This window comes from Pleurodeles waltl, chromosome 3_1 (genome assembly GCF_031143425.1).
Source record: "Pleurodeles waltl isolate 20211129_DDA chromosome 3_1, aPleWal1.hap1.20221129, whole genome shotgun sequence".
In the NCBI taxonomy this organism is placed as follows: Eukaryota; Metazoa; Chordata; class Amphibia; order Caudata; family Salamandridae; genus Pleurodeles; species Pleurodeles waltl.
Genome location: NC_090440.1, coordinates 535,277,900 through 535,349,988, shown reverse-complemented (window position 1 = coordinate 535,349,988; position 72,089 = coordinate 535,277,900). Strand labels below are relative to the sequence as shown.

Genomic DNA, 72,089 nt, shown 5'->3' with positions numbered 1-72,089 from the left:
ATCAGAAAATGACTATGATAGGGTTATTACAGTCGAGTTCTGACATTACAATGCCTTCTGCCAGAGCTAGCAGCCAAGGTAAAAGGCAGAGCAGGTCACAGAGCATAATTAATGCAGCTGTTTCAAGCAAACAATGGAATGTTGCTTTTCTTTCTTCTGCTGTACTTTAATAGCTTGGAATCACAGAAGCTATGCACTAGGGTTTTAAGTGGTTTGTGGGAAAGTTGGTGATGTGACCATGTATTATATGGGGTAAAATACCGCCTGTGTACATAAGGATATTGCAAGTCACCTTAAAGTTCATACCTTATAAACAAGCATTGGCATAGCCATTAGGCCTCGCCTATGTATTTCTATTGCCTTTGCCAATGTGTTTTAGCCATGCTGTACACTAGTAAGACTACTATTCAGCATGGCTCAAAGTTAATGGCATAAAGGAGAATGATGTGTCATCGACTTGTGTGGCGTATTGTCATGGAGTATATAGAGTGTCCTAGAATGGAGCAGTAAACTAACTTTAAAGGAACAGGGGTCCCTTGAATAAAATGCAACATCACTCCCATAAACAATGATATTAAAGTAGTATGCAAATGGAATGTTTTATGCATTAATTCAATCAAAATATAAAAGATCAAATGTAGTGGGAAAACATCAACAGGGGAAATCGAGAAAGACTGGTATTCGGGCATTACACAAGTTATCTGGATGACCCAATGTCACCAATTACAAGAAAAATTTAAAAAGTAACCTATATAGTACAGTGGTTTGGCGGAGGCTGGCCTGGTTTGTAGTGGGTACCTATGGTACTTACACCTTATACCACGTCCATTTATCCCTTATTAGTGACATGTAGGCAGTGTCTAGACGCCAGGCTCCCTAGGGGTAGCTGCAGCCAAGGCTTATCTAGGAGACATGCAAAGCTCATGCAATACCACTGTAGTCACACAGTACTCACACACATGAAAGAAAATACTCAAGTGTTACAAAAATAAAGGTATTTTATTTTAGTGACACAAATGCCAAAAATACCATAGAGACTATACTCCCTTAGGAGGTAAGTAATACACCAATTATATACACTAGTATGCAGCAATAGCAATAAAAACTGTTAGAAAACAGTGCAATTAGTGAAAATCACAATGGTTAGAAATGGGCCTAGGGGAAACACAAACCATATACTAAGAAAGTTGAATGTGAATGTCGGTTTCCCACCTAGGCAAGTGTAGTGTGTAGAGAGGCACTGGGAGTATTAGAAAACACCAAAGGTAAGTAATAGAACCCACCTCAGAGCCCAGGAAAGCAGAAGTATATCACAGTAACTTTCCTAGAACACACAAGAACACGAGAAAGAAGATAATGCAAGAACCAGAAGATACTTCAAGACACAAAGGGTGGATTCCTGGACATAAAGACCTGTGGAAGAATTGGACTAAGTCCAAGAAGCACAGAAGAGTCCAGGGAGGACAGGAGCCCCTGCTAACCCGAATCAAGGTGCAAAAGAAGAACCACTGGTGAAGAACAACAGTCAGTACAGCACCCAAGAAGATGAATGCAGGTTCGTGGTTGGTGCAGATTATATCCCACACCGGATGGATGATTGCAGTCTGGTTTGCATCGCTGGATTCCACCAACAAGCCTTGGCACAGGCAAAGCTCATGGTTAGTGGAAAATGGCACTGCCCGGGACCAGGAGGGACCTAGTGGACTCTACCCAGGAGGAGGAGTCAGAGGGGGCTCTCAGCAACTCAGAGAGCCCACAGAATACCAGTCAGCGCACACAGGAGTCCCCAGCACAGGGACAAAGGAGTTGCAAAAGGAGGCCCACGCAGCGCAAAAACAAAGGATCCCACGCCGCCAGAGAACCACTCAGGAAGCTTGGCATCTCAGGAAGGAGTGCTGGGTGCCGAAGCTACATTGTGCACGAAGAATTTCATAGAAGGATGCCAACAAGCCTTGGCAACTGAAAAACATGTGGTGCACAGGAGTACTGTCTTGCGTGGGAAGGCAAGCTCTTACCTCCACCAAAGTTGGACAGTAGGACGTCAGGACCATCTGGACCACTTCAGTCCACCACCCGTGATGCAGGATCCATGCAACTCATCAGGAGAGGGGACCCGTGCAGATGGTCATTGTTGCAGAGATGTGCCTGCTGAAGCAGAGGAGTGACTCCTTCACTCCAAGGGAGATTCGTTCATTCTTCTGGTGCAGACTGAAGACAGGCTGTCCTCTGAGGATGCACAACTGGGAAACAGTTGCATTTGCTGGAAAGAGCTGGAGATGCAATGTTGCAGAAGTCGTCTTTGCTTCGTTGTTGCAGTTTGTGGAGTTCCTGGAGGGTCCAGATACAGTTTCTTCAGTGAGAAATTGAAGTAAAGGATGCAGAGGATTCCTGCTGGAGTCTTGCAATCTGAATCTGAAGAACCTCCCAAAGGAGAGACCCTAAATCGACCCTGAAAGGGGGATTGGTCAGCTAAACAGGTAAGCACCTATCAGGGGACGGCTCTGACACCACCTGCTGGCACTGGCCACTCAGATAGTCCCAGAGTTCGCTGCCAACTTGGAATCCAAGATGGCAAAACTCAGGGACCCTCTGGAGGAGCTCTGAGCAGCACACCTGGGGTGGTGGTCCAGTTTCGTGCCAGAGCAGGGACTGGGGGTACCTGAACCGGTGTAGACTGGATTATGTAAGGAGAACACCAAATGTGCCCTTCAAAGCATTTCCAGTGGCCCGGGGAAGGAAGCTACCCCTTCCAAACCTATTTCCAAAGGGAGAGGGTGTAACACCCCTCTCCCAAAGGAAATCCTTTGTTCTGCCTTCCGGGGCTTGAGCTTCTCAACCAACAGGAGGGCAGAAACCTGTCTGAGAGGTGGCAGCAGCTGGGGCTGCCTGGAAAACCTCAGAAGGCTGGAATGGCAATACTGGGGGTCATCTAAGGAGCCCCCAGAGTGCATGAAATCATACAACCAATGCTTGCAAAAGCCTTGGGGTATGATTCCAACATGTTTGATACCAAACATACCTATGTTCGGAGTTACCATTATGTAGCTGGGAATAGGTAGTGACCTATTTCCAGTACACGTGTAAAATGGCATCCCCACACTCCTGAAGTCTGGGGAAATGGTCCTGGAGGTGCCCTCACACACAGGTGCACTGCACCCTGCCCTCAGGGCTGGAGGGCCTGCTATAGGGGTGACTTATAAATGACCTGGTGCAGTGTAACTGGCAGTGAAAGGGTGCATGCACCTTTTCACGCAGGCTGCAATGGCAGTTCGGCAGAAGCCTTTGCATGGGCTCCCTATGGGTGGCAAAAGAAATGCTGCAGCCCATTGGGATCTCCTGGAACCCCAATGCCCTGAGTACCTAAGTACCATATACTAGTGACTTATAAGGGGGCACCAGTATGCCAATCTTGGGTGAAATACTGGGTTACCAGTATGCAACAACCATAATTTAAGGGAGAGAGCATAACTACTGGGGTCCTGATTAGTAGGATCCCAGTAGACACACTCAAACACACTGGCAAACAGGCCAAATATGGGGGTAACCAAGCTAGAAAGAGGCTACTTTCCTACAAGGTTAGCATCCACAATAATGATTTACAAGCTTTTAGACACCCACTTTTACATGAATGACGCAAATAGTGAATCAAGAAGTCATTAGCTCATAGTACCTTTGCTTATGCCAACTTATGTACAATATCACAAATTCAAGTCAAGGTACTTTGGGCGACGATATTTTGATCCCCTAGACAATTATCAGGATCATCCTAAGCCTTCGTTAAGCTTGAGTTAAAAGGGTTACAGAGTGCTTGTAACCAAAACGGCGAAGATAAATCTGACTCACGTCTCATATGAGTGACAAGGCAATCAATGGAGATCTGAATCTCTAATCAAGCGCCAATGCCATAAAGTAGTAGTAGAGTGGAGTAGTGTCACAGTGTAATAGAGTGTCAGAGAGTGGAGTGGCAGAGTGTCGTAGAGTGAAAAGTCATAAATAAGAGTGAACTGGAGTAGAGTGAAGTAAAGTAACGTGAACTAGCATAGAGAAAGTTGGGTAGAGTGTTGTTGAGCATAGTACATTGTTGTATAGTGGAGTGGCATAAAGGGTTGTGCAGTGGCGTTGAGTAGAGTATCGTAGATTGAAGTGGCATAGAGTGGTGTGGAGTGGCATAGAGTGGAGTAAAGTGGAATGGAGTGGCGTACAGGGAGTTGTGTAGGGAGTTACAGAGTGGAGAAAGTGTTAGAGTTTAATGGAATAGAGTGTCAGAGTCTAGTATCATGGAGTGTAATGTCAGAGTGAAGTGTCATAGAGTGGAGTTGGGTGGTCTAGAGTGAAGGGGCATAGAGTACAATGGTGCAAAGTAGATTGGTGTAGAGTGTGGTGGTATAGTGTGCGTTGGTTTTGAGTAAAGTGGTGTAGAGTGCATTGACGAAGACAGCACTGGTTTAGCGTACAGTGCAGTAGCGTAGAGTGGTGAAGAGTAGAGGGGAGCAGAGTGGAGTGGCACAGCATAAATTGCAGTGGTTCAGAGTGCTGTGTGATAGAGTGATGCGGTACATGGCAGAGTGGAGTGGTGCAAGGTAGAGTAGACTGGTGTAGAGTGCAGTGGTGGAGTGCAGTGATGCAGAGGAGAGTGGCATAGAGTGTAGTGGCATATAGTACATTGGTGTAGAGTGCAGTAGAGTGGCATGTAGTTGAGCGGTGCAGAGTAGAGTGCTGTGATGCAGAGTAGAGAGGAATATAGTTCAGTGGCAGAGTGCAGTGTTGCAGAGTAGAGTGTCATAAAGGGCAGTGGTGTAGAGTAGAGAGGCATAGAATGCATTGGTGTAGAGTGCAGTGATGTAGAGTGATGCAGAGTAGAGAAGAGTGGCTTAGAGTACAGTGGTGCAGAGTAGAATAGAGTTGCATAGAGTGCCGTGGCATAGAGTAGATTGCTGCAGAGTACAGTATAATGGTGAAGAGTAGATTATTGCAGAGTGGAGCATAGTGATGTAGAGTGCAGTAGCATAGAGTGGTGCAGAGCAGATTGGAGTGGCACAGGGTACACTGGAGTGGTGCAGGGTAGGTTAGACTGGCATAGCATAGAGGGGAGTTGCGTAGATTGCAGTGGCATAGAGGAGATGATTTCAAAGTAGAGTGAAGTGCCTACAGTGGAGTGGTGTAGAGTAGAGTGCAGTGGTGCAGAAAAGAGTGCAGTGGGACAGAGTACAGCGGCATTGAATGCAGTGGTGCAGAGTAGAGTGGCATAGAGTGCAGTCGCCTAGAGTGCTGTGGCGCAGAGTACAGTGGCATTGAAAGCAGTGGAATAGAGTGCTGTGGTGCAGAGTAGATTGGCATAGAGTGCACTGGCATAGAGTGCATTGGTTTTGAGTAAAGTGGTGAAGAGTGCAGGGGTGTAGTGTACAATGGTTAGAGTAGAATAGAATAGATTGCAGTGGCGTAGTGCAGAGTGCTGCAGAGTAGAGTGGTGTAGAGTAGAGTAGTACAGCATAGATTGCAGTGGCGTAGAGTAGCACAGAGTGGAGAAAAGTGGTGTAGGGTGCAGTGGCATAGGGTAGATTGTTTCAGAGTACAGTGAAGAAAAGATAGAGAAAAGATAATATACTTCAATATGCTGAAGTATGTAACGATAACAACAACATAAATAATAACGCTAGATATAACGGCCCAAAATAAAATATGGCTTCTCCCTGTTAGCCACGCTATAATCAAGCCCTTCATTACCTAGATAACAAAACATTAAACATAAATGTTAGAAAAATGTACCCTTCTAATAGCTAAATTGTTGTGTGAAAAGGTAAAATCTGGGCCCAATCTCGACTTCATTGTTTCACCAACTTGTGTGATCTTAGGCAAATACAAATATTGTGTTTCACAGAGTCTCCTTTCTAGCCTGCAGGCATCAGGGTGAGTGGGACTCTGTTTCCTCTTTAGATCTTCCTCATTGTCTTGCAGCTCCTCTTGAAGGCATCCTGCAGTGCTCCTCTTCAAGGCGACAGGTGATGCAGACAGTAATCATCCAAAACTCTTTTCTCCTCCTTGTGCCCTTTGTTCTTATGAGCACTCTTAATGCCCACAGCTGTGAACAGGACAAACAAAAGAGCAGAGGGCACAGGGGGCCTCCTGACTCACCTTCATTCTGTTACCATAAGATTGGAAGATGGTCGGTACAGGGCTGTTAAAAGTAGCGCTTTTGTGCTCTAATTGCCCTCTGAATAATAGATGTAAAAGGGGAAATTATTTTGTCCCCTTGTCCCCCCCACCTTTGTCCCCCGTGTCCCCCACCCTCCAAAATCTGGGGGGGGATACATCCCCCGCATCCCCCACACTTCCTACGCCCATGCTTCTGGGCTTCAGAAGACATTGACAAAGAACATTTCCTTTTCTCCACAATACATACAGAGCTCCCTGTGATGGTGTCTATATCTTTCTTCCTCCAAGATTGGGCCTCTCTTGGGTCCAATCTGCCCAGGTTCTTCAATGGCCGAAGTTGATAGAAGATTTTCCGTTTTCCTGGATACTTGTAGAGTGGAGGTAGAAGACAGACCTCGAGCCCTTTTCTCTCTTTGTCTCTCTTTAAGTCTATTTTCTATGTGTAATGCTTTTTCAATAGCTTCTGTCATTGTAGTGGGTCAGGGCTTATGTATATATTCGTCTTTAATTTCTTCCTCAAGTCCCCTGTGAAACAAGGTTAACAGCGTTCGCTCTACCCAAGCTGTTTCTGCCGCTAGGCCCTTGAAGCAGGTCACATAGGATAGCACATCCTGTGTTCCTTCAAGCACTTCTTCAGAACTTTCAAGATTAGGTTACTAAGGGTGTTGCCCAGGTCAGGGTAGCTCATGTAAGGCAGCCAATAAGGTAACTCACCCTGGTTCTGCTTGAGCAAATTGAGTGGGTCGGAATGCAAAGTGTACTCTTAAGGGCTTGAGTAGGATCCATTCTCTCCTGGAAACGTTGGCGTCCCAATCGCTCAAATGCTGAGCAGAAGGCAAATTGTCACAACTGGATGGTGCAATGGTGAAGCTGGGACAATTGCCTTTGGAGCCAATCTTGTTAGCCAGTGAAGAAACACGAAGCTGGAATGTGCCCTCTAAGGAAACCACTAGGAGGAAAAAGCAACAAGGCAGAAAAAACCTCCGGAATTCACCAATACAACAGCAGCAGGCTGGGAACAAAGAAGGAAGAAACAAATCGGAAACCAGGAATCCGGGAGTGTTGTGACGCACCAAACAAACCTTCCAAGGTCTTTAAATAGAAATAAAGACCTGGAAGCAATTATGTGCTTAGAGGAAGTAAAACCCTTCCCTCTTAGATTAGGAAAGTTCCATATGGAACACTGAATTTTGGCCATGATAGATTGGGAGGATATAAGAAGCCTTGCACCGCCTGTGGCTGAGTAGACTAGCCCAACCAGGATGTCAACTCAGGTGTCCCCCACTGGCTAGACAGCACCGTGGAGGACCCCTCCAACCGAGCCAGCATTTCTAGGTAGGTGCAGGTGCGACCGCCTGCCACGCTCAAATCCAACTGTGAGAAACATTTGGCAAACACATCTCGCTGCAGCACGGCCCACTGGACAAGCTACGGTCACGCCTGACACCAATTCACTATAAGTGCCAGAGGTAACGCAAGGTAATAGACAACATTTTGCAATCGGAATATTAACACAAATAATCTTCAATTCATCATATGTAGCATTCTATTTTGTTTTATAGATCACCGAACAGTTACCTTTTATTTTCATAATATCTCCTACTATACAAGTTATGCTAATTGCCTATATCGAGAATCCTCTATGTAATATGGAGATATATGCTTAAACATTTACTCAGATCCATGTCAAAAAATCTTTATTAACATATACGACCTGTAGTACTAAAGGTCAAGCAGATTACCCTTATCCAAATAAGGCAGTCCTCTTTTGAAGTTTTGGGACAATTCATTAAACCATAGTCACTCATCAATCAGTTTCTTTAAAAATATATATAATACATCCTATTTGAGTACACAAGCTGTGGCTTGCAACCGTAAACTCACATTCCAAATGCTCATATTGAATAGAACAAACCATCTGTTTACAAAAAATGTAAATAGTTGAATATGTCAACTTGGTAAGTGGCAAGCAAATCAAAAATCATTAATATGCTGCAATGGCAGGCAGAGTATTGAACCCCCACATTAAAAGAAACTAAAAACAGGAATACAGTATTAACTTACAGAGGAAGTATTTGCCTTACCGATGTGCATACCAGGAAACATGGACTGTCAAAAACAGGTGAGGTTAGTAAACATCCTGCAGATTAAGGGGAACAGCAAAATCATCATTCTAAGGGAATTTCAAGCAAATAAAACAAACCAATCACAGAACATCAAAAAATTATAAAAGGATTCTCCACAGTTGTGCTCCACTTACTTACAACACACCAGTAGGTGAGTCCAAGGTAAGAAAGAGTACAAAAAGTGCTGATTATTTATAAGCAGTGATGTCGTTATGCATGATTTTTGCTTTGCTTGCCGTCTGACAAGCTCAATTTGGACAATTGTTCGATGATATTTAAAACTTGATATTCTGGTAGAAGATAAGACACTCTAGGTACAACAAAAATCTGGATACATAATTGCATGCTTTGGAATGTGAATGTCCCCAGCATAGTAAACAGGATTGTTCCCCTGGCCTGAGTACCCAACTTCATGTGAAACTGATATCCTGGCTTTTATTTAGGCCCTGGCATCATGTTAAACTAGTGGGTGTGGAGTGGCATAGGCCTGTTCCTGGTAATGCAAAGTTAAGGACCTGTCCTGTGACTTAGAGGGGTGCACCAAGTACGGCCCTATAGTAGTTAGTGGACTCAGCATGTAAAGTGTTGGTGGCAGCACATCTTATTGTTGAATTTATAGCGGTGAGAGGGCAGTCTACCGAACCCTCCTTGTAAAGGTTCACTTTTATCAGAAAACCACAACCTGGTGCTGGCATCCCAAGTGCACGTCAAATGTGAATGTATGCAGTGCATGTATGGCACATGTATGGAAGGAGGACACTGTGGCCCTCATTCTGACCCTGGCGGTCTTTGACCGCCAGGGCGGAGGACCGCGGGAGCACCGCCGACAAGCCGGCGGTGCTCCAATGGGGATTCCGACCGCGGCGGTAAAGCCGCGGTCGGACCGGCACCACTGGCGGGGTCCCGCCAGTGTACCGCGGCCCCATTGAATCCTCCGCGGCGGCGCAGCTTGCTGCACCGCCGCGGGGATTCTGACCCCCCCCTACCGCCATCCAGATCCCGGCGGTCGGACCGCCGAGATCCGGATGGCGGTAGGGGGGGGTCGCGGGGCCCCTGGGGGCCCCTGCAGTGCCCATGCCACTGGCATGGGCATTGCAGGGGCCCCCGTAAGAGGGCCCCTACATGTATTTCACTGTCTGCTGCGCAGACAGTGAAATACGCGACGGGTGCAACTGCACCCGTCGCACAGCTTCCACTCCGCCGGCTCGATTCCGAGCCGGCTTCATCGTGGAAGCGTCTTTCCCGCTGGGCTGGCTGGCGGTCTGAACGAGACCGCCCGCCAGCCCAGCGGGAAAGTCAGAATTACCGCCGCGGTCTTTCGACCGCGGAACGGTAACCTGACGGCGGGACTTTGGCGGGCGGCCTCCGCCGCCCGCCAAGGTCAGAATGAGGGCCTGTGTGATGACAATGGAAGTGTATTGGCTGCAATACTGTGGCTGGAGTATGGAGACCCAGACAGAGGAGTGAGGAGGGTGGAGGTAGGCTGCCTTTTGAAATTCAATGAGGACCTTGTTAGCAAAAGGCTGCTGATTAGTTCTTGTACACTGTCATTTGGTACATTGTTGAGGTGAAGGGTGGCACACCTTATTGTTCAAGGTGAAGAAGTTTCTAGGCAGGGCCTTCCCTTTTGTCTGTCCCTAATTATCGGCTTTAGGAAGGCAGATGACAGCCAGGTGCACATATTGTGCCCATTTTGGATACTCCTGCTTATAACTAGCCCTATTGCTACCTACTGTGAGAAGTACCGCTTTGCACAAAGGCTGTATCTGGAGAGTAGTCTGTACTTAGCAATTCATAGAACACCAACTATAGCCGGTTCATGAAGCCTTAGACAGTGGACCCACATCTGCTGTCTAGAAAACATAAATTATAAAGGGATTCAAACTACCCCACTTTCTTCCATTCTCAAGTTTTTCTTGACAATGGAAGGGAGTGCTCCACAGAGGACTTCAAGAGCTGCTGTTCAACCAGGACTGGTGTCTGCCTAACAGCCGGTCTCCCACACCATAGGGGACATCGTCTTAAGTGTGTACATTCTAGTGGAAGAGCTGAGGGTTTGACTGAAGTGCCTAGAAGCCCTCATGCATGCTGATAGAGAAAAGGAGTGTGCCTGGCCCTTCAAGAGGCCAGACTGTCCAGGAGGAGAAGTGCAGCATGTTCCCAGTGTGGCCCCTAGAGAAAGCTGACTTTCCCAAGAACAGAAAGCCTGAAGTGATCTGTGTTATGAAGGGGTTCCTATAAGTCAGTCTGCATAGTTTCCATGTAAGCTGCATTGAAGCATGTACCTGAATAACTTCTCATGTCATCCAGCAGGTTGCTGTGGGCTGGGGAACTGGCGCTGCTGTTGTCAACGTGGGTCAAAAGTATCATATCATATCATATCATATCATATCATAGTGGAGTGAGATGCCCTAATCTGCCCAGAGACCATAGCTGCCAGAGATCACCATCTTGAGGAGGTTCCCCCTGGAGCATCAGTTTCATATTTCTGTCTATCAGAAAGGAAGTCTGAGGCACATACATGTTTGATAAATAAAAACCCAAATCTAGAGAGTAAGAAGCAAAGGGCTATGCACGTTGTTGAGTATTTATAAAGAGGCATATAGTAATGTGTCACATGACACAGGTTACGAAATCTCTTACCGAAGGGAGCCTTATGCACTAGTGGAGTTTAAATGGACTTTGGTGCTCCTGCATCTTATACAGCCTGCTCTGTGTAGCTGCAATGTTTTAGTATGAATGTGATTTTATTTTCTTGTAGTATGCCAGTAAGTGACATATGCAAGCCTCATATGGGACACTTTTATTGGCACAATCCCAATCGGAGAACTAGTGCATTGTTAAGATCTTTATTCCTATTTTTTTTTATTCCACTGAAGTACCTGCAGTTTTGTGATTACACTGATATTAGAGAAAGTATTGTAATGTAATGGAAAACTAAATGACTGGATGAAATATTGACGCCTAACGTGGAACAGCTGGACATGCCAGGTGGAGCTTTCTAATGATGCTCCATGTCAAGCCGCAGCCAAGTTTCTCTTTCTGGTTAAACAGCAATTTCTTTTGAAAAGAAAATACCACCATTGGCAATGCCGACCGATCAGGCTTTGCAGGAATGTTATATGGTAATGTGATGCATTACTAGTAAATATCATGGGAATAAATATGTACTTGTGTGGAAGAATCAAACTGTAGAATAATATTGGTGTATGTTAAAAGATCAGGTGACAGTTGCACTGTCAAGCCAGACCTAAAAATCCATGTAGGTTAATGACTGCCATCCTCCTATCTTTGCTGCTGCCAGAAAAAACCCATAAATTATCTAGTTATCTAACACACCTTAATAGCATTCCAATGTCATATATGTGCCCCTGAAAGTTCAGTTCAAACTTAGGCCGCTGGATGAATAAGCAAAAGGATCACAGATGCATGGAGGGCAATCATTTTTTGTGGAAGCACACAACTTCTTCCCAAACAAAACATGTACTCCTGACTGCCAAGATATGGGTGGAGCCAAAGCGCTTCTCTAGTGATGCTCACATGTCTGGCGATCGGAGGAGCCAAGATGGCGGCCGAGACGGGAGCTTAGACTTGGAGCTCCGGCCCGTGCCTTCTGCGAAAGTATCCTGTGGGTGCCCCCGGGCTGTTGAGGGGGGTGCGGATGATGCGGGGACTGGATCGGGCGCCCAGTGACTCTCGGAGCCCCTGACCGTCTGCCCTCGCTGCCCCGCGCTCGAGAGGAGGAGCGGGCCGCAACAGATAGACGGCCGCGATCGCGCAGCGCACCCTGAGGCGGAGCGGCAGAGCCGGTAGGCCGCTCGCCGTGCAGCGACAGACCCCCAGCACAAAATTGATTGGAGCGGGGGGGGGTGGACGTGGGGGTGATCCCCCCCCCCCCCCCCCATATCCTCTACATGCGGGGAAGATAGTGGGCGTTGACCCGCGCGTGGGCCGCCACTCCCCCCACAGAAGAAGCTGAGCTGGTGCCTGTCCAACGTCCTAGTCTAATCTGCAAATTTTCTAATGAACAAAAAAGAAGAAAAAACTCGACCTTGAGCAAATTATGCGGGTTCAGGAGCAAATCTCAGCATTCCAGGAAAGGGTTAATAAGGAAACCAGGAGCGGAGGAACCAAGATGGCGGCCGGGATGGGAGCTTAGATTCGGAGCTCCGGCCCGTGCCTTATGCAACAGTATCCTGTGGATGCCCACCGGGCCGCTGAGGGAGGCGCGGACGATGCGGGCACTGGATCGGGCTCCTGGCGACTCTTGGAGCCCCTGACCACCCGCCTTCGCTGCCCTGCGCTAGGGAGGAGGAGCGGACCGCGGCAGATAGAGAGCCGCGATCGCGCGGCGCGCCCTGAGGCAGAGCGTCAGAGCCGGGAGGCCGCTCGCCGTGCACCGATGGACCCCCGGCACAAAATTGACTGGAATAGGGGGTGAGGACGTGGGGGTGCCCCCCCTTCCCCTCAGCATGCGGGGAAAATAGCGGGCGTTGACCCACCCGTTGGCCGCCCCTCCCCCCACAGGAGAAGCTGAGTCGGCTGCGGCGAGGGCGTTGATCTTCTGGCTGTCTGGGACCAGGCGGTTGCATCAGCAGGAACGACAGGAGGTGAGGAACCCGAGGGGAGGCTGCAGGGAGACGCTCCGGATTGCGGGCCCCCCCTCCTTCCTGCCCCTCCCGCTTGGGTTGAGGTGGGGGCGCCGGTGGAGGCCGCTTCCAGGTGGTGGGGCACGCCCCATGAGGCGTGGGTGGCGCTGAACCGGATGGGGGGTTCGTCTGCCCCCCCCTCTGGCACCAACTGCTTTGAACCGACAGGGGGGACCAAGCGGGGTCCATGGTCCAGGGGGACTGGACGGGACCCCCACTTTTCCGCGAGTACTATGACCGAGAGGAGATTGCGTGATATTGGAGCGGTGATCGCCTGTTGCCCCCCTCCCCCCACTCGGCTGGCGTCGAGGACCGGGCTGGTAGCGTGGTAAGGGGAGGGTTGACCGGCTGCACTCAGGGGCCACACCGGAGTCCTGCACCAAACAGCAGCTGCAAGTTTACACGGCCCCGCTCACAGCGAGCTGCTCGCCTGATGCACATCATGGCTGCAAGAAACAAATCCACGAAAAACCAGGACCTTCACACACAGGGGCAGTCAACAAGTGACCAGCAGTAAGCTCCAACCCTGCAGGCATTGGAAACCACTCTACAAACCCACTCAACCCAGTTCGAAAAAGTACTGCAAGCAATTATGGACACCAAAACCTCCCTGGAGAACAGGATTGATTCAGTATCGCAAGATCTAAATTTGCTACGAGTGGATCATCGTATCTTAGCGGAAAGGGTAAAATCAGCGGAGGCGGAGATAAAAGAAATTAATCCTTCGGTCTTGGCTAACCAAAAACAAATACAGTGGCTGGACGCAGAGGTAAAAATACTCTGGCGCCGCGCCGAAGAGGCAGAAGGCAGATCACGGAGAAACAATGTACGCTTTATAGGATTCCCTGAAAAACTAGCAAAACAGAGCACATAAATAATCCTGGAGCAATGGTTGATTAAGGAAGTGCTGAATGGGTCTCCGTCGAAATTCTTTTCGGTGGAAAGAGTACACAGGATACCGGGGAGGCCCCTGGCCCCGGGCCAGCCACCGAGACCTCTGATAGCGAGATTCTTAAATTATAGGGATCGCAATTGAATTCTGCAGCTATTCCGCAGCTAAGGCCCATTCAGACACGAAGACTCAGAAATCAATGCATACCCAGACTTCACGCAGGAAGTACAAAAACAGCGCAATTCATTTGTAAGGGTCAAACAACGCCTCCGTGAACACAACATCAAATATGCACTGTTATTCCCTGCAAAGCTAAGAGTCACATCGGATGAACGCGTTCATGTATTTACATCCCCTGAAGACGCCTGGACGTGGTTGCATGCCAAGGGCCTGGCGCGATCCCAATCCGGAACGGAAGACAGAGAGGAGTGGCTGACTGCTCCAATGCGGAAGCGTTCCAAGAGAAGGCCAAAAGGCCAGCCCACAGAGGAGCAGGCGGCGGAGGAAAGGGCAAAAGTATTGAGGACCACTCCGTTGCACACGCAGAATACTTTTGCGGCTCTAAGGGAGATCTCAGCGGACAGCCCGGACTCCGACGCGATCAGCTCGGCATCTGGACTCACGGATTCGCCTGCTGGGCCGAAACTCACTCCTCGAGCGGCGGACGAACTGTAAACGCGGACAGCCTCCCGCTCTCCTTCCCCCTCCCCCTCTGTTTTATTTTGTTTTTTCTTTCTTCTTCTCTTGCTTCGACCTCCTCTCCCCCCCTCCCCTTCCCCCCTCCCACTTCCCCATTCCTCCCCCCCCCAGCTGCGGGGGGGGGACAATCTGGTTGGGGAGCCCGTGACGACGCCACGCCTGTCCGGGTGCAGGTGAATGCTGCTGCGGGCCTCGTGCGGCCTTGACTGTATCATGGACGGTATTGTTAGGGTCTGGCGGCCGGTTGTGTGGGGTGGGGGGGGGGGGGTCGGGGGGTGCCCAGCAGTATAGGCAGCTAATGGCTGCGGAAGGGTGTGGGCCATGCACACGGGCCACATCTGGTCGCTAATATGGCAACCCCACGTGTGTTCGAATGGACACCAAGTTTGCTGTTTGTTAATGGGATTAGTAGTTCGTTGTTAGTTAACAGGTTTGCATTGAGTGTAAATAGTGGGTGTGTAGGGGGATCCACAGTTAAGTTGAACTCAATGGGTCAACACGGGAAATATTGCTAGCGCTGACACACAGGAGGACACAATTGATCAAGAAGGAGGGGGCCCGTGTAGATGCAGCTGGACTGAGGGGAAGGGAGGTAATTACACATAACGTGAAATGGCATTAAGTGCAAACCTCACTGCACACCAATATGATATAATCACGTGGAACGTAAGAGGGCTGGGGGCTCCAAGCAAAAGAAATAGGGTATATGATCGCCTTAAACGACAGGGCACACACAAAGCTATCGTGCAGGAGACACATTGTCTGGAAGCTGACCTATGCGAGCTGCGCGGACGATGGGGTGGTCAGTTGGTGGGCACTACGTTTTCGGCATATGCCAGGGGAGTGCTGATTTGGATAGCAGGGGGGGTTCCTTTTGTTATAACTCACCAGACGATCGATTAAGGTGGCAGATATGTGGCACTGGAGGGGGACCTAGACGGTAGACATTTGTCAATAGTAGGAGTTTACGCCCCTAACAGTGCTACAGCTGAATTCCTGAGTACACTTACCCCCGCTTTGTTGGTGAACCCCGAATCCCCAGCTATATGGGGAGGCGATTTTAACAGCATCCCAAACACAGAACTAGATAGGTCCAATAATGCCCCAAAAGCAAACCCAACAGAACAGCCAGAAGCCCCCTGCTCGGATGGGCGGCGGATATGAGTATATTTGATTTATGGCGCACGAAATACCCTCAACGAGAGAATATTCATTCTACTCAATACCCCATAAGGTACACACAAGAATAGATATTATGTGGGGGACCCGGGATATCTGCGCCCTGACAAACAAGGCAGAATACTTGGCTAAAACATTATCCGATCATTCTCCACTAAGAACAACGCTGAATTGGGGCAGGGGACGCTCGCATATCCCCACTTGGCGGATGCAGGGGGAGGCCCTACAGGATCAAGCGTTCAGCGAGGGATTAAACGCAGCGGTGAAACAGTACTGGGAAATAAACAAGGAATCAACCAATTCCAGAGCATTAGAATGGGAGGCACACAAGGTCGTAGTAAGAGGGTATTGCATTTCAACCTGCTGGGGAGTCAGGCGCACGCTGCACACAGAAATAAATAAATTAGAGAAGGAAATGGGAGACTTGGAAAAAGCGGTGGCAAACAAAGCGGCTACTTACTCAAAACTGAAAGAGGCACGAATGAAATATAATGAAGCAGACGATCGCCTCCGAAAACACGACCACAAATATTGCTTAATGTGACTACACGCAGAGGGAGACAGGTCTGGTAGGATGCTGGCGTGGCTCCTCTGCGAGAACCGGCAACATACCCCGATTGGGTCCATAAAAGGGCACGCAGGCAAAATGTTCACTACACAGGATGAAATAAATGGGGCCTTCAGGGAGTACTACACTAAGTTATACACCAAATGCACAACATGCACCCTCCTGCAACTGAGGTCCTTCCTGGAGGACTCTCCAATGGCACAAATGTTGTTAGCAGACAAGCAGCAATTAGATGCCCCACTCACAATGGAGGAAATTGATAGAGCAGTGCTGCAGATGCCCAGGAATAAAGCCCCAGGCACAGACGGACTCCCAATAGAATACCACTCCACATGCTCGACACACCTGAGAACACACCTGATGAAAGTGTTTGAGGAGGCATGGGTCAATAAAATCCTACCTTCTACACGGAGAGAGGCGATGGTGGTGTTTCTCCCCAAGGAAGGGCGAGACCCCACCGATGTTAAATCCTATAGACCTTTATCACTCCTGAACTTAGACTGTAAAGTTTTGGGCAAGATCCTCACTAACAGGCTCGCCCCTCTAATGCACACTGTGATACATGAAGACCAAAACGGTTTCATCCCAAAACACAACACCTTCTTAAATATCCGCAGGCTCCTAAGTGTACTGGGGGACACCCCTCCGGAGGCTTATGATGAGATGGTATTATCACTAGACATCAAGAAGGCATTCGACACTCTGGAGTGGGACTTCCTGTTTGCTACAATGCAGTGCATGGGGATAGGGCCTAATTTTATACAGTGGGTGCAAACACTGTACACCAAACCACAATCCAGGGTAAAGACGGGTGGGGTCATATCAGACAGTTTCCCAATCACAAGGGGCACAAGACAGGGTTGTCCATTGTCCCCCCTGTTGTTTGCTATAGCAAAGGAGCCGCTGGCCACTCGTATACGTGCTGCGCAGAGGAGATGGGGGTGGTCAGGAGCGGTCAGTATCACAGCATATTGCTGTACGCAGATGATGCGCTAATATATGTGCGAAAAGGGCCTGAGACAATTCCTCTAGTAATGTCACTGCTAACTAAGTACGGGGACCTATCGGGGTTGGTAGTGAACTGGGACAAATCATGTATATTTCCATTAACCAGATGGTCCCCGGCAAGACAAGAGAATGCCACGGCTGGCCGTTTGAAATGGTGCTTCGCCACATTCAAATATCTGGGGGTACATATATACCACAAAAAAGAGGACCTCAGAGACGGGAATCTAGGGAGGGCACTGACCTCCATGAAGGGGTCTCTAGGATTCTGGACCAAACTCCCACTGTCGCCCCTGGGCAGGGTGGCGGTGGCAAACATGTTGCTGCTACCTAGGTTACTATACTTCTTCGCAGCGTTGCCTATCTGGGTCCCCAGGAGTTTTTTCAAAGGTCTGAACACAGTATTACTGCAACTAATATGGGGAGGCGGCAGGACAAGGGTTGCACTCGCCGCCCTGCAGCGCCCGCTTGTTGCGGGCGGTCTGGGAGCCCCCAATTTCGAACTGTATTATGCAGCTGCACAACTATAGTGGATACTGAACTGGTTGCACAGGCCAACACAGGCGGAGTCCAAATGGCTTCTAGCGTGACTGAACGGGGAACCTCTGATTACATGGTTGATGAATAAGACACCAAAGGCGACCCCGGGAAACCCGCTCATGGAGGTAGCGCAATTATGCTGGCAAAGGTACATACAAAAGGGACATAAAACACTCCTAGACTCACCACTACTAGCACTAGAATTGATCCCAGGCTGCGCTAATGCGGTGGGCTCACACACACTTAAGATCTGGACCGAGGCCGGGATAATGTCGTTTGGGGACTGCTTCGAGGATGGGAAGCTGATGACATTTGTAGCCATTCAAGCCTTAACAGCAGTGAACCCCGGACAATTTCTGTCCTATTATGCAATAGTCCACCTGATCCAAAAGGCGTGGGCCACGGGGGACGCTGAACTTGAGAGCTCTCCCATTCTACACCACATGTTGCACTTTGACAACCAAACAAAAATAGTGACGAATCTGTACAAAATTCTGAACAAATCCTCTGAGCTCAATCTAGAGAGACCAAGGGACAGATGGAATGCAGTCCTCACTGACCCGATCTCGCAAGAGGAGTGGCAGGACGCCCTCAATCACATAAGGGGGGTGTCCAGAAACTCCAGGTTTCGGTACACACAATTCAACTACACGCATCAAACATACCTATCCCCAGCCAGGATACGCCACATGTTCCCTGGATCGATGCCGACCTGCCCGAGGTGTGGCGCCTCAGGAGCGAATTTTTACCACATGGTATGGGAATGCGCCCACATAAACAGGGAATGGGGTAGATTGACAGAGGAGGTAGCAGAAATAACAGGCCTGACACTCGCAACAGACCCCAAATCCTGCCTGTTAGGGCTGAGAGCCAGAGAAAAGAAACACCAACACTTACATAAGTTTGCAGATCTAGCATTCATGCTATACAAAAGACTGATCGCAATGAACTGGAAGGCACCCAGGGCCCCCGATCTGAAAACCTGCCGTTCCCACACACTGTGCTGGACCAGGACGGAAGCCCTGGTGCTGAGCAAACTTGCACGCGCGGGACAACATCACACGGGAGAGGAAATCTGGGAAACACTGATCACCCGACTAGTAGCCAAAAGCGATGAAAGGCCGCCATGACACAGATGGAGATGACGGGAGAGCATAGAATTGGCAGACACCCTCACAGTGCCAAGTCAAGCACCCATACCTGGAGCACACCATATGGATGAGCCGGAACCCTCCCCCCTCTTGGTAGTGACCAGCACAAGTAATACTAGGGGCTAGGGGAGGAACGCACACACACTCCAATAATATGCAAATAATGCGCACCACTGAGCCATACACATACCCCCCCCAAAATAAACACGGCCCTCCTCCTCTCTGTACAATTAACAAGTGATATCGGAGGGCAATGCTGCCCAGTTACCCCGAGTTAGCTCCACTGGTGCTAAAAAAACAAGCTTATCCAAGATACGTGGCAATCAACAGGATAGACTGTAGTAAAATGTCCCAAGTTTTGTAATGAGTAAGGTGGTGGGAGTTCAGTGTGTTTATGTTGTTGCATGAGAAATGTCTGTTCCACTGTTGTTTATCCTGTTGTGACTACCTCTCCTCTGAAGACGGAGGAGAGGTGGCAATATACTGTAACTGTGAAACACTAAGGGCCTCATTCTGAGGCCGGCGGGCGGCGGTAACCGCCATATGGCCGCTCTGCGGTCGAAAGACCGCGGAGGCCACTCTGGCTTTCCCGCTGGGCTGGCGGGCGGCCTTCTGGCGGTCGCCCGCCAGCCCAGCGGGAAACCCCTTCCCACGAGGAAGCCGGCTCCGAATGGAGCCTGCGGAGTGGGAAGGTGCGACGGGTGCAGTTGCACCCGTCACAAATTTCAGTGTCTGCTAAGCAGACACTGAAATTCTTTGTGGGGCCCTCTTACGGGGGCCCCTGCAGTGCCCATGCCATTGGCATGGGCACTGCAGGGGCCCCCAGGGGCCCCACGACACCCCATACAGCCATCCTGTTCCTGGCGGGCGAACCGCCAGGAACAGGATGGCGGTATGGGGTGTCGGAATCCCCATGGCCATGGAGGATTCCTGAGGGCAGCGGAAAACCGGCGGGAGACCGCCGGTTTTCCTGTTCTGACCGCGGCCAAACCGCCGCGGTCAGAATGCCCTGCGGGGCACCGCCAGCCTGTTGGCGGTGCTCCCGCCGACCCCGGCCCCGGCGATCCTTGACCGCCGGGGTCGGAATGACCCCCTATATGTGTAAACATTTAAAATCTAATAAACATATTTAAAAAAAAAAAAAAAACATGTCTGCCGATAGCTGCACTGCTAAGCTAGGCCATTAAAGCTACCATTCACAAAGAATCATAAATAATGCAAACATCTCAACTTGTTCCATGCCAGGTCTGAATGACTCATTGAGTGCTTGTTATCCCTACAAACTGATGCCCATTTTATTTGTCCCACTGGAAATACAAAGCTACAAAGGCAGATTACAAAGTATGGGCCATTTCTGCATATGTCTGTAAACATTGTATGTTTGAAAACCTGCAGCTATTTGAGTATCTTATCATAGTTGCACTACGAAAGACCTGTCATTTACGTATTTAAACTAGGGAACCCTTTGAAGTAAGTTGTTTGAATGTGTTTAACATGTACTTTCTTAAATGCACTCTTTTTTTTGTCGAAAAAAATACCACCAACCCATTAGTAAGGGTTTTCAAAAATAAATATGTTGCAAGCAGTGTGAACGTTTACACCGAGCCACTCTTAATTTGTTTTAAACAATTGCTGCATTCTTTTATTTCATATTAGTAGGCATTGTGATGATACTCCTTCCCATCAGTTGTTCTTTAATGCTTGACCTTTAAACATCAGTTCAACCATTGAAATACCTAAATTTTGAATACATTTGAAATTGAAGAGATGACCATGTGTCAGAAAAGGCAATAGGAACATATTGCAGCAGGGGAAATATGCTGTCATATAATAGCTGTATTGTACATTAGGAAGTAGTCACAAGTCCATCGAAGACAGTCGGCTATAACACATGAAAAACATTTATGACTTAATCACTACTCTGTGGAGGTCTGGATCATAGTCCAACTTGTGTTACTGTCACTTGGTAGACAGGCTAGCACATTGGGTGAGTAACAGGCCAAGGAAAGAGGATCAGTTTCCCTAAATATGTGAGTGGACAGTCTGGTTACTGAATGCGAGCCCGAGGGTCTGAAGTAGTACGGTGTGAAAGGACAGAAGGAGATATGCTCTGAGGGAAGGATGATAATCAGTTCCATTGAATAATACACAATACATCAGTAGATACCCTCCTTTATTCATCGTTTTATTTATTTATAATGAACAAGGCACATGAAAATATGCACACAAAATTAAATTACATTTTTTATCACAAACATTAGCACACCAACCCAGGCTGGAAAGGGCAAAAGAAATATGTCACAGTTCATAATCATACAGACAAGGCTGGTGTGTGACACAGTGCACACAGGGATATCTAGTTAAGTCCTACCGGGCCCAATTAGTCTTTCCATGGTGCCCTCCCCTGCTGCAGTGATGAAGAATCTGCTTCGCCTTCAGCTATATGTTCTTTGTCTTCGACATGCATTGAGAGGTGAAACAGCATTAGCTCCCTTTACCAGAAAAGAGTTCATCATCTGGAAGCTGGTCTAGAACAGAGTTTCCCAAACTGTGAATCGCGACCCACTGGTGGGTTCCAAAAGTCAAAACAATAAATAACGACGCACTTTAAGTCTATATCTGGTCACATTTGCTGCACTTCAAAGATAGATGTCAGATGTCAGGATATGTCTTCTGACAAATTGCTGCTAATTTTTTTAACATGGGGACTGGTGTTTACAAACTCTTCTCACTATACAATCAGAGAAAGAAAAGTAAAAATAACTATGTGACAATCTTGCTGGGGTACAGTAAGTGTGAAATGAAAGGCTGAAGGATGTAATTTTTTGTCACACAACATAATGTAAATAACTGGTAAATATGCTGTACACATTCAGCAGTTAGAAAAGTAAAAATGAAGCAGAATTTCTTTGTAAGTTTAAAGTGTGAAGGAAACAGATTTTAATAGGATCAAAACAAATCTAGACACTTTACTTGATAATGTACGAATGATAAATTCTCACTGAAACCTGATTTACACACATCATCAATTGTGCACAATATAGTTTTATCAGTAAAACCGTATGTCTGCGTACATTTTGTGTTTATTTGAATGAATGGAAAATGTGCTGTCTGTATATGACAGTGTGCTACAATACTTTAGTTATGTTAAAAAGTCACCAGCTTCATGTTCATTAAAGCGAGGTAGGTCACGATCCTTTGTCGTTCTAAAAAAATTGGGTCGTGCTTTTGAACAGTTTGTGAACCACTGGTCTGGGAGCATCCCTTTGCTCAGCCAAAGCTTCTGCTTGGAATAAGAATATCCCGACCTGTCCTAATTTAGGATTCTGTAAAGTGCATATGAATTTACCAAAGAAGAGTAATCCGCAGTGGTAAAGAGACCTTTCCATCTTCTTTTCTAAAATGAGCATTCTGCGTTATGTGAACCAAGGCAGATCATGCTGAGCAAGGTAAGACCTCATTGGATCTTCCCACACCTTTGCGGCCTTTCAGGAAATTTATGTCTGAAATGAGGATGCATCTAACAGCCCGTTAGTGTATTGGCTGGTTACCATTTAAGGTGTAGTTAATGCTTTAGTCAAAGCCCTCAAGACTGGAGAAGCTGGTTAGTATTTGCAAAAATAAAACGGTATCCTACGGTCATTAATGCAGTTAGACCCCTTAAAAAATCTAAATGAAAAGAATGCTACAAAATTGCTTAGGGGTAGCATTTGGACCGTTGCCAATATGAGTGAGTCTGGGTGCCAGTTTTTATGCCAGTGGAATACAAAAGCCAGAATCAATTTCAAAGCAATACAAATGTGAGATTTTCACACCATTGTTCTAAGCCACACTCGAATTATACTGTAGTCCGAGTTCAATTCTAGTTTATTCTTCAAGAGCAGAAAAAAGAGGTGCATGAGATGTCAGAATCAGCGGAGCTGATATTAGGACCCCCTGAAACTGACAAGAGAGAACCTTTCTTTGGTCCAATGCAAAACCCTCACTTAAGCCCTTGGTCTGATGACACTTTTTAAAACATGTGTGTCTGCCTCTGAGCTTGAGAGCAGTCAGGGTCATGTAGCATCTCTTCTGAAAAATGTTCATAGCCCAGGGAAGGGCCGCAATGGAGAGTAAATTGTTTCGTGCACACCCCTATCCCCGTACAGCCTGGGGTCAATGAAGGTTGCTGATGTGCAAAGTGTAGAAGGCCCAAGGCTCTGGGATGTAGATCACACCAGGGTATTTTTTCCGCAGCACACGGTCATTCCAGAGCCATGCGACCCAGATACCGATGAGGACCAGGGCACTGCTGAAGCAATACAGCAGGAAGAGGCCGTTGCTATCCAAAACCAGGCCTTTCTGCTTCTGACGCATGATGAGGGCCATCATGGCAAAGAAGGTGAAGATGTACAGCATGAAGATCTGTCCCTCGGTGACCAGGTACCTGAGCCAGGAAAAGAAATGGGATAGAGGTGAGTATTCGTCTCTCAGGGGACATAGTATATTAGACAGGAAAGGACATATAAACATGGGTTAGATGTGAGTAGCTGTCCGTCGGGGAGGAAGACTTTGAGAGACAAAAAGATAAGGGTTACAGGTGAGTAGCTGTTCCTGTTAGGGCCAGGTGCTGGAGACTGGAAAACATACAAAAGCCAGGGTTAGAGAGGAGTCCATGAGTTAGGAAAAAACATGGGTAAGAAGTGAGCAATTATCCCAGAGGAGACCATTTATGTGTAGGAAAGTACCATCTTGCCTGGCATGTTACCCCCATATTTCACTGTATATATGTTGCTTTAGTCTATGTGTCACTGGGACCCTGCCAGCCAGGGCCCCAGTGCTCATAAGTATGTGCCCTGTATGTGTTCCCTGTGTGATGCTTAACTGTCTCACTGAGGCTCTGCTAACCAGAACCTCAGTGGTTATGCTCTCTCTGCTTTCCAAATCTCTCACTAACAGGCTAGTGACTAAATTGACCAATTCACATTGGCATACTGGTACACCCATATCATTCCCTAGTATATGGTACTGAGGTACCCAGGGTATTGGGGTTCCAGGAGATCCCTATGGGCTGCAGCATTTCTTTTGCCACCCATACGGAGCTCTGACAATTCTTACAGAGGCCTGCCAGTGCAGCCTGCGTGAAATAACGTCCACATTATTTCACAGCCATTTACCACTGCACTTAAGTAACTTATAAGTCACCTATATGTCTAACCTTCACCTGGTGAAGGTTGGGTGCAAAGTTACTTAGTGTGTGGGCACCCTGGCACTAGCCAAGGTGCCCCCACATCGTTCAGGGCAAATTCCCCGGACTTTGTGAGTGCGGGGACACCATTACACGTGTGCACTATACATAGGTCAATACCTATGTATAGCGTCACAATGGTAAGTCCGAACATGGCCATGTAACATGTCTAAGATCATAGAATTGTCACCCCAATGCCATTCTGGCATTAGGGTGACAATTCTATGATCCCCCGGGTCTCTAGCATAGTACCCGGGTACTGCCAAACTGCCTTACCAGGGTCTCCACTGCAGCTGCTGCTGCTGCCAACCCCTCAGACAGGTTTCTGCCCTCCTGGGGACCAGGCAGCCCTGGCCCAGGAAGGCAGAACAAAGGACTTCCTCTGAGAGAGGGTGTAACACCCTCTCCCTTTGGAAATAGGTGTGAGGGCTGGGGAGGAGTAGCCTCCCCCAGCCTCTGGAAATGCTTTGATGGGCACAGATGGTGCCCATCTCTGCATAAACCAGTCTACAACGGTTCAGGGATCCCCCAGCCCTGCTCTGGCGTGAATCTGGACAAAGGAAAGGGGAGTGACCACTCCCCTGACCTGCACCTCCCAGGGGAGGTGCCCAGAGCTCCCCCAGTGTGTCCCAGACCGCTGCCATCTTAGATTTAGAGGTGCAAGGGACACACTGGACTGCTCTAAGTGGCCAGTGCCAGCAGGTGACGTCAGAGGCTCCTTCTGATAGGCTCTTACCTCGCTTGGTAGCCAATTCTCCTTCCAAGGTAGCCAAACCTCCTTTTCTGGCTATTTAGGGTCTCTGCTTTGGGGAATTCTTTAGATAACAAATGCAAGAGCTCACCAGAGTTCCTCTGCATCTCCCTCTTCACCTTCTACCAAAGGATCGACCACTGACTGCTCAGGATGCCTGCAAAACCGCAACAAAGTAGCAAGACGACTACTAGCAACCTTGTATCGCCTCATCCTGCCGGCTTTCTCAACTGTTTCCGGGTGGTGCATGCTCCGGGGGTGGCCTGCCTCCTCCCTGCACCAGGAGCTCTGAAGAAATCTCCTGTGGGTCGACGGAATCTTCCCCCTGCTAACGCAGGCACCAAAAGACTGCATCACTGGTCCTCTGGGTCCCCTCTCATCCTGACGAACGTGGTCCCTGGAACTCAGCAACTCTGTCCAAGTGACTCCCACAGTCCAGTAACTCTTCAGTCCAAGTATGGTGGAGGTAAGTCCTTGCCTCCCCATGCTAGACTGCATTGCTGGGTACCGCGTAATTTGCAGCTGCTCCGGCTCATGTGCACTCTTCCAGGATTTCCTTCGTGCACAGCCAAGTCTGGGTCCCGGCACTCCTTCCTGGAGTGCACAACCTTCTGAGTTGTCCTCCAGCGTCGTGGGGCTCCCTTTTGTGACTTCGTGTGGACTCCGGTTCACTTTCCTTCCAAGTGCCTGTTCAGGTACTTTTGCAGGTGCTGCCTGCTTCTGTGAGGGCTCCCTGAGTTGCTGGGCGCCCCCCCTCTGTCTCCTCCTCCAAGTGGCGACATCCTGGTCCCTCCTGGGCCACAGCAGCACCCAAAAACCTCTACCGCGACCCTTGCAGCTAGCAAGGCTTGTTTGCGGTCTTTCTGCGTGGGAACACCTCTGCAAGCTTCATCGTGACGTGCGACATCCGTCTTCCAAAGGAGAAGTCCCTAGCTCTCTTCTTTCTTGCAGAACTCCAAGCTTCTTCCATACGGTGGCAGCTTCCTTACACCCTCAGCTGGCATTTCCTGGGCTCCTGCCCACTCTCGACACTGTCGCGACTATTGGACTTGGTCCCCTTGTCTTAAAGGTACTCAGGTCCGGAAATCCACTGTTGTTGCATTGCTGGTGTTTGTTCTTCCTGCAGAATCCCCCTATCACGACTTCTGTGTTCTCTGGGGGTAGTAGGTGCACTTTACACCTACCTTTCAGGGTTTTGGGGTGGGCTATTTTTCTAACCCTCACTGTTTTCTTACAGCCCCAGCGACCCTCTACAAGCTCACATAGGTTTGGGGTCTATTCGTGGTTCGCATTCTACTTTTGGAGTATATGGTTTGTGTTGCCCCTATACCTATGTGCTCCTATTGCAATCTACTGTAATTCTACACTGTTTGCATTACTTTTCTTGCTATTACCTAATTTTGGTTTGTGTACATATATCTTGTGTATATAACTTATCCTCATACCGAGGGTACTCACTGAGATACTTTTGGCATATTGTCATAAAAATAAAGTACCTTTATTTTTAGTACTTCTGTGTATTGTGTTTTCTTATGATATTGTGCATATGACACCAGTGGTATAGTAGGAGCTTTACATGTCTCCTGGTTCAGCCTAAACAGCTTTGCCATAGCTACCTTCTATCAGCCTAAGCTGCTAGAAACACCTCTTCTACACTAATAAGGGATAACTGGACCTGGCACAAGGTGTAAGTACCTCTGGTATGCACTGCCAGGCCAGCCTCCTACAATATGATCCTGCAAAAAACTCAAACATGGGCCAGCGGTGAGAATATATCCTCGGTGACCAGGCACCTGAGTAGGGAAAATATGTGGGTTATGAGTGAGTATCTGAGACACAAAAGAGACACGAACATGTGTTAAAAGTGAGTATCAGTTACAGTGGTCTCTGAGCAAGGAAAAGAGATGGATTAGCGATGCGTATGTGGGACAAGAAAAAGCACAACACTGGATGCCTCATAGGGGCGTGTATCTGGGCCGGGAATAGTCATGGGAAATGGGTGAACATCTTCTGTTCAAAAGACCAGGTCTCTGAGATAGGGAGAGACAGGAGAAGATGTTTACAGGGATCCTGCCAGATCCCAGTTCTGGCAGCTGCTTGGGATATATGCTGAATTTGTCCTGGTGTAATTTTACACCAGGAAACAATTCAGCAGCGCCGCATGTTGTCTGCTTTCCATTCGTTGGGGCAGCATCCTGGTGACGGCAAAGGGGTGTTCTTCTTTTTCCTGAGGCCACAAAGGCCTGTTTTGAAGGGTCATCAGCCTTTCTTTTGTTGAAGTGAAGTATCACTAAGGCTGGGAGCCATCTGTTATCAAGTCACAAAAAACGTAAGAGAAACTATGACTTAGAGGCAGGTTTTTCACATTGTTCAATCCACTTATGTAAGAGATGTGTCTGCATTGTAAAAATGCCAGTTGCATCTGTGTGTATGAGTAATTACACTAATAATAAAAAAAAAAATAACTATTTTGTGCATTTAAGTCTTTTATAGCACTATTCATCCCAGTGTAGGGTGTTGGACCGCTTAACATCATATATAGACACAATAAATCATACAAGTGTTTAAATCAATGTACAGGAAATTTTATAATAAAAAATGAGGGTTAAAAGGTGTAGGAATCACATATTGTCCATACTTATATACATTATATACTAAGTGTGAATGGTTGGGAGAAATACAAAGACTGGACATAAAATGTACCACAGTGATTGGGGATGCCTGTAGTAACAAGGTAACAAGACTTTATTACTTTCCAAAGGAACCCTTCTTTGCAATCTTAGAATAACAAAACATCGAGAAGAAAAAATAGGGATCTAAACCCATGTCTTGCAGTTTGCATACGGCTCCTTGATGCCAGTAATAGACCACTGTGCTATATCAGAAGGATTGCAAATTATGAACTGGAAATAAAATGATCTCTTTGTCAAAAGTAGTCGCCCACATAAAGTACAAATCTGTGATCTGCATGACGTGTTGCAGCAAGCACATTAACTTTCTATGCTACTTTGAGGCAAAACTGTGAGTGGACAAACCACAGAACTCTCCCAGAAGTGCAATAACCACCAGAGATGGCTTACTCCTATTACAATCTCCTCAAAATTGCTGGCCACACAAAGATTTCTACAGCAGGTGTCTTAACCCAGTAAAATATTTAAAATGCAGCCTCTTTATGGCCAAGTAAATACATTAGAACACATTTACTGTCACTTTGCTTCTTGTTGCCAATTTCTTTGCAGAAGATTTTTTAAAATATATGCATATGTTGCCCGTCAGACTCTGGTTTTCAAGCTCTGCCCCTTGTGCCCCCATCCCCTTTTCTCTGCCACACCTTGACACCCCAACCCATTTATGGACTACAATTTTTTCTGATTCCAGCACTTCTTACAGGGGAGTGTGTGTTCCTCGGGGTCAGGGCCATGGTCGGAAAAGAATAAATGTGGGCATCTGTTCCTCTTGGAAACAGGGGCATTCACCAGGAAAAAGCACAACAATAAAAAATAAGGATATATGTCCTTTAGAGGGTCAGGAACCTGCGAAATAAATAAAAAAAAACAGGTATACAATGATCAAGGGTGAATGTCTGTGCCTTACTGACTGACAGCCAAGATAGAAGACCACCCATGGTTTCCAGTGCTCGGCATCGGCGCTCAACTTTTAACACCGACTCTTAAAACGATCTGCTACATGGTGTTGGAGCTATTTGTCAACTTTAGAGACGAGCACAACAGTTGCTTCTTAATTCAATAAACATTCAAAGTTATTAATACCTGCCGCCAAAGCCATTCTTTGAGTTTCGGGGGCATGTCATTGTCAGAAATGTCACACCTATATGAGTGTGATGGTTAGTAGTTATGCTGTTACTGTACTTGGCCGCGCAGGCACCGGGCGGTGCAAGGGGAAGTGGCCTTCTGATGAGGACCCTAGCATTTATTTATATATATATATATATATATATATATATATATATATATATATATATATATATATATATATATATATATATATATATATCCCAGCACTAGATGGAAGAAACAGTGCACTGCATGTGTATCTGCAGCTACACATGCCATTGAACACATATATATATATATATATATATATATATATATATATATATTTTGTTTTTTAAACAAATGAAGCTCCGGGCACATGGGTATGTGTTACAGGATGAACATGTGTGCCTCACATGCCATCCATCTGAAATGGGAAAGGCACTACAACAGGTGTGGGCGAACGAGCTGAAGTGCGAATGAGCCTCCAGGAAGATTTAGGCTAGAGCGAATACTCTGCTGAACTCCTTTTTAATCCATATTCACCTGACTGCTCGATTATTTCAGAAAATGAGAGAATCGCAAAAAGTAACTGCGCCCCAGTTACTCTTGAATTGAACCCTATAATTTCCACAAAAGCCATACACTTTTGTTAAATATCAAAGGGATAGAGATTTAAAACGAGATTTTCGCCAGTGTGCCCCTTTCTGTATTATGTTCAAAAGTGCTGTATTCATTTACATATGTATGTGCTGTAATTTTGTTAATTGCAAACACGTCGCCTTGCGGCTGTAGTGTCGCGCCAGTGAGGTAACTGGTTGCTGGGCACTGCCAATAATGATAGGACTGGTGGTTTAGCCCTATGTTCCCCCCTGTTTTTGCTTGTTATTCTCTACCATGGTCATGTGATATGATGTATAAATAAAGGCGTGGTCGAGGGTGTGGCTCAAGGCGGCATTAGAAAGGCACCAGGTCAGAACCATTACGTGCAGCCAGGGGACTCACCCTGCCACGAGTAACCAAACATTGCGAGTGCGTTATATTTAGTTCTGCCCAGTGTTGGCCATCGCCAACACTACAATTTGGCAACGAAGGGCTGCACCTGCTGTGCTGCCTGTCCCATGGCAGCCACTCCGATCGCAGTGCTAGTGCAACGTGGACTGAAGATTGAGCTCGGCATCCAGGCTGCCCTGCCCTACTGCGTGACGCCGCCCGCCCCGACCGCACCCAACCCGGTGAGTGCTGCACCTACTCTGCTGCAGACGCGGATGGTAACCCGATCACGGGGCACGCCGCTCTACTCAAGGCCTGCATTGTCGCCTCCGCCCACCATGTCTAAGCACTCCCTTGAGCCTGCTGTTACCACGCCCCTGAGCCTGCTGTTACCGCACCACCGCATAACAGCGGCCCCAGTGCGAGGCCATCTTTCAGGCTGTACAGCCCCAACACTACTTACAGTTCTGCAAGTGAGAGGTTTAGCACACACGGCCATCCAGAAAATCTGCACATTTCGCCAGTAACCCATTGGTGACTGTGCAGGGCTTGCTCCCGTGCACAGCCCTACAATGGGAACATTTTGAAGCCCTATTAAGTGCAGAGGCGCTTTCTAGCACAACTAAAGACTTACCACGAGGGAGACTTACCTACCCACTCACATCATGGCCGTCATTTCACCTGTAGAACCCTTCGTTGTCGAAGGAGCCCCTTCAGCACAAGCTCAAAGGTGGAGAGACTGGGTGGAGAGGGTACTACTATTTTTTGAAGCGACCGAGGTGGGGGACGCTCAGAAGCATGCCATGATTCTTCATTTAGGAGGTAAAAACATTTACAAAATCTCAAAAAACCTCCCTGAAGACGCCCCCAAAACGCACACCACACTGATAGCTGCCCTAAATAGACACTTTGAGCCCATGGCCAACACTGATTATGAGTGTTTCGTATTCAGACAAGCCCGACAGCAAGCAGAAGAGTCAATAGACTCATTCCACATGAGGTTGAGAGACCTGGCCAGTACATGCAGATTCGAAGACGAAGCAGAACAGATAAGAGGGCGAATAATACAAGGGCGTGCGTTGATAAAGCTCAGAGAACGGATCCTTGAAGAGTCAGGAAGGTCCCTGCCCGACATGCTCATGATGGGACGCACAAAAGAATTGTCAAAAACCCGAGTATCTCATATGCAGGCAGCCCTACAAAGACCTATTAAAGAGGAGGCTGTCAATTTGGTGGTCACACCCATGAGCAAAGCAAAACATTGCACGTATAAGCGACCATCACACAGGCCAACTGAATGCCCAGCAAGGGGAAAGAAATGTGCAGGCTGCAGGAAGCTACACCATTTTGTAAAAGTATGCAGGTCAACTAAGACCCGCAGTGGCAGTGCATCCGTCAACACACGACAAGCAAATCGGAACACGGTAGCGACATGGACGATGATGAAGCCGAAGAGCACATCATTAATTCGCTACTTACAGTTGGAAATACTACCCAATCATCAAAGAAACTACCAAGGTGCCAAGTCCAAGTTGGCACCCACGCAATTCCAGCGGTTGTCGACATGGGAGCGTTTATTAACATTCTTGCTGCCAATGAGTACCGTCAGATGGCTCCAATCCCAGTCTTGACCAAGGCTAAGGTCAAAGTGTATGCCTAAGGACAGAATTCACCGCTTGCCCTGAAAGGCGTCTTCCAAACCACCATCACGTATGAGTCCAAAACTATCCACACAAAAGTGTACGTAGCTGAGGAAGGACACAGAATGTTATTGGGTTGGAAGACAGCGGAAGACCTAGGAGTGGCCACTTTTGCATTTGGCATACACCGGGAATCAGTGACAGAACTCCTCACCCAATACCAAGATGTGTTTGAAGGAATCGGGTGTTTGAGGAACAAGGAGGTGAAGTTACACATTGACAAAAGCGTGCAACCTGTCGCACTTTGCCACCGGCGCATTGCGTTCCACCTCAGACCACAGGTGGAAAAAGAGCTGGATCACCTAAAAAAAGCTGGCATCATAGAGAGGGTGACAGGACCAATGCCCTGGGTCTCACCAATCGTAGTAGCGCCAAAACCTAAACAACCTGGAGAGGTCCGCATCTGCGTGGACATGCGCCTCCCCAATGACGCCATCAAACGAGAAGACACCTAACACCTACGATTGATGACATAATAGGTGAGCTCAGTGGGTCTTGCTGGTTCTCAAAGTTCGACCTACGGTCAGGATACCACCAGCTGATATTGTATAAAGAATCGCGTTACATCACAACGTTCTCCATACATGTAGGTTTGAGGGGATACAATCGGTTGAACTTTGGAATCTCCAGTGCAGCCGAGGCTTTCCAAAATGTGATACACAAACTATTGGCAGACCTGCCAGGCACAATCAGTGTCAGCGATGAAATCCTGATTCACGTGCCAACTATAGCGGAACACCACTCACGGCTCAGAAATGTACTACGCAGAATCCAAGAGTCAGGTTTGACCCTTCACCGCAGAAAGTACGAGTTCCTGACAAACCAAATACAATTCTTTGGGTACGTGTTCTCAGCCGACGGGGTAGCACCTGACCCAGCTAAAGTGTGAGATGTCAAAGAGGCACCCCTCCTACCTGTGTGACGGAGGTCAGAAGTTTTTTAGGCATGGTGAACTGCTGTGGCCGATTTATTAAGGATTTGTCATCTCTAACTCAACCTCCCCGAAACCTGACAAAATCGTCAAAGCCATGGACCTGGAATTCAGCCCAACAAGCAGCATTTAAAGCTATTAAGGACACCCTGTCCAGTGGCACAACTCTGAGGTACTTTGTAAGGAAACCAAAGTCGCAGTCGATGCCGGACCAAAAGGATTAGGGGCTGTGCTGTTTCAGAAGCAAAACGGTGATGACTGGTCCCCGGTAGCTTTTGCAAGTAGATCTTTAACCAAAACTGAGCAAAGATACTCGAAAATAGAAAAGGAAGCAACTGCGGTGCACTGGGGCTGTAAACATTTCCACATTTATGTTTATGGCCACCCATTCCTAGTAACGACCGACCATAAACCTCTCATACCCCTGTTCAATGGCACAGCATCAAAACCCCTCCTCGGATCGAGAAATGGATGCTCCAATTACAAGACTATAGGTGTCAGTTGGAATACCGTCCGGGGTCCGATAATCCTGCAGGTTATCTGTCAAGACACCCCAGAGCAGCCTCAGATAGTGAAATCCATGAAGCGGATGAAACAGAAGAATATGTCAAATATATCTCGGATAGGTCCAGGCCACTGCCCGTATCCGTGGGTGAGATAGTCCAAGCAACGGCCTGTGACAAAGGCCTTCAGAAGGCATTGAAAGAAATCCAGAACAACCATTGGTTTGTGGTGAAGAAGCAGTTGCCAACCCTAACTTCTGTCTCCCAGCGAATCCTAGGAAGCTTGTAACACGTTGGGATGAGCTAACAGTGGATGCTGATGGATGTCTCCTCAGAGGGTGCGGGCTAGTAATCCCATCATCCATCACATCCTGAGTTGTCACCAGGGCATGGTTAAGACCAAAAGTAGTCCGAAGTCCAAGGTATGGTTTCCTCTCATGGAAGAACAAGTAGAAAGTGTGGTGAGGTCATGTGAATGGTGCCAAGCATCTGGAGAACCTAGCCGACTGACTCCCGTTGGATCTGAGCCCAGTCCCAAGTCACCCTGGGTATCAGCTAGTCTTGACTTTGGGAGCCTCCCAGATGGCCGACACACCATGGTCATGATCAATGACTTTTCAAAATACCCTGAAGTAGAGATCATTCCTGCTCTTACAGCAAAGGTGGTGATACCACGTATTGAGAAAATCATGGCCACTCAAGGTCTCATCTCCGAAATCAAGACTGACAACGGCCCGCCCTTTCAGAGTCAAGAACTGGCAGGATATTTTGAAAATGCTGGCATCCGACATTGACTGATCACACCAAGGTGGCCCCAGCCCAACGGCAAAGTCAAACGCTTCATGAGAACATTAAACGAGGTAATACGCATTATCCATGCTAGTGGTCAGCCCAGTGAATATGCAGTGTATTCATTCTTGCAAAACTACCGCCAGACCCCTCACTCCACCACGAGTGGGGCCCTTGGGCATGTGGTATTTGGGAGGGCAGTGGCTGACTCCATCCCATATCAACGGTGGTGGGTCCCCAATTCCATAGATCCTGACCAGGTCCAAGACCGACGATCTGCTACGAATCGCTACGCCAGTCGCTGGCAACGGGCTCGATAGTTGGACCTCAAAGTTGGCGATCATTGTTGCTAAGAGAACTGTCCCCAGGCAGTACATTCTGCATGCCCTTTAACCCAGTTCCATGGACAATCAATGGATCTTCAGTGGTGGCTCAACATGGCACTGACATAGTGACAAGCAACATATCTCTATTTAAGAGATTTCATTCCTCACCAGTAGTGACAGATGATCTGTCGTCATTACCTGATGGTGATGACTATGATGTACCTAGTCCCGGAGTGTTGGAGGATGCCTCACATGTCCCCGCTCAAGATCCTATGACTTTGAATAACTCAAGTCAAGGCACTGGTCCCGGCAGGTCCTAGGGCACTAGATACAATTTGCGTAGCAACCCTGCCCCATCGGTGAGGCTACGTGATCACCTGCTGGATGCGTGACTCAAGAGTCTGTGATATATGTGTGCTGTTTTGATTTTTAGGAGGAATGTAGTGTTGCGCCAGTGAGGAAACTGGTCACTGGGCACTACCAATAATGATGGGACAGGAGGAACGCCGAAGTGTAGTTTAGCCCTATGCCCACCCCCGTTTTTGCTTGTTATTCTCTACCATGGTCATGTGATATGATGTATAAATAAAGGCGTGGTCGAGGGTGTGGCTAGAGGCGGCGTTAGAAAGGCACCAGGTCAGAACCGTAACGTGCAGCCAAAGGACTCACCCTGCCACGAGTAACCAAACATTGCGAGTGCGTTATGTTTATTTCTGCCCAGTGTTGGCCATTGCCGACACTACAGTGGCCCCTGCAAAGTGCACCAAGACCCCAGCGAGACATGACTATGTCTGGGATGAGAGAAAATCGGGAGCTGAAGAAGGAACGGGGCCTCTAGGCAATTAAGGAAGGTTACACTGGTGTACCTATGAGTACAGCCCTCTAGGTGGCAGGCTGCTGCAAGATACACAATGCATTCAAAGGCCTGCCTGGGAGTTTCAGCATGGACAGGTTGTATTTTTATGCAGGTGGACTACGCATTTTTGGAAGGCCACAAAATGAAGGATAATCATTGCAAGGCAAATCAATTTCCGTTGATACACCTACCCCCTAGGCTGTATCGTTTTAATTAGCATAGCTGAGGTAAACTTACATCAACAAATACAAATGATTGTATAAAATACACTAGCTGCCCTCAACATTTTTAACAAGTGCAGCACCAAGGCTCAGAGGACTGCCCAGAGCATGGTGTACACATATTCAAAACCTGTTAGAAGGGGGTGGCAATTGTGTGCCTGTCGAAGGCATGGTTATCAGGCTGGTGGGGAGGCTACTCCAAGTAACAATGCCTTACTAGATAACAACTACCCTTCAATACATGGAACACCAAACAAGCAACACAAACATTAGGTCTTCAAGTGACAGCAAAACTTTCAGGATGTTGACTACGAATATTACCAAAGTGAGAATGGTATCAGAATTCACATATTTACTCACCCATCCACCTATATATTCTTCTGAGTTAACCACTGGCTTCGCTTGTTACCTACATATCACTCATGCCTTAACTGTACATGTGTAAAGAAAGCTCGTACTAGTTCTCCCTGCTGAACCTGTTCTACAGAAACTGAAGATTGCACTTTTTGCCCACTATGAGAGATGGAAGCTTGATTTACTACTGCCACACTGTCCCTGTTCTGTGAAGAAGTTAGGTTTGCACTGCTGTTGTCTGACTGTCCAGTGATGAGAAAGGCATGTGCTGATACTACCCTATGTCTGTCCTCTGAAGGAGGGAAGCTTGCATTGTTTCCGGCCAAGGTGTAACTGTTGTACGAAGAGGGGTGCTTCCGCTGCTGTTGACCCAACTAATGAAAAACAATGGCCATTTTGAATGCACTTGCATAACATACCTAGGAAAGTCAGTAACTTTTGTTGGATCCATAGCAAAAACTAGTTGAGGGTCCCTCACTCACAGACCTTGCTTTCAATCACAGCTTCCCAGCTTGACAGAACTGTGAGACCATGGGCAATTACTTTTCTTTCTTATGCCTCCTTTTCGGTCATGATCACATTAGAGAGCACCTTTAAATAATTAATTTAAGGATAAACACTGTATAAGAACCTCTTGTGTGTGGTTTAATAGACACTAATGTTGCTGCATGGTGGGACATGGCCTGGAGTGCTGTGGTGGCAGTCGGTTTCTGCTGAGTTCTGCTCTGCTGGGCCTTGCAGCAGCAATAATCCTGGGTGACTCCCAGTAGATTCAGAGTCCATGTAGCCCTGACAGCCCGTGGAAGCCGTGGGTGGTGCATTGAGGGCTGAGCCAACCTCCCCCGAATTCTAGCAACAGTGAGCCATGAAACATGAGAGGCGGTGTGGTGCAGAGTCTGAAGCCTTGATGAGGGAGCCGGCGGTCCTTGGCGGTGCTGACATGCAGCAGGAGGCTACAGTGCCTCCCCTCTCATCCTCCGGGACAATGGTGAAGTTAGGGTGATGCACTACAGTGAAATTCGGCCACCACACACACCAGAGGCCTTGTAGTCAAGGGTGCTTTTTTTGTAGACAGCACGTTGGCCCCTGAATCCCTGGCGAGACTGCATTGGTGGCCTGCGGCCGCACAGTGTCCATAAGATAACTTTGGTTGAGCGGAAAATGTGCAGCAGTAGGGAGCCACTGCTGTGAATCACATAGGCCTCAGTGATCGAAGCATTTACCGGGGCATGGCCATGGACAGTGAGCCAAGCCCAATCTAATTTGTGGACTGTACTGGCAGCCTGCTGGAGGCACCATCCTTGGACTGGGGTGTCAGGGCCCCCAATCCATAGATGGTATGGAGTTGGCCACGGTGACTTCCTACCTGTGGTGTCATGAGGATGAAGCAGTGGCTGCCTGGTGGCAGGGTTTTGGCGCTCAATGCAACACTAGTATGGCTCATTGCGGCGGTACTCTGCCAAGGCTCAGCTGAGGAGAGAACTGCAAGACCTGACGGTGATTTCCAAGCCCTGGAGTGACTTGTTGGATCTGGGAGTCATCAGGAGAGGGGGTGGACGCTCCCACCCCGAGAGAGAGACGACTGGCTCGGGGGCTTCTCCCTGGCATAGAGAGTTGCTGTACACAGCGTGAACTAGGGTGGCAGCTGCCCCATGGAACTGGATGGACACCTTTGATTCTGATGGCCAAGGAGAGACTGGGTAACGGCCTGAGCTGTAGCGGTGAACCGCCTTGTTCGTGCAGTGCAAGACCCTGGTGGCCTTCCCAGAAACTGCTAAAAAACCATGGTGCACCTGAAGCAGGTCAAACAGGTGCAGGGGGCTGAATCCTCTGATGTACATTTGGATGAGGATGTGCATCCTGGGGTGCAGTCGCCGCTTGAGGCCCACACAGACAGAATCTTTGTGGCCACCTGTGATACTAAAATGTCATTGGAACAGAAAATGAAGATAGCAGCTCAGGATATGGGCCTGCTCAGGGCCGACCACCAAAAATTGGCAGAGAAGTGGGAGACCCGACGCTCCCTAACTGAACTGTCTCCCTTGGTTGCAGACCTCACTGTGCAAATGTGGCAGATGAAATCAGAAATCAAAAGACTGTCAGCTCACATGGATGATACGGAATGCCACTTCCAGCGAAACAACATACGTATTGTTGGGGTACTGGAAAGTGCAGAGGGCCCCAACACAGAGCCCATAACTCATGGCTGGTGAAAGAGGTGCTCAGTGGGAAGGCTTCCAACATGTACACTGTCTAGCAAGCATTTAGGGTTCCAGGGCAACCTCCCCCGCTGGGGGCCCCTCCCAGGCCTATAATTGCCAGACTACTTAATTTCAGAGATCAGGACCACATCCTGCAGGCGGCACATACGAAGGGGGGTCCCTGATGGGTCAAATATAATCGGATAAATGTCTTCCCAGACTACACCACGGCTGTCCAGCCTCAAAGGCAGACATTTATCAGAGTGAAAAAGCATTTGATAGGACTGAATTTGAAATATGCTCTACTTTTCCCTGCAAAACAGTGGAATTCACAGCTGGTTCCCGGAGCACCTGTATACTAATGTGTAAATCCCTCCCTTATCAGGTGATGGAGAACCTTGTGTTGGAAGGTACGCGGGACAGAAAGATCAAAGGTGGAAACAGCCCCAGGAAACATGTGAGAATGACGGCTCTTTTGGAGGCGATGGGGTTCGAAGACCCATGCCAGGCCAGGCACCCCAGAGAGAGGCAATTCTCTTATGCTGCCAATGCACTTCAGTCAATGTCCCAAATAGATTATTTCCTGGTCCCAGCTGGGCAGATGCATTAGTGTGCAATACATGCTGAGGGGGATCTCATACCACTCTCTGTTGACTATGCAAGTGGTAGGCATGGTGTGGCTCATTGGCATGGGATGGGATAGAGTTTGGACCCCTGATCCTTACAGAGTGATCCTCAAAGAGATATGTGCAGGAGGCCAAGGAGACCTATTTCAAGGATAATGAGGGCTCATCCTCTGGGCTACAATGTGGGAGTCCTATAAAGCTCTGATATGTGGTCAGATGATAGCCTAACGGTGGGTGAAAAAAGACAGAGGGAGAGTGCCAGTAGAGACAAGTAGGAGCAGTTGTTGGGCTGGGAAGCCCAATTTGTAGCATGTTCCAGTGAAGAGCTAGAGACCCGCACTGAGGTGGCAAGGGCCAAATATCAGGAGTTGGCATACCAAGAGGCGGGGTCCTAACTCAATGTCAACAGCATACACTGTATGAGGATGGAAAGAAGGTGGGGAAGCTGCTGGGGTGGTTTGCAAGGAAGGAAGAGGGCCGGAGGTGGGTCTAAATTAGTAACAGATACTGGAGAAGTCATAGTCACGGCCTCAGGAATAGCGCAGGCCTTTGCGGACCACTTGGCAGATCTCTGTGCCAGCAAGTGGGATGTTGATTGTTCCAATCATTTAAGTGATTTTCTCTGGGATATTCTGATTGAGAAACTGGATAAGGGGGCAGTGAAATCCCTAGAGGATGAATTGCAGGAGGGGGAAGTTGCAGGAGATTTGACACAGTTGAGGTGGGGAAGGAAATTTCTGGGCCCCAACAGTTTCCCAGTAGAGTTCTTTCACTGTGTGAAGCAGCAGGTGGTGAAACTGATCTACACAATGTTGGTGGACGTGTGGGAGCATGACTGGGGGAATGTGGTCTCACTCTGTGCTGACAACATCCTCCTGTATTTGGCTGATCTGGAAGATTCCATTGACTGAATATTGGAGATATTTGAGCTCTTCGGCTCCTATTCGGGCTACATAATAACTGGCATAAATCTTGTCTTTATTAGCGCACAAGATGATGGACAGGACATGGCTGGAGCTGCCCGGTTCCAGTTGAGAGGCAAGGGTTTCGGCACATTGGAATATTTGTTATACTTGACCCCCTGGCTTTCTTTGGTAACAATCTAAGGTGGCTCCTTGGGGAGAGACATGGTCCGCTGGAATAAAATGCCACCATCACTGCTAGGGCATGCCTCTCTCTATGACAAGATAAACCTGCTAAAATTTCTATGAGGCATCCAGAACTCGGTTTGAGGTCAAGGACAGTTTTTTTCAAGCAAGTGTCAGCCACAACAAGACTGCTACTGTGGGATGGAAGGACCCTGAGAATAGCGCTGTTGGTCCTGACCAGAAAGGTCTTTGACGGGGTATTGCCCTCCCGGTCCTCCATCTCTACTATTGGTTGTCAATGACTGGTAATTTGCGGAGCTGTTAGCAGGGTATCAGAAAGGAATGGCACCGTGGACTTATGTTGGGCAACTATAGCATAAAGAGCGTCTGACGTGACTTCCGTCTCCCACGGCCATGGCAAGCAGGTCTTGGCAAAAGGCCATGGCACATATCGGGTGGCAAGGTGTCCTTAAGCTGGAAACTCCCCTAAGGGAGCCTGACACATTGGTACTGCTAGTAGAGTTGAGCAGAGGGGGGACCAAATCGGATCTTCTAGGGATCTCAAAGTTAGGGGATGTTTGGGATATGAGAGGCCTGACCCCTTTTGAGAAGCTTCAGTGGAATATGAATTGGCGGGAGCCAATACCTGCGGTATGTCCAAGCCCGGCACCTCGTCAGGAGGTATCTGGGACAGGTTGATGAACTCCCAGAGGAGAGTTGCCTAGAGTTTAGGGTACTTTGCGCCCATTTGCACCGGCATGCCATATCTGCAGTGTATAATACCTTGCTGGTGAACAGCACCCCAGCGCTCCAGTCCCTCACGAGACCGTTGGGAGGGAGACCTATGTAGGCTTGAGGACAATGAGTGGGGGGAGGCATGTCTTTACCCTAGGGAGGTGGCAATACGAGCATACTTTAGACTGGTCCAACACAAAATCCTGCACAGGGCATACCTTACAAAGACACAACGTTTTTCTATAAATGGATGTCCTACTGATAGGTGCTCAAGAGTCTTCTTTCTACAGGGCTCCTTAATTCACATGTTATAGGAGTGTCCTCCTAGGCTGAGGCCCTTCTGGAGTAATAGGATATTTGGTAGATATACCTCAAACCGAAACTTATCATGTTAGGCATTTGGGGTGAACAATCTTTAGCCAAATATTTGCAACTTTTCTGTGATGTGGCCTTAATGGTAGCTAGATGGGATGTGATCCAAAAATGGAACAGTGTGACAACTGAAGATGGGCACAACTGCACCATTATTTAAATAGTAATCTTCAGAGTAATCAGATGTGAATAACTATCAGCAGTTTTCAGATGTTACTTTTTTACAAAACGTGTTCAAAGTGTTGGAAATAATCATCACTATCGGTTGTTGGGAGGATTTGGACCTTTAGCTCACTTCTGGTAGCTAAAAGTTCAAATAATCTTCCAGGTATAGATTACTAAATCAGATGTGCTTTACACTAGAGTCTTGACCATCTGTATAAACTGGTGGACAGAGTATCAGCAAAATGTAACGCATAAAAACATAAGTGGAGTGGCCCAAAGTTTTGAGGAAAGGGGATTAACTCTTTGCACCTCCCGTTTACCTGGAAATGGTTTACAATATGTGCATATTGAGTCAGAAGTCAACTACAACGCACATAAGTGCACTTAAAACTGTTTGTTCCCATTTACAAGGACAGCTTCATTGCACTGCATTACTTGTGCAAATGCTCGGTTATTTAAAAAATATGACCCCTTATGAGTCGTTTGAAATCAAAGTTGCTGAACAGTCCAAACTTGCCTCTTCCGAGTATCAGAAGTTGCCCTGTGGAGCTTGCACTGGTCCAGTTTTTTGACAGAGATTAGTTTGTTATAGTTTGAACGCACACCGGTACTAAGCTCCTCCATGGAAGCGGCTACACTCACCAATAGTAGAGGCTGCTGGGTCCCACCAGAAGCCAGGCAGACACAGGCATTCGACTCTCCTCCTTCACCCGAGTAAAGCAGCCAGTGAAGTAGATGAACAGGATGAGGAAGAAAGGAATGTACCTACAACAAGAAGAGAGAAGCATATGGGCAAAAGGCTCATAGTGAAAATGACAAAGCAAGGAAAGTACACTTTATTGGGCCATAAGATGGGACAAAAGTGTACTCCTGCTCGGCAGGGGCTAATCAAGACAGGGAACACACCACAGATCAGTCCTAGAGAGACAGGCATTGCACCACATATCATTATGTGTGACAGGCGGTACTGCACCTGATTTTGACTGGCTCTGCCCTAACCGTTTCTGCCTTTCAGAGGCAGCAGTGGTATGGGGAAATCTTGTGATTTTCCTACAGGCCAATCTTCTTATAACATCTACCTTGAGACAGTGTCCTCCTAGATAGCGCCTCAATGCCTTGACCTGTCTCATGCTCTTTGAAGTAGCATGTTAGTCTCTTACAGGCTTTAGGTCTGGCCAAAGGCTATGCCACATTGTGTTAGCTAACGGGCTTGGAAGATAGTATGTATACAATTAATGGCATACCCTAATTTCAGTCACCTGCCTCCTCCAAGGAATCATGTATTATCTGCATTCATGGAAACAATGTATGCCATGTTTTCTATGCCATGTATTCTACTATGGTCTACCCTAGATTGTATGTCTCTTCATGCACTGTGGTTTGCAACCTCTGCATCTATCTATCAAATTACTGAATTTATATGTAATTATTACTATTATAATAACATTATAATTCTTAGTTCAGTTATTAACAATGAAGTGGCAAAGGGCATATATTGGCTGGTAAGGGTCTCCTCTAAGATTCCAATGCTGGTCCCGTTTCTCCGGGCTCAGTTTAGACTATTCCACTTTCTACTAGCAACGTAGTCCTTCTGGCTCTGCTACAATATTGCATTGTTATCATGTAGAGGTCTACTGCAGTTACATACTTCACATTTGGGGCTTATGTAGATGCTGTGTCTGACCAGCTGGTGACTTCATTGCAAATCATAGTAACGAATAAGCGAATTCTTCAAATACTGCAGAGTTTGAAAGCAGCAAAGGTAACAGAAACACGAGAGTGAAGGAGGCAAATAATGTACCTCAATTACAGGTGGAGGAATACAAATGAAAGAAGGCTGAAGGAAATGGAATTCAGACGGGGAGGTGGGGGGAGGGAGTGGGTGTGTGGAGAGACAGCAAAAAAATAATAAAATCTGTTTTTTTTGCAGTATACTGGTGGATAGATAATACATGCAGGTTTGGACAGAATAGAAAAATAAATAGTTCAGTTCAGGGAAGAGTCATAGAAAGTGAAGGAAGCAACTTCATCAGCACTGAACTGACAAGATAAAACATAGCAGGAGACGAAGAAAGCAAGGGTAGCGGGATCAACAGAAAAGGCGAGGGGCCCACTCATCTTGCCCAAAACAGTCAAATGGGAGTGAACTGCCCCATGGTGGAATGTGTTATTACCTGTGGGTCCTGGGCTACAAGTCAACTTTTGCACCCTTGGTTCTGATACATTCTTTGGTATACTATGAACTATGTGTGCTATATAAGGGGGTAGTGTATGTATGCCATTCTTCCCCTGCGGAACTCCCCCACTTGGAAAAATGTCTTTATATATATATATATATATATATATATATATATATATATGTGAGCTAGACTGGCTGAGTGCACAGGGTGTGCCACTGATCCTGTGCTCCAGTGTGTCTGGTGCCACCAATGCTACAATACATCCTGTAAACCCTGAGCTGAAATGTATCCTGTGGTACAGTGCACCCTGTACATCCTAACCCACAAGGCTTTCTGAGTACTGCGACCTGCAAAGCAATATTGCCCCCCTGAGTTAAACTGTACCCTGTGCGCTCTAGTACAATGTATCATGCACGTCTGTAGATACAAGGTGACAGATGTTATGTTTTACAAGGACCCAAGCGTCATGTGCATCCTAAGATGAAATGTATCCAGTGCATCCACACCTACAATGTTTCATGTGTATGAATAACGTTCAATGTGCCCTCTGCGACTTTGCCTATTGCACTTTATCTGTGCACTCTGAGCTACAGTGTTTCCTCTGCCTGGATTCTTCTTGTGTATCTGTAACAATAGGTTACCTGTCCACCCTCAGCTACACTGTATCCTGTACATCTCATGCTTTCACGTCCAGCATTCCAAGGAAGGAGAGCTACTTGCCAAGCAGAACGAAAGGTGAGTTGGGTACTTACCACATGGAGTGGCCTAGGTATTCATCATAATAGTACAAGAGCTCAAAAGAGTCAATCTGCAACAGAATGAGAAAAAGAGGCAAAGATTCAGATGATAACTTGTGGTTTCTTTACCGCAGAGCTCAAACATTGGGCATGTCAACACTGTAATGATAAATGTTACTGTCACACATTTCAGGTGCACTCTTTTTTATAAAACATGGAAGAACTGAGACAACCATTATTGGATCTGAATTTGTGACTGCATGTTATATAGATCTCTTCACTAGACTTTAAACTCATTCAACTATTTATTTGAAATATTTGCGATCTTCTATGACAGCGTCGGAATATTTTTGTTATAAGGAGGCACTCTCATTGACAGGGAGATGGCTTTAGGGATATGGCACTGGTCCCTCTGGGTTATAGCAGACCTCCCTGTATCACCAAAGCAGCTTTGTATATTTTAGTATTTATGTAGCACTGATCCACTTCGAAACCATACAGAGAGCTGTACAGCAATAGGGGTAAAAGGGAGGATTTGGGAGACGTCACAAAATCAAGTACATCAAGTAGGAATTTACATATTTTGGATTATACAGTTTTGTTACATTTCACAGGTTTTAACAAATGTATTACATTTCACGTGTTGATATATTTTATGCAAAAGGAGTTTAAGGGATTTGCACAGAATCAACTGCCACAATCGGGATTATAACCCTGCCTCCAAAGTAGTGCAAAGTAGCCGCCAGACCATATCTCTTTCACCTTTAAGACAGAGTTGACGTGGCCTGATGTGGTCATGCACCCTATGGGACCAGTAAGCACTGCTTGTCTGTGAGAGGGGATGGCCTCTCTGTGCCTGAGCTGCCTCGGTTTGGGAAAGGGGATTCTCTGTGTAAAGAAAAGGTCTATGTTGGAAAATAATACAGCCTCCCTGTCTCAGAGAAGGACTACGAGTGACACAAATGCTCGTGTCTGTGACAACGAAAAGTCAATCTGTAATAAGGTCACCTGAATAAGAACTTCTCTGATACAGGAGTGTCTCTTTGTAACCAGTGATGGCTCACGGTTTCAGAGGACTCTGCCCTCTACTGCGCTCCCTTTAAACTATGGTATCTCTCGTAGGGTTGCTAGTGTTTTACTCCTTTAATATCATATCTGCCAATGTTCAGTAGATGTTGCACCATTTTACAGGTGACTTGTTGTCCTAAGTTATCAACAACAACCTGAAATAACAAGCTGGTTTACTCGGGATGCTGCTGTGTCTACAGCGCATGTTTGCAAATGTTCTCTAGAAACATCTATACTTGGTTGTTTTTTTTTAACCTAAGCTGTCTCTTGTTTCAGACCTATTGTCAACAATACAATATACACAGAATGGGCTTTGAGTTAGCCCACTGAAGGTGATTTATTGCCTTTTTTGTCTATCGCAATTCAGTGCTCCAAACCTGATGGCGTTTCTTCTAAGTCTTTTTGTCAAGCGAGTGGAGCATAGATCTTTTACTATAATTTTGACTAGCTGACCTGTATCCTTCTACTGCTGACTTGAGGGGTATATTTTGTCATTTCCCTTTAGCACTCTGTGGGAGCGTCCACCTTTCCTAGCTCTTTTCCATGTTCCTCCACTCCAAGTTTTATTATTTTATTTATAAAAATGTTTGTTTCGTTTTGTGAGGACTAGCATCTGGACACTGTTGCTCGGCAAATCACTTTTCGCTTTTACTCCTACATCATATGTTAACTTTTCACCTCCTCACACCATCAATTACCCCACTTACATACACTTGCACAGCAGCAATCTTGTGATGGTTTTTCTCAAAGCAAAAGAAAAACATTCAAAGAAGCCTACAGCGTGCGCACATGTACATGGCAGCCATCTCTGAGTGAAGCAAAATGATAATTATTCAAAGATGCCTACTGTGTATGCTTGTGCACATGTGGTGGACATATAGAGGAACAAAGTATTGACAGAGCCAATAGGTTTCGTGGGTGAGACCTATTGACTTTGTCGATACTTGTCAGAGACCACTACTGAGAAGTGAGAGAGTTGCCTATGTGGATACCAGCATGGTGATGTGTACTCAATCCAGCTGGGCCCATAAAGAAATGGCCATGACAATAAGTGAATTGCATTCTGGGGAAATGCATCGCAGCATTATCTGCTGGATAACTTTTTGAGGTGGGTGAGTCACTGAAGGCTCACATGTGGCTCCAGCTCAGCTCGAGGTCCTCTTGGACCCTGAGCCTAAAATACGCTGAGTTGTTATGTGGCTTCTGCCTCGCACCCAAGCTTTAACATAATGTACCAAGAATGAAAGTCAAATCATTAACTTTTGATGCAAAATAGGAGAGAGAAAGAGATACTCACCTAGGGGCAAAATTGCACAGTGTGATATCAGAAAACCTGGGATCAATCCTGACATTCCTGAATTACCAAACTGTGTGACCCTAGGAAGGTATTTGGTTTCACTGATCTCATTTTCTTCATTATTGCAAATGAGAGAATCCTAAAATTTGTGAATTCAGGATGTGTGCTGTACTAAAACATGTCTTGTGTTTCATGTAATCGATTATAATGTTCCCCATATATATTAAGAATTTGTGCCACATATAGGGTTGCACATATCTATTGACTTGTCTCTTACTTCACTAATGATATTGTTGTCAGGGCCGGATGTGGTCGATTGGGAGTCATTAATCTTCATATCTAAATACTATCACTTTAAATAAACGTCTCTCAATGCAGTGATATAATCTGGTATACTAACGTGAAATGCTTTCATGTGTTAGAGAAATATGTTTTTTTGAATATTGAAGGGACTTTATCATATTTCTATATGATGTTTCTTGCACGATTTGCATGCCAAACAATGTCATGGCTAAGCTTGTGCATGGGCTCTATTAATATGTTGTCTCACCCATCTCTAATAACTTTAACATTTGAGGCCTGAACAGGTGTGATCAGTAACGTGATGGTAATGCCTAACCTTCAGCATTGATAGCAACCAGAACAACACTTTGTTATGGTAATTAGTCCCCTTGCATGCTGAGCAACAAATGATCACAGTGAGCAGCACTGGCCTCTTTGATGATCAATGCTGGCCCTTGATTGGCCAGCATTATTACCATATATCTGGGATATTTGAATAGTCCCTACAGCAAGTTGGGCCACTGGTTTTCATATTATTAACATCGCCATTTAATATTGTGCAAGACACTGAAAGTACCCTGGCAAGTGTTTTCCATGCCATGTCATATAACAGAGTCAAACCTGGTGTTTATTTTCTCACACAGAAATTTGGAAGGGGGATTAAGTGGCATAGGACAAATGGTGAGCTTGTTAAACTGGTGTCGTTTTTCTTGGTATAGGATTTTCAAAACATTCAGTGGATGATTTCTAGCAGGACCTGCTGTCTCTGAGATGTTCTGCTTTTACTTTCAACCACATATTTCCCTACTGTGAATCCAGTGTTTTGCTCGCACAGTTTCCTTAGCAGCATAGCCATGACTTCAATGCTTAACTTTGTAAAACTATGAGTGCTGGTGCCCAAAGCTCTACTTAGAATCTCGCAGGTGGTACTATTAAATGGTTGAATACGAAAGCTGTTGTTTTTTCATTTGCCGCCTTAAGTGTGACAGGTAGGCCCAGATGTGGGTCCAGGTCTCACTGTGCCACTGGATTCAAGGTAGTCTGGCCGATGAGAAGTGATAGCCCGAAACCTGTCTTAAGATACGTGTTTCCGGTCCAGGAAGGATAGTTTGAACTGGACTTTTCCCATGGGGAGCAGGGACAAGACTGATTTGCAGATGGCTGGGTCCACACTGGGGTGGCGTGGTGGGCAAATAAATGATGGATTGGGATGCTGCCCTGAGCGATTGCTGATGGCTGAGATTAATTCAAGTATTCCATCCATCCCCTTGTTATTTTTGTATTTCTACAGTTCCAATATAAAACAGAATGTACATCCAAAAGCTTTTTAGTCAATATGTTTGAAAAATTGTGCTGTAAAATGCACGCTCCAATTACAACTTTCAAATAGTTTTGGGTGGGGTGAGACAGGCCAAGCACTCCTAAAACCACCCTTTATCCCTTGCCTCACTGTCTGCCTTCACAAAAGTGTTTGGCTATAACTTGTGACTTTTGCTTGTTTGGTACGGTAGGGGACTAGCATTAAAACAACTGTCAAGGCTTCTTTTGTTTCCCACACACTCACTGCTTCTATTAGTCCAGCACCTTTCATTGACAATCTTGATTTATCTCTATCTGTTGTTTCTCGCTTAACATGTAAGTTCCACTCTAGTCAGATCTTCATAAAATTAATTCCATTACTTTTGTGCTACAGTACCATTAATATGACTAGTCTTCTTGGTAACCCTGACTATTGACCAATGCATTTCAGTGGTAACCTTCTGAATTACATGTCCCTCTAATGAAGTCGCTTTAGTGGCACAATGCATCTCTTAATTCAATTTTCGCCTGCCTCCAGCTCTACCTATGGGTATTTTTGCATCTTCCACTATCTAGGCCTTTCCACATTGTTTCATCTTTATTTCTATTTTCTATGAGCTGTGTTAAAATGAGTGCTTAATTTGACCCTGTGGAAAGTTATATAATCTGCCCCTTTCTATCTTTCTTGCTTCATTTCCTCTTCTGTGCACCGTAGTCATTCTCTCACTCTTCCTGATGCTCTCTCCATCCCTTTGCACACCATGTTGTTGCTCATTTTCCCTCAGACCACTCAAAGGCTAAAACTGCATCTCCGCTCTCCGGCTTCTCTCAATAAATCTTAACAAATGTGCTGATTTTCTGCTTTTTTGTGGTAAAGAAATGTCTTCATTGGAACTTTTTTTTCCAATAATCTGTCAAGGCATTTTGACTGAAGGATTTCATAAATGATTATAAAGCAGTGTTTTACGCTGAAACCTTTGTAAATCTGTCTACCATCGATTACTTATTGAATAATTACTCACGGTGCCCTGCTGCCACAGTAGTAATAGGTATAATCAACTCACGTAAATCATTTTAATGTACGTGATATAAGCAAACAAGGTGTGGTTGTGCAGATGAGTTGCAACACTGGAGCCCCACAGCCTTTTGATAGCTTAGTGTGCAAACTAGTCAGGGGCCTGTTGCAGCTTCTGCGTGAGAGCTGGAAGGTTGCATAGAGCATTTGCCACTCAGCTGCTCCCTCTTGAGATGGACCTGCCCCACAGCGCTGACTTCCTGTTTCTGTAGTGCTCCTGTGTCCCTGCATGGGGAGAAGATGAGACCGTCCTGACCTGCAGCATCTCGCTTCCTGTTTGTGTAACAATCTAATCATCTCCAATGGTAATATAACAATACAGGCTTACCAGTGTCTCAGGCTTCAGGTTCTTGATGATCGGGTTCTCGCGGACAGAGAGGTGATGTTGGTAGCCACTGAAGAGTAGGCGGTGGTTGACAGAGTCACCCACCAGGTGGATGCTGGCGCCCATGACGAAGGTGATGATGCTCACATAAATTACCGCTCGTGGCAGGGTCTGAGGCGAACGCTCCACCAGCTGGAAAACATGGAAGCAGATTTACAGTCACTTTCAGCACACATCCTCGAATTATACCCCACCCCTATGAGCCTCATGGGCAAGAAGACTCACCTTGAGAAGGAGAAAGGGGGTAATGATGTTGTACGCCATGTGGAAATAATCCCCTGCACTCGGCTTATTCAGAGGGAACCACTCCAGTGGAAAAACAATCTATTGGGAGAAAACAAATCTAAATTTGGAAAGGAAAACGTGGTGTGGGAGTTGGATACCCATGGGTAACTAGAACACACAATTAACTATACCAATACAGGTAAAGGTACATCCTGGGTATTTACAAGCACAAATATTGACCACGTGGGTCACTGGGACTCTGAAATACAGTAGTGTTTTATGGAGTGTGTGGCAACTATGAATAGTGGTAGTCGCTATCCACTTGCCTTATAGGGCAATCATGTGTATCATGGACCCAGTTATAAATGAATTTAGATAAAAAGGGGCCAATGAGACCCACACAAAAATAGTTATGTTAAAATTGTACCTGCACTATACTAATGCTGTACCCCATCTGGGCAATATAAAGGGTACTCTAGGAGATCTAGAACTCATTCAACTTTCAGGCAACATTGAACAACCAGGAACCCACACATACATTACTGAGGTACCCTAGAGTAACTACAGCCCACACATTCAACTATGCCATATACATGGAGTGATATGTTACCTCGAGCAACAGTAAGACATTCTTGAATTTCTAGGGTGCCCAGAGGCAACTGAGATTAACACATGTAGTACTGCGATGCCACAGGCTACTGGAAGCCATGCCTTTTTATTTGGTAGTCTATGATATCTGTGAAAAGAAATGTGCAGCATTGGGTGCCCTGGGGTAAGTGAGACACACAGATACACTAATAAGGTGCCTTATACACAACTTCGGCATGAGGGGGTGGCCCGAAAACCTGAGACACCCATGTAAAGTAGTAGGGTACCAGGGGTGCAACCACATGAAGCACTGTGGTATCCAAGAGTTTCTGATACTCGTAGCTGCAATATTGGGGTATTGATAGTACCCTAGAATCCGCACTGATATATTTAGGAACTCACCCAATGTACTAGGGTGCCCAAAAGTATCTTCTAACCTACTGCACATATGGACAACACCTTCTCCAAGATTCAGTATTGAGACCACTTATGGGGTGTTGAGGTACACAGCAGAAGACTAGTTCACAAAACCCCCTGAATGAAAGGCTTGAGGAGTACTCTGTGAACTGAAGATGCCAACGTCAATTGTGAGATTCAAAGTCTCTCTTAGGGATTACAATGTACATGCCACAAATGACTTCAGAGTGGGGGGTCTCCCAGGAGGTGATCGAGGAACTCTTTCTTATGCAGTAAGAGCTCAGCATGTCCCCAAGACTCAAGGATCTCACATGGAAGTAAGACCCGAGGACCCTCTTCTGATCTTAGAGTTCAGGAATTTCTTAGAAAGTGAGCACTCTGGAGTCTCTCAAGCGATAAGAGTTTTGGACTCTTAGGAGTCTGGAATGTTAGAGTATACTAAACATACAATTCAAGGGTGTGGGCAATCATTTGCTGCACTGACAAAAATAGACAAGAACAGGGTTCAGAGATTGGAGGATGTGCTAGTTTCATGCTGTATCACTTGAAGTGAATTCATGAGGTGAGCCTCCATGCAGTTGGGGAGTTTCCTGTGAGGTGAAACTTGAGGAATCTCTCATGAGGTGAGTACTGAAGTTAACCATTCACCGTGAGATGTGCTTTATGGAGTTTCACATGAGGTGTGGGATGATGATTCTTGAGATGAAAGCCGACGAACCTCTTGCGAGGTCTGAAATCTCACACTGCTTTAGAAGGCTCCTATTTCCAAAAACATCATCACTAATCACCGCACTTTCTGTCACTCAATCTGCCTGGTACTCACCATGGCGATGGGACGGCCAAAATCCAGCACCCAATTCTGCAGCGTGAAATAGAACCACAGGTCGAGGTGAAACTGTGTGGGCCTGGGTGCAACGTCAGCGTGTCCAGGGACTCCATGCCTTACAAAAGGAGTAAAGGATTGCAACATCAGACTCTGTAATGTGGCATAAAGACAGAGCAGGAAAGGGCAGAGCAATCACAGGTTTTTTTGGGCCTATGCCTGAAAATGTGGTGCCCACAGACTGCTAAACCCTACATCCCCAGAGTTTCTCCATCCATATTTTTCCTGCCACAACTCCCCCCCACCAATAAAAAAAAAAACTGTTAATATCAAGCACAACATTCTAAAGGAAAGTGAACTGTATATCAAGTGAGGTTTGTCCTGTGAACTGCAGATCAACGTGACTCCATGGCAGCTACAAAGCATATTTTCAAACATCTACATCCAGCAACTGAACTGCAACAGATATTCACTTTAATAAAGAAAAATCTAATCTGTGACACAAAACAGAATATTTTATTTCTGAAAGACAAGAACTAGTGGTTCAACATAAAGAAGCGTGGTGTACTATGGTTCATGCGGAGGCTGAACACTGGGAGCTTTGTCCAGTGGTGCTGGGTGAATATTAGGCTAGGAGAGTGTCTCAGCAATACCACCAGGGTGTATCACACTTGGTCTGGAAACGTTTACTGTTTCTTCAGGAGCAGGGCATATGTGCAATATGTGCAATTCTTTTGGGGAGGATGAAGGTTATTATTAAAACTCTACTTGGTAAGCTTCCAAGAAACTTTAATTTACTGGGTGTTTATGTTAATATACAGAATCTGAAGTTATGTTGAGGGTGGCCTCAGTCGGTAATTTCATCTTTGTGTTTACACCACTGGCCACCCATTCTTGCCCTCTACTTTCCCCTGTAAATGAACCATACCCGAAGACCCTGAGGCGCTGGGCAACTCTGATTAGCACTCTTGTTATAAATACTGCTGGTAGCAACACCATGATTCACAGCCTTGCTAAGTCCAACCCCTTCATCCAGAGAGATCGACAACAACCTCGATGCAAGAATTGGGAGTCAAACTTTAGGAAAATGACTGGCAACAGGAGGAAACCACCCGAAAATGTGCCCACCTCAGTAAGTCAAAGATCTGCATTATTCAGCCACAAGACTACCTCATAAACCATATTTGTAAATCGTCAGCATCAACTTTTGCAAAATAATGTATGTAACTACCAGCAATTGTAAATACTGGCATCAGATATTGGGCTAGACTTCCCCATCCAAACTCAACTAAAAGTTTATTAAACTTTGTAACTGCGGCTATGACGTATCCTCTGGTGTTTGTCTCTTATTTTGTAGACTTCACATTATCTATGGTTGCCTTTCTTTTTAAGGTGGCTGTAAATCGATTAATATTCAGTACAATTTAAAGGTCAAGAACCTTGCTTTATTGTCTATTATGCTCAGTCCTGATCAAATGTCCTCTTCACGTTCATGCCAGGGAAAGAGTTTTAATCTAAGTGATTGTGAAAATGTCAGGGAAACAGAAGGACCCTCGCTTTGTTATTGCTTTGGATGGAAATTCAGACTGTGATGCAGCATCTTAGGCCTTTGCCTAATGGGCGACTTCTTCTCAGGGCATCTTTTACAAAAGATGTAGCGAGAATGAGCAGCGAGCAAACAAACAAGCACATGCTCTGAGCAGTCCGGTAAATGTGAGCCACAAGCACTAACTCACTTCAGGACCACCTCACTGACTGAGGTGCTCACACGCCGACTTCCTCTCTCTGCCTAGACTCAAATGAAACACAAAGAGCTTAGACACCGACTTAGTCAGAAGGTGAGTGAGCCACTGGTGGAGTGATTAAACAATCTCAATCAGTGATTCATTTGTTCAAGCCTCATTTTCTCAAAATCTCGGATTGCTGAGGACTAATTACTTTAAATACTGCTTTAATCCTGATCAAAGGTCCTGTTCTGGGGGTAGGACCTACACTCAGATGACATCTTATGTTACGGTATAATATTTATAATGCTACATAATATTTTAAAAGAGGCTTGTATAACGCTCTATTGTCATTAGTGTGGCCTCGCAGCGCTGTCGAATTCGAGCACTCTCACTTTTCGCTTCTCCACTCTGGATTAATTATTCCGTAATGCACTACTGTTTTAATGCTGTTTTATCAACACATTTGTTTAATGAGGTCACGGTAGACGATGCCTACATATATTTATGGTGTCCTGGTATAAACATGTAGCAAAGTAACATTTTTTTAGGTCTGGCCTAACTGAAACTTTAGCGATTTCACCAGCCTCATGTATTTAAAAATAAACATTAAAAAACGCCTGCGAGTATATATGCATTGAGATGCCTTGGATCAGCTTACTTCTTCCACTGAACATCTGAACTGTCATTCAAATGTTGGTCCCTCCCACCACAGCATATAGCATGGTGCAATGGGTCAGTAGGCTTCACGCTTAGGTTATCCAGTACTGTGAGTGAAGGCATTTTGCCTGACCACATTTGCATATTTGCCTACGAAGAACGACATTGGTGGACCAATATTGTAACTTGCTAATATGTGCTCCATCTCATGCTTTGGTCCCATTTTTTTGGGGGGGGGCGGATGACCTGTCCTCCGCAATGGTGACTGAGTACATTACTTCGTCACCATGGCGGGCGTGCAGCTGGCCAAAGTGTGAGGTGTCCACCGTCCCGGCGGACATTTCCAGCATTGCCAGGAACCGCCGTCAAGACGTTTGCCGCCAGTACCTTGTAACTTTGAGGCCAGCTCCGTTAGACGTGACATAGGTATACCTCCAAGTTACATTTTATTTTTTATTTTCAAAAAGAAAATCTCGAAGTGGGGTTGGTTTTTTAAAATAAAAAAACAATGCCCCCATCACCGTGGGAGTTTACTGCCAATGCTGTTCAATACAAAGTCTCAATAATATTTCAGTAAAGTACAAGCGAGTGTTGTGCTGCCGTGCACACTGTTATAAGAATATCTAGTTTATTTAATGCATGTAACATCTGAATATGATTTTAGTGAAAGTATTGGATCAAGGCTATGGGAGCTTGGCACTCTCTACAAAAGTGCCATCTTCTCACACTGTCCGATAACCATTGGTGTACCACATGCTCACCTGCCCGAGAGGAGACATCAGACTTCACACTGCATCATTTCTGCTGCAGTGTACTTCAGGCATGGTTGGTTGCACATTCACATACATGGTTACCACAATAACAAACAAACCTGTTCTGATACAGGGCACCCTGCTGCGTGGACACCAGGTACTGCCTGTTCCGCAAGGAGCCGTGCATCGCTGGTCCTGCAGCGCGTCACTTCTCCCTTAGCGCTGTTTTCTGCTGTTCCGCTTCGGTTTTCCGGCACTTCTTGCCTCCTCCTGCAAGGCTGCTTCTCCTGCTCTGTTGCACTTCTGATGCACCTTTTCACTTCAGCTGCACTTCTCTCCTGCTCCGTTTCAATTCTAATGCACCGCGTCACTTCTCTTGCACTACTGCTTCCCCCGGCAGCACTTAATTTCTCATGCCACACTTAACTTCACCCTGTTGCTTGCCCTGCACTGCTTATCTTCTCCAGTACCCTCCGCATTTCCTACTCCACTAATTGTGTCCTGCAGTGCTTCACTTCACACGCACGACTTCCCCTTTGCTTCCTGCCCCTTACGCTTCTGAACGGAAGACTGGTGGTCGCTGAAGGTGTCCAACTTTGGTAGCTATTCCATCTGCATGTTCTCCTTCGATCGGTGCAGAGCCCAACCTCGGCGTACACAGTTTCTTATATACCTACGAGGCACGCAGCTCGGTTGTTTGCAACTCCAGTGCGCAGCTTCCACTTCCTTTGCGTACAACTCGCGTGAACAGTACAAATGTCCGTGTCCTGTGGTCAGCACAGAAGCACAGCTCCTGTATGTACCGCGTTTTCGCCTGTCCGGATGTCCAGCTTCGCCGTATACTCCTACTTATTTGACCAGCACAGAAGGTCCGCACAGTTGCTGCGATCTGGGCTAAAGCCCGGCACCTGTTTTCAGTGCAGACGCACAGTCTCTTCAGCACCGATACCCAACTCCTCTGAACACAACTCTTGCGAGGAGAGCACGTGTCCGGATTATGTCCACTTAGCTTCTTTGATCAGCGCAGATCCCAAGCGGTTGTGCATAAAAGACACACCTCCAGAGTTTATGCACACGCAGCTTACGTAGCACGCATCTATGTACCTATCGCTAACGTTACGTTCTCGGAGTTCGCATGCCCTTTCCCATGCCCGTGCACAGGTCTACATGCGGACGATTCTGTCGGTTCTACATGTGGAGGAGCCCTGTGGCATGGTTTACTTCTCTGACTGTCACATGACCCTACTCGCTGTCCATCCTCCTAAAAAGACTAGGAAGGGATGGTGGATGGCAGATCTGATAGGTTAGCTGAACCTTTGCTAGGCGGTGATTGGCTGCATTCAGCCATCTATAGTGAGGGTATGGAATGCCCAGACAGCCATGCTCTGTGTGGAACTGCCGTGACAAAGTAGTTGTTCAGGAAATAGTGTACAGCAGCAAGCGTAAGGCCCGTCTCAACTCGGCCTTTTATAACTCTGTATATATCCTAAACCACACAATGATAATTTTTTGTTATTATTATATTTTATTATATTTTAGCCTTCCTGAGAATCCCCTTTCAGTTAGTGACAGACTGCACTGGAGCAAGAGTGTGGTCTAGATATCTTAGGGGAGGGGGCTAACCCCCACCCCTAAGTTATCCTTCATCACAGCACGTGTAGTTTTCTTTAATAGTACGGGTGTAACGCAGACCCCCGTAGCCCCTGTGGCGAACAGGGGGTGGGGCTGAGGAGGGTGGGGTGTAGGGATCCCAACCCTTTAAGGGACCTCAACCCTTCAAGGAGGGCCAGTAAGCCCAAGACCAATGGATATCTGTGAGATATGGAAGACTCAGGGGCCCCTCATCTCATTCTGCACCAGGGACCCTTCATTTTGTGTTACTCCATTCTTTAATAGAATGGCATAGTAATGTACATATACGTCCTGAGGCAAAATCTGAGAACACCAGGTGTGCTCAACCCAATTTAATTTAAATTAAACTATTTACATACAAAGACTTTTTAAGACATGGACAAGGTGAGCTCGGGCTAAGAGCCCCAGCCTTTCAGGGCCCCCTGGTACATCCATGTCTGTTCTGCAGAGGCTTGTCCTGATGACCTTGAATAATTCTTAAACAGATTTTTTTAAATACTGTTTTCCTTTCATTTATTTTAATGTGGGTAATGTTTGAGAGCTATTACAGACATTTCGCAGACAGATTTAGAGTATATGTTTCCTGCAAGAATCCATAAAAAGAGTTTCGTTTAGATCAAAACAGGATCTCATGTATGAGAAATTGGAGGGTGTTACAGAGATTATTTGCAGTAATATTAGTGAGCTGCTGCTGTGTTGCAATATTAAAAACGCATCACTAGCCCTGAATATTCAATGTAAACACATTTAGAATTTGGACAAGTGTGTCTGTGCACCGTCAGTTACCTGGTCAAAGAGGGCACGAAAGAGCTTGAATTGGTTCATAAATTCAAAGTAGTTCCGAACAGGGGCCCCCAAAATCCTTACAATGTCCACGTTTAAATATTGTCATATCGGATTGCTGCCTGACGGTTCTCTGAAAAGCCAGTTGATTTTGCAAAGAGTCAGTCTTTGTTGGGTACCTATTACTCTCACACTTGTATTAAATTGTCGTGGGGACGGTCCTCAGGAGGAGACCTGGAGAGGAGGCCTGGGCAGAGTTCGTGGAGCTCTGCTAAGTGGAGCTCCGCAAAGTGCCAAAAAAAACTCTGCCGTGCTACGCGGAGTTTCGCAAGTGGCGGAGTTTGGGTTACTTGCGCTGTTCCCACTGATTTTCAGTTTCTCCCGTGCTCTAAAATCAGCAAGAACAGCATCACACGGAGCGCTAGAGGGCGCTAACTTCTTTCGGCTGCTCAAGTAGATTTTCTACTTGAGCAGCAGCCTCCTCAACACGAGCAGCAGCTTTCTCATCATAAGAGGTTACAGCCTACCGCTCGTGTTCAGAAATTTCGTTTGCACTTTCCAACTTAGTGATTTCTCTTGCTCGCTAATTTAACGTTGGCAAGCATGAGCATGAGAAAAAAATCTGCGTCACTTTATGGAGTTTTTCGGAACTCCACACTCCGCGTAGAGTGCGGATTGGAGGAAACTCCCTGACCTCCACCGGAGGAGCGGAATTCTTCGCCCACCCCTAATTGAGAGCAGACATTATGGATAAGGAAAAAAGATCCTGTGTCAGAGAGCGAGGGGAGGCAGTAGTGAAGGATATTACACGAGTAGAGATAATTGTGAAGCAGTAACATTTTTAGTTTAAGAAGAGAACCTCCTTATGTTAAAAAGGCGTGTTAGAGAATGTGTCTGGCAGGTAAGAAGAGTGACTGGGATCCCCCATGTTATTCCTTCCCTGTGCACTGTGGGGTAGCTATGAATGGAGCAGTGGCACGGGGCCCAGTGGTCCTGAGGGCAAACTGAACCCTAGGTATTGCTGTAATGTACTTCCCAAATAGTGAACAGTGGGCCATTTTCTTTGCTTGCACTAGGGCTTAAGGTACCCTTGCTATGCCACTGCGTTAGCACTCTCTAGTCCCTTTCCATTGTGTCTGCAGACTCTCAACAGTCTGCAAGCCCTACTGGAGCATAGTCCCATGATACTTTCTTGGACTCACACCACTTAACACACTCAAGCGAACATTGCACTCCACGTCTGCTCATCTAATCACACAAAGGATGTTTATTTGTTTAATTTTATTTATTTTTGCGAATTTACATAGCTCAAACAAGGCCCAAAAGGGCATCTGAGCACAACAGCTACTACTGCTTAAAATCAGTTTACAAAGAAACACTTGTATAACCACAGCTGCTTAAAAACAATATACAGATTTACATCAATTTAAACACACATTTCAAACATTGACAATTCACAGAACATTTAGACTATGTCATGTAGACATGTGTGGACCACAAAATATAAAAAACTAGAATAAAATAAGAAGGACTGACTTTTGTTACTTTCACCATGGTCACCATCATCATACCACAATTAAGTAGGGTGAAAGGGCTTTCACACCATTTTCTTGCTCTTACTTTGGATTTCTGAATAGTTAGCATGACTAGGAAATTGTTCTGGCAGGATCTGAGGGCCCTGGATTGTTGATATCTTTGGCCATGTGAACTAATGCAAATCAACCCTTTATTACAAATTGGTTAATAGTTTCATCTGGTCAGCCTAAATTTAATAAAAGGAAGGTGGGAGCACACTGCCTCACATCCCAACATTCAATTTGCTCCAATGCATTATGGTAAATGCTGTACAAATTCATGCTTACTTCAGTGGTAGTCTGTAGTTTTTCACCCTTGTTGGTGCAGCTAGTGTTGTAAATCTCTAAACACATGTTTCTAGATTTAGTCTTTCATCACAAGAGAGCAGCAAACTATTTTCTTTCTGGGTTTTCTGGAAATGCTGGCAAAGTCTTCCCCGGTCTCAGTACTACTCATTGGCACATAGCTGCATCAACTAGAGCTCATCGTCTCATTTTTTCAAGGGAGCCTTTTTAAACAGGAGGAGGGTGGGAGCACACTGCCCCACATCCTGTTTAAAAAGGATCCCTTGAGCAAATTAATTGACAAGCTCTGGCTGATGCACCCATGAGCCAGTGAGTGGTACTGAGATCTGAGAAGACTTTGGTAGTATTTCCAGCAACCCCAGAAAAAAGCCTGCTGCTCTCTACTGATGAAGGACTAAATCCACAAACATATATCTAGAGATATACAGCACTAGCTGCACCAACAAGTGTGCAAGGCAATATGGAGAATATAGAGATGAGCGATACATCTCAATAATGTCTTATTCATGTATATGTTCATATAGAAGCCATACTCAAGTGTCATAAAGGCCCCCACAGCACCCAAGCTCTAAGAGCCCCCTCAGCACAGCACAGTACAATGTGCATGGGCCACGGACACCTGGCCTGAGAGCTCCTGACTGGGTGTGGGAGGTAGGCCCCTCCATGACATTTGCTGGGGGGGCCCCTCAAGTTCCGTCACGCCATTGTCATGTGTATGCTTATATCTTAAATCAGTATTTAAGTATAGGTTTGGTATCCCCATTAATTATAAAAGTGAGAGGGGACATATTCCTTCTTCAAGTGCAAAAATGTTTTTCCACCATATTGTACTGATCTGGTGTCTAGTAATCCAAAGTATAAGTGCAAGTAAGGTATGTCATTAGCAGTTATATGGGCCTTTCATTCGGGTTCCTAATGTGTCCGTTGTGTAATATTTGCTCCTAACAATCTTTATCTTCATTGGATGCAAAGGAACAGTTATATATCTCCACTATGAACTTAAGCATACCAGTACACAGTCATGTGTTTAGTCAGACATTACAAGTCTAAATTTAGGAACAGTTAATTGAGGACAGTGTTCCCCTTGTGGGTGTCATCTTGTGTGTGGATACAGTCTACTGTATGGCATAGCTGTGCCTGTGATTGAATAGTTTATAATACCGAAATAATTAAAAGGGTCACTGGAAGAACATGTTACATACTATGTTGTATTCCGCCTAGAGAATTATTACTCTTAGTGTAGTTAGTTCATTCTTTTGAATATTGGCTGTAATCTAAACTAAAGACTAAGCTCCAATGGGAAATAATAATACATTGTAAGTGAACATGTTTGTGCAAAAGGTCAACCTCTCCATATGCATGTGTTACTCCTTTTATGTAGTAGTGTCATAATTACATTTGTAAAAGGCCCTTCGTCTGAGTTATTAGTTAAAAGTCATGGTGTATTATTGAGTAGCTAACATACCTTTGTAGACTGACATTAATATGTCTCACTATCCTGTAAGATCATGTGAATGAGAACATACAGAATCCCAAGTTAATATTTTGTAGACAATTCAATCTCTGATTATTGTTTTAATTCACCTCTTCCAAACACTATGGAAGTACTCATGTTTAATTCCTGCATTTATTGATATTTATTAGTCCATCAAAGATTGAAAATATTTCAGTACCCCAGGAATATTGAAACTCATGGACTATATTAATCCCTTTTTCTACTGCTTTCAGTTTTAGTATCCATGAAACATAATTTCTGAGTAAGCTAGGTTCCCTCTCGGATTAGGCTTCAACAGGGAAAAAGAGGTATAGAGGTAAGGGACAGCAAGAGGGAAACGCACCACACCAGTGAGAGTCTCGTCACAGACGAGTCCCTCTGCATGCCTGGAATGGATGGCATTCCAGTAGAAAGTCCCACAGTCAAGGTATATATATATATATATATATATATATATATATATATATATATATATATATATATATATATATATATATATATACGCACACACATTGGAGGTATGCATGGTAGGTGAAACAAATAGGTGGGACACTGGAGTTCACCTGGTACTTCAGAGAAGCTATCACTGAAGCACTTCAAAGACACTTTTTGTGAGATATGTTCTTCATGAATTTATCATCTTCGTTACAGTTTTGCCTGGCCCTTATGATTTCTCCAAACGGAATCACCTTAATCTTTGATCGAGGAACTTGTTGCATGAAGAACAAAATGATATGCTGTTTCCTTACAGTACCTTCAGATTTCTATTTTATCCTGTTTGATATGGAGTTTCTCATCAATAAATGTTATCCTTTAAGTATTGTAATGTAAGGTAAATTGCATATTATATTCATTGGTATCTAGATCATCATGCCTCCCTTTAACTCTGCAACAGATCCTCACTAGATCATGAGGACATAATTGATAAACCTCCTCCAGTAGTAAACCTTGTCAATCCAGGGGGAAGCCTGATTGCCCTAGATACTCTCCCTCTCAAACCAGACCATAAATAGTTTGTCAAATGAGGGGGCAAACCTGGAGCCCATTGATATTCTGCATATCTGTTGACACCATGTTTTTAAGCAAATGTCACCTGCATGACAAAACACAAGTTAGCTGGGCTGGAGTACTTTCAGAAGATTGATGGATTAAAAGAAGACTGGACTAATGGATTCTCTTTGAAATATCTGACATTTAAAAACTGTTATAAGACCAATATTTTGGTGTGTGAGCACGTGTATGCATTGTATCATTTACAAAGCCATGACAGCCAGCGCAACTGTTTATTCTGCAGACAAGCTCACCATCTCTAGTGGCTCTCAGCATACTTGCAACCAGGAGAGTATCACACTGGAGTCTACTAAGTGTAAAAAAAGTAAAACAACAAGGCAACAGGTCTTTTCCATTTATGCACCCCGGATCTGGAACAATATTCCTATATCCATCAGGACCACCTCAACACTACTCCAATTTAGGAACTAGTTGAATATGCACCTCTTTAAGGAACACTACAGCAGAATGCAGTAACAGTACACCTCTGCTCCCAGAATCCAGTTACCTTTCCTATCTCTTGCTGACTTGTATGCTTTCATTTAACCCTATGCTGCGCTCCACTGCCTTTTGGCTGGGCTCAAACTATAGAAATACCACATAAATACATACACCAGACTCCAAGGGCTGCTAAATCACTAAGGAAGAAAATGCCTGAATATATTCAAATGTCTTTACATCAAATGTGCACTCAAGAGTGTGTAATTGCCTCTGGATAGAGGCAAGGATCAAGTCCCTCTGCACTGACCTCAAAACCTACTGCAAAGCTCCCAAAATACCATCACTCCCTAGCACACCACAACTCACTAGTTAGAAACATAGGCTCCTCTACTCCACACTATATCAGTCAATAATTCTTCAAACAACTTTACACAGAGACAGACCCCTGGGAGTCCAGGGTCCTAAGCTTTGGAACACCCTGGCTCCCAAACTGAAAGCAAAACTAAATTTCTTGCAGTTCAGTTTAGTTCAGTTCAGTTGAAAACAGAACTATTCAGTCTTGTCTATAGTTGAGCTCCTGCAGCAATGAAGCCCTGGTTGAAGAACGCCAGAAAACATCCAGCCTCACTGATCAGACTCTGACAACCTCATAAGGTATCTTTTATTTTTCTAATCTTCAAGTGCTATGAAGTACCCATAAGAAGACACAAAGTTATGCATAAATGTTCCATGAATAAGTAATGCATGTGGGTTAGCATCCTGTCATTGCTAAATCCTCTTATAGAACTCTGCTTCACCAAAATAATAACACAACTAGCAAAATATTGGTTTGGATTTGTTGTTTTAATACTATTTTAGCCTCTTTAACAATGTATCTTGCAGACATGGATATATTATTGAACATTGTGGATATTGGTTGTATACTGTACTAATGAATAATTTTTACTAAATTTAAATACTAACAAATCATACCACAATTGGTCTTTTCATTAAAAGGATCTTGAGCTGTAAGTTTCATGAGAATTGTAATTATCTGTGGACATTTTTCCACCACTGTATAAAACACATGATGTTCTGCTATTTTGTTTTGCTACATTGGTTTGTGCCCTTTGACAGTGTGTGAATCAAATCATCATTTCTTTTCTTTGCCTGTGCATTTCTACATATTAAGCCCAGGCATTAAAGATCTTCCTGGTGTAAGCCATGCCCTCTAATGTCGTTTGTAATGCAGATGTATGTGTAACCTGCAGGTCACAGTTTTCAATATTCAAAAGATATTGCAAAGTGTTGATGTACCTGCTACAAAGTACTGGGTGAAACTTGATTGTCACAGAGTTGATTCATAGTAAGAGACCTCAGTGAATTTGTGTTTTATGCATCAATCTATGTACATTATACAGGACAAATATCAAATCCTGGTATGGGTGTTTAGTGTAATATGCCCACTCTAAAGATCAGCATGTAACCTCAGGCATATGTTTTCATCCCCACATGTCTAAAAACATACATTTATTTGGGGATGATAAAATGGATACTGTTGGATTGGACCACACAATACACAAATGATGCCAGACACAGTTAGGAGCTCCACTTAATGTGAGTATATTTCAGTATGGCTTTAAATAGGAACCTCATCCAAGCTGTTTCCACTCCACCCATCTTCTCTTGATCAACCGTCCAAGTCACCTGTATATTCTGCACAAGCTCACCATTCCAGAATGTTTGGGAGCACATGCTGAGAATACCAAACAGCTCCCCTATATCTTTTGTTTCTCATTACATAACAATGAATAAACGTATTAACAAATTTGGACTATAATTAACTTTATAACAAAATACACATAAATAAACGCAAACTTCGCACTTGTATAGCACACCACTCACCCGTTAGGCTCTTTAGGCGCTGTACACATACCACTGTGGAACCCCTCCTGGCTTTTCCCTGTGAGGCACCCACTCCTGGGCAACCCCCAGGGTGAAGCCAGGCATCCAAGTGCTGTCAGGGCCGTTGTGGAGATTAAGGAAGCTATTGCCCAGAGTTACAGAGTGGGACCCATTAATTAGATTAGGCACTGAGGCAGAATTATCTGGTCCAAGGGAATTGAGTCCAAGACCCGCCAAGGCGGGAATTGAACCCGGTCTGCTGCTCTAACCATTGTTCCACACTTCTCCACTTCTCCATAAGTAACATAAAACTGCCTTAAATACGAGTAGAAAGAAAAATACAATAAATATCATTATATTCCATGTATGTCTTAAGTTTTTATAAATAAATCATAATATTAAGTAGCTCCACAATTGTTAAATTCATTATCGTAACATATAATCTTTGAATTTTAAGACATACAACAAGAATGAAAACTTCTCCTCACTCCCCGATAACTATCAGTTTGATTGGATCCACTGACTCCTGAATTGGAATCAACTTCATTAGTAGACGTTATATTTCTTGGACATCCAAGAACACATGTTGTCATCTCCGTTTTCTTTATAGTAAGACTCATTGTCCATCACTTCTTCTTGCTGGATCCAATTACCACACAAAGATACCCTTGATAAATTCCATACCACCCTATCCTGCACTCTCACAGCATTCTTGAACTATTCAACCACTTTCACAAGATCAGACCATTTAGAGGTTACCTTTCCTGCATCAACACCTCATTTTAACCTTACCAGTCACCAATTCCCACCGACTGTTTACTGGGTGCTCCACTTTTCTCATCTATCATTCTTTTCAATCACTACTTGTACACTTCCACAGCTTTCTTTATCCTCCTGAAATCCACTTCTGTATCATTGTTGCATTCATTTTTTAACCGCCATGGTAATACCTTGGAACCAGCTTTCCGTCCCCTAAGTAATTGAAATGGAGACAGTAATGATACAAGATTGGGCGTGGTTCTGTATGTCAGCAACGTGGCTTGTAAAGCTTTCCTCCAATTGAGTCCTCCTTTATTAACCAATTGGATATCTTCTTTAATTACTCTATTATTTCTTTCCACTTGTCCATTAGCTTCTGGTTGAAACTCTGATACTCTTTTATGCTGTATACCACATGTGGAAAAAAACTGTTCAATTAGTTTGCTAATAAATTGGGGACCATTATCAGACACAATAATTTTGGGGATGCCTTCTCTACAAAATAACTCCTCCAGAAATTCCACAATTACCTCAGAAGTAACTTTACCAACCATCTGGACCTCTGGCCATTTGGAAAATTAATCCACTACCACAGTACCATAGCAGTCTTGTTTATAAACACCAGAGGAAGGACCAATTATATCTATCCCCAATTTTTGCCATGGCCGCTCAGGCAATTCCAAAGGTATAGACTCTGTCACTATTGTATTGGCTGACTTGCGACTATTGGAACACAAAACACAAAACACAAGATCTCACCCTTTTATCCACCATCAGATCGATACCTGGCCACTAATATTGCTCTTGCAACCTTCTTCTAGTATTAGTTATAGCAAAATGCGACTTGTGGGCACATCAAATCAATATAGAACTTAAACTAAAAGGAGGTATGATTGTATTCCTTTTAAGAATTAGACCATTCTCTCCAACTAGTTCTTCACATACTTTATAGAAACATTTGAACTCTCCTGTAACATTGTTCTCTGCTGGCCAACCTTCAAGTATAAATTGCTGTATTTTCAACAACACTTCATCATTTTTAGTTTCATTTAACCATTCTTCCTCTGATATAGCACACAAACCAACACCCACCATTTTTCTCCAATTCACTGACATCAGCAAATGTTTATGCCACTTCACACTCAGTCTTATGTTCAATATCCTCAGACTTGTCTATGACAGGTAATCTGGACATGCAGTCGGTATGCACATTGTTCTAGCCTGGAACATACTCAATTTTATATTGAAATGCTTGTAGTTTAGAAGCAGGTCTTGCCATCTCACAGTCATAGATCACCCCCTCCTGATAATAACACATAATAATTAACAGCTTGTGATCTGTTCTTATTACAAACCTGGTTTTCCACAGAAACATCCTGTGATGTTCACCACCCCACACACAAGCTAATAACTCTTTCTCAATGATTGAATAATGCCTCTGACTTTCTTAACATTCTGGAACCATATGACACAATCCATTCTTTTTCCTATCTTGTTCCATCAACGCTACTCCCAAACCACAATTGCTGGCATCCACTCCTACAATACATTCTTTCCCAACTTCAAAGGGTTCCAACATGGAGTAATAACAATTTCTTTCTTCAGGGACTCAAATGCTACATCTTGTGAACTTTCCCAAATACATTTTGCATTTGTCTTGAGGACTGTCCTCAAAGATTTCACCTTAGTAGCATAATTCTATATAAATGTAGAATACAATTCAGTCAATCCTAAAAAAGCCAATAATTGTTCTTGAGAGAGAGGTTTAGGAACATTCATATTAGCTAAAACATTACATTTCTTTGGTCTTGTGCCTAAGTCTGAAATAGTGTGAACCATTTATGCTTCAGAAATGTACATTTTGACAACTTCAGGGGCAAACCTTTTTCTTGAAGAGCTTGTAAAACCTTTTTCAGATTATTATCATGATCTGCCACATTTTTCCCAAAGACCAATATGTCATGTTGAAACATGATTACTCTGAAATACCTTTCAATGTATCTTTCATTAGCCTTGGAAAGACTGAAGTCGCAAAGGCCAATCCAAAAAGCATTTGCATTCTACAGTAGCAAAACATTCCTTCCAGTGTAATAAATGTTGTCAGATATTTGGAGTGATCATCCAATACCTCCTGATGATATGCATTTTTAAAATCTAAAGTAGTGAATATTGTTGCACCAGACAATGCAGATACCATCTTATGCACGTTGGGTAAGGGATGAGAGTCTACCCAAATCTTTAAACTTCTCAAGTCAATGCATATTCTAAAATCAGCTTAGGCCTTATTTAATATAACAACTGGTGGCACCCAAGAGGAAGACACTACTGGTTCTATCATTTTCTGCCTGAACAATTCACTCAACAAATCCTTAGGTTTACTTCTGTATCTGAGAGAAACATTCCTTACACAATGCTTAACTGGCACAGCATTTTCTTTCAAAATTATGCGATGTTTGAATGCCTGATACTTACCAAGCTTATCACTAAATACTGTACTGAAAGTAAGTTTAACTTTTTTCACAAACTCAACAGAAGAATTCTTATCATCATTCTCAACCATAGCATCCTCAGTTGCTGCACAATTTACTACATAGACAGGAGGATCAGCCCCACGATCCAACCTGATTCCCATTTTTCCTGGTGTGGTCAGCCCAACAATGATTGTCCATGCTCTGCCACATAGGCTTTGCCTCAAGTGCACCTCACAGAGAACTCTAAATCTGCCCAAAAGTAACCTACCAATTGTATTTTATGTCCAGTGTAACCTCCTGGTGATACATCAGGTGATTGCAAAATTCTGTCTCCCAAATTCCCTGTACCACGTCCATGCTTAAAAGGTATACCATGCACAAGAGTTGACATACACTACAATAGGTTTTCCATCAATAGTAATAGTGCAGGAGGGGAAACTCCTGTTCTTATGGTTTATACTTTTGTTGTGAACACTCATATTCAGATTAGGATCATGTCCTAACTCTGCTGAAAATTCATTTTTTCTTCATTAACTACTAAATTGATTTTTCTATGATCAGAAGAACACCTGCACACTCTGCTGAAATAACCTCTTTTTTACATTTGGAACAAATGTTGTCGAATTCAGGACAATTTCTAGAATTTCTCAAATGCGTTTGACTTCCACACGTGTAAAATTCTAAAGGATTATTTTTCTTTCTCCCTTCCCATATACAAGTGTTCTTTGTAACTTTACTGTCTTTATGTTTTCTATTACCTACATTTCCCTGGATTTTAAATAATTTCTTATTTTGTGTATGATCCTCTCAGAATGTGCCACCCCTTTAGTAATTTCTCTTGGAGCATTTAATAACATATTTGCAGATACCCATAACCTTTCTTGTATTTCTTTACTATTAGTTTTCATCAAAATCTGGTATCACAGAACTTGCTCATAGTTTATATGTTCAAAGACACATGTAGTTGTTAAGGCTCTCAATGCAGATACATACTCTTCAATAGACTCACTTTAACCTTGTCTTCTTGAATAAAACGTATACCTCGCCCACATTGCTTTTTCTTTCATAATGTATATTCCATTGCTTAGGCGCATACTGATATCCATCAATGTCACCAGAGGTGGTACCTTCTTATATTAGTTTAAGTTAAAAGCCGTAAGGCAATGTTTCAATAATTATATTTTCCTTTCTGTTCACATGTATCCCCTTCCAGTACTTCTACATATGCTAGAAATATTCCTTCCCATATTTTCCAATCCATTGGTGGGTCTCCTCGAGATGGCAAAAATCTGGTGGTGGAACAATACTTGACATTTTACAAAACAAAAAAAATACCCTAACATTCACCATTGCATATGGGTTGAGAAGAAAACAAATGAAGTAGATGCTGTACAAGTGCAGTAAATATCACAGCACTGCAAGGTACCTGAATACTCCTTTAAAGTAGCATAGATACAGAGTGTGCACCATAGAATACTGATATTCCAATTATGATGTGCAAAATGCTATATACTGCCAATTCAAGTATGATGAGAAATCCAATATGGCCGACAATGTACCCTCAAGTAATAAAAGGAAGTAGCCTATTCTCAATGTTGTTTATAATCAATGTTGCTAGACAGCACTCCTGACATCACCACAACAGATCTCACACATGCGCGCACATGCCTACATTTTCTGAAATGTTTTGTGCTGCGGTCGTATTTGCCAACATGCACAACGCTCCCAACATAAAAGCCAGCAGTCCCAATAGTAAATCCTACAGCAACTAAATTCCGCAACGCTTAGTCTCAAAACACACAGCTGCTGGATTAAGGCTCCTGTACAGTTCCTGCTCGTTGCCAGTCTTGGATTGGTTCACAGGGTACACAAATGAAGCCGGACACAGTAAGGAGCTCTATATAAACATGAGTTTATTTCAGTATGGCTTCAAACAGGATCCTCATCCAAGCTGCTTCCACTGCACTCATCTTCTGACGACCAACCATCTAACTACTTCTGTATTTTCTGCACGAGCTCACCATTCCAGAATGTTTGGGAACATGCGCTGAGAATACCACAGATACTAGTGATTTGAATAGTAATCTACCCATTATTCATTACCAATAATTATGTTAAGGATCGGTGTGCCATAATGCCTTTATTATTACATTTGTAAACCTAGCCCTGCATCAGAACAGTACATCACAGGTAATATACATTCAGTAGACATATTATGTTCATTGAAGTGTTGCATGACCCACTTATACCTTTGTGTGTGTTTCCTGTTTCATGTGTACTATTGAACAAACATACCATCACGCTGACTAGGCACTGCCACTTTTATCTGAACATTTTTAATGTTTGTGGGAGCTTACCAATCTTCAACGGCTTCCCAAATTGGCATCTAACCATATATGGCCACAGTGACTATCTGGCCTTTGGGCTCATTGGGTTGTCAGTGGAGATGGCGCAGAGAGCATGCTGAGACATTAGTGGAGGCATGTAAGGAAATGCCTCCTTGGCATGGTTACCCCCTGACTTTTTCCCTTTGCTGATGCTAAGTTATGATTTGAAAGTGTGCTGGGACCCTGCTAACCAGCCCCCAGCACCAGTGTTCTTTCCCTAAACTGCACCTTTGTCTCCACAATTGGCACAACCCTGGCACTCAGGTAAGTCCCTTGTAACTGGTACCCCTGGTACCAAGGGCCCTGATGCCAGGGAAGGTCTCTAAGGGCTGCAGCATGTCTTTTGCCAGCCTGGGGACACCTCAACTCAGCACATGCACACTGCTTCACAGCTTGTGTGTGCTGGTGGGGAGAAAATGACTAAGTCGACATGGCACTCACCTCAGATTGCCATGCCAACCTCACACTGCCTGTGGCATAGGTAAGTCACCCCTCTAGCAGGCCTTACAGCCCTAGGGCAGGGTGCACTATACCACAGGTGAGGGCATAAGTACATGAGCACTATGCCCCTACAGTGTCTAAGCCAAACCTTAGACATTGTAAGTGCAGGGTAGCCATAAGAGTATATGGTCTGTGAGCCTGTCAAACACAAACTCCACAGCACCATAATGGCTACACTGAAAACTGGGAAGTTTGGTATCAAACGTCTCAGCACAATAAATGCACACTGATGCCAGTGTGCAATTTATTGTAAAATACACCCAGAGGGCATCTTAGAGATGCCCCCTGAAAACATACCCGACTTCCAGTGTAGGCTGACTAGTTTTTGCCAGCCTGCCACACACCAGAAATGTTGCTGGCCACTTGGGGAGAGTGCCTTTGTCACTCTGTGGCCAGGAACAAAGCCTGTACTGGGTGGAGGTGCTTCTCACCTCCCCATGCAGGAACTGTAACACCTGGCGGTGAGCCTCAAAGGCTCACCCCCTTTGTTACAGCGCCACAGGGCATCCCAGCTAGTGGAGATGCCCGCCCCTCTGGCCACTGCCCCCACTTTTGGCGGCAAGGCTGGAGGAGATAATGAGAAAAACAAGGAGGAGTCACCCCTCAGTCAGGACAGCCCCTAAGTTGTCCTGAGCTGAGGTGACTCTTACTTTTAGAAATCCTCCATCTTGTACAAGGAGGATTCTCTCAATAGGATTAGGGATGTGCCCCCCTCCCCACAGGGAGGAGGCACAAAGAGGGTGCAGCCACCCTCAAGGACAGTAGCCATTGGCTACTGCCCTCCCAGACCTAAACACACCCCTAAATTCAGTATTTAGGGCCCCCCAGAACCTAGGAAACTAGATTACTGCAACCTAAAGAAGAAGAAGGACTGCTGACCTGAAGCCCTGCAGTGAAGACGGAGACGACGACTGATTTGGCCCCAGCCCCACTGGCCTGTCTCCTTACTTTGACGAAAACTGCAACAGCAACGCATCCAACAGGGACCAGCGACCTTTGAAGCATCAGAGGACTGCCCTGCACCCAAAGTACCAAGAAGCTCCTGTGAACAGCGGCTCTGTTCCACCATCTGCAACGTTCTGCAACAAAGAAGCAACTTTAAAGACTTCACGTTTCCCGCTGGAAGCGTGAGACTTTCCACTCTGCACCCGACGCCCCCGGCTCGACCTGCGAAAAACAAACACCTCAGGGAGGACTACCGGCAACTACGAGCCCGTGAGTAACCAGAGCCGACCCTCCTGAGCCACCACAGCGACGCCTGCAGAGGAAATCCAGAGGCTCCCCCTGACCGTGACTGCCTGTAACAAGGGACCCGACGCCTGGAACCAACACTGCACCCGCAGCCCCCAGGACCTGAAGGAACCGAACTCCAGTGCAGGAGCGACCCCCAGGCGACCCTCTGCCTAGCCCAGGTGGTGGCTACCCCGAGGAGCCCCCCCCCCTGTGCCTGCCTGCATCGTTGAAGAAACCCCCGGGTCTCCCCATTGATTCCAATACAAACCCCGACGCATGTTTGCACTCTGCACCCAGCCGCCCCTGTGCCGCTGAGGGTGTACTTTCTGTGCCTGATTGTGATTATTCAAAGTTCCTAGAATACCTGAGTGAAATACCTTTCATTTGAGGTATTACTTGTAAATCTTGAACCTTTGGTTCTTAAAATACACTAAGAAAATATATTTTTCTATATAAAAACCTATTGGCCTGGAGTAAGTCTTTGAGTGTGTGTTCCTCATTTATTCAAAAACAGTCGTGCTGGGGCCTTGTGTTAGTCCCTGATAGCATTTCTTTTAGAGTTTAAAAGTTTTGTAAAAGTTTGGATTAAGTTCTAGAGATAGTTTTAGATTCTTAAAAACTATCCCAACTTTTAGAGAAATAATGTCTAGTACAGATGAGATGGTGGTGGAGCTCAACCTCACCCCTTACCTGCATCTTAGGATGTCAGAGTTAAGGACTCTCTGTAAAATTAAAAAGACAAAAACTGGATCAAACCCTACCAAAGTACCGCTCTAGGAGCTTTTGGCAGAGTTTTCTAGAAGACAACCTTACAGAAGCGGAAGCTAGTGACCTGGAGGATAATTTCCCACCTCCTGTCCTAGTTAGGGAGACCAGGGTTTCTCCAACCCTGACTCCACAAGTGATAGTCAGAGATGCTGCTTCTCCCACAGGGGAGTCCAGCAACTCTGGAAGCATTGAGGGCAGCCTCAATTAGGATGACCTCCTGTTAGCCAGGATGGCCAAAAGATTGGCTTTGGAGAAACAGCTCCTAGCCTTAGAAAGGGAAAGACAAGAGATGGGCGTAGCTCCCATCAATGGTGGCAGCAACTTAAATAGGGTCAGAGAAACTACTGACATGCTAAAATCCCCAAAGGGATTGTAACAAAATATGAAGATGGTGATGATATCACCAAATGGTTCACAGCTTTTGAGAGGGCTTGTGCAACCAGAAAAGTAAACAGGTCTCACTGGGGAGCTCTCCTTTGGGAAATGTTCACTGGAAAGTGTAGGGATAGACTCCTCACACTCTCTGGAAAAGATGCAGAATCCTATGACCTCATGAAGGCTACTCTGATTGAGGGCTTTGGATTCTCAACTGAGGAGTACAGGATTAGGTTCAGGGGGGCTCAAAAATCCTCGAGCCAGACCTGGGTTGATTTTGTTGACTTTTCAGTCAAAACACTGGATGGTTGGATTAATGGCAGTGGTGTAAATGATTATGAAGGG

General features: G+C 45.5%; 1 protein-coding gene across 1 annotated transcript; it reads right to left on the bottom strand.

The window, feature by feature from the left end:
- Positions 1 to 21,126: 21,126 nt before the first annotated feature.
- On the bottom strand, positions 21,127 to 55,357 carry CLN6 (CLN6 transmembrane ER protein). Its single transcript, XM_069222855.1, has 7 exons — positions 54,205 to 55,357; positions 50,950 to 51,067; positions 49,122 to 49,220; positions 48,840 to 49,028; positions 43,506 to 43,561; positions 41,216 to 41,338; positions 21,127 to 23,388 (listed from the first exon to the last, which is right to left on the bottom strand). Exons 1-7 carry the CDS (start codon positions 54,270 to 54,272, stop codon positions 23,118 to 23,120), a joined length of 924 nt encoding a protein of 307 aa, XP_069078956.1. The 5' UTR covers positions 54,273 to 55,357; the 3' UTR covers positions 21,127 to 23,117.
- Between the last annotated feature and the right edge of the window lie 16,732 nt (positions 55,358 to 72,089).

Coding starts and splice junctions, on each gene's coding strand:
- CLN6 (XM_069222855.1), bottom strand. CDS start 54,272: ATGCACGGCTCCTTGCGGAACAGGCAGTACCTGGTGTCCACGCAGCAG. Junction 43,562..48,839: donor ACCTGAAGCCTGAGACACTG/GTAAGCCTGTAT, acceptor ATTCTGTTGCAG/ATTGACTCTTTTGAGCTCTT. Junction 41,339..43,505: donor TACCTAGGCCACTCCATGTG/GTAAGTACCCAA, acceptor TTCTTGTTGTAG/GTACATTCCTTTCTTCCTCA.